The following is a 59113-nucleotide window of genomic DNA, read 5'->3' on the forward strand; positions in this document are numbered from 1 at the left end:
TAAAATTATTTTTTAATTTTTAATATTAGCATCTTAAAATCATAAAAAAACACTAAACAATTATCAATTTATTTTTTCTCCAAGCTAAACATACTTTTACAATGCATTATAAACAAGAACAAATGGGATTGCAGTCATGAACTTGACCAGGAAGGCTACAAGCCGAAAGATTAAAGGTCTAGAGGTCAATAATTTTGTATTCGATAGGATTCCGGATCAATTAGAATAGGATATTACAGGTATGCATATCTAATTTGAAGTGGATGTTACGCAAGCCAACTTGAACCAGATTTTCAAACTCTTTAATATAATTTTAGACCTTTTTTTATAATTAAAATTTTATTTAATTATTTCACTACAAGTTTTCGTTTTACCTACCATTTTCATCCCTATATTTTAAAATGTTTTGATTAAGACCCTCTATTGTTTTCTGGACTGATTAGATCCCTTTACTTTAAGCAATACCGTGAATGCTGTTCTTCCGTTTATGATAAAAGGTCGGTAGGTCATCAGTCAACAAAACTGGCCCAATAAACAATTGACATGCATCACTTCTTGTTAAAAATATAATAAATAATAAAAAACAACTTTTTTGTAACTTATTATAAAAAAATAATTTTACAATTTAAATAAAAACGAAAAAGTCAGGATTTTTTTGTTTTTATAGAAAATGAGGCTGAAAATCTTTTGTCCACACTAAATTATTGTGAAAGGATGCATGCTTTTTTATTTTTCTTTATTTTTTCTTTATTTTTATGTTTCCTAAGTCTTTATGGTCCAGAACCAACATTATATAAAGTTAAGCTCTGTAATTTATGGTCTTAGAAAATTTAGTGCTAATGGAATTCAAACTTGAAAGTTGAAACCTTATAAAGAACAAGGCTCTGGACCTAGCTAAATACTGCTAGAGCTACCTCTTTTATAAGGTCAATGTTGCTAGGTACCAGTCGACTGATCTTGTCATGAAATTGTATAGAAGTAGCTAGGTGATACGTGATACATTGTGGGTCAAATTTTTTATATATATATATATATATATATATATATATATATATATATATATAATATCAAAATAATTTAAGATTCAAGAATATTAGGTCTGTTTATAAAAAGAGATTCAAGAGCTTGGGCCCGGTGTTGCAGCGAGACCAAAGGTTATTGGGCCTGAAATTGCAGCCATACCCAACGTTCTTGGTCATACCCAAGCTTGGGTCTGGACACCTGACCCAAATGTCTTGGGCCAAGCGAGGCTGCAAGACCCAAGGGACTTGGGTCTACGCTCCTGCCACTCCCAAACAACTTGAGTCAGATGCCCCTTTTTAGCTCCAAGTTTCTTAGGTTTGGAAGGGGATGCCAGACCCAAGTTAATAATAATAATAATTGATTTTAGCCTTCAAATTAAATCCATGTTTTTATATAGTAATAAAATTTATTTCAAATTTAATAATATTAATGAATTTAATAATATTTATAATATTAAACTTGTTTAGCCCAAGTTTTTATAGTTTTTAATCTCTTCAAATAAAATTTATGGTTTTTATTTGATAGTAATAATTTTTTCCCTCAAATTTATTAATGATAAAAATAAAAATAATAAAAATAAATAATATAATGATAATATTTCCTTTTTACGGTGTGAAAATAAATAAATAAAAGAAAAAAATTATAGTATTTGGTCATGTTGGGAGCAGGACCCAACGTTGTTTGATAGGGACTCAACGCTGATGGGTCCAGCATGACCCAACACCATGGGGTCCTGCTGGCAACTTGACCTAACATCATTGGGTCCTGGTGGCAGCAGTGCCTAACGACCCAGCTGTAATTTTTGACTTACAAACAATAAAGATAACGCTCCTCCTAGGCGCTACACTGTTTTCTACAGTGCAAATACTCTATGGCTACAATGTCATCCATTATACAATAAGTCTGTGTCCATAATAAATACACAATATTTTTCCACGCGTTTTAATATATAGTATAATATAATAATAATAATGACAACCATAATAATTCATACACCAATTACGATGAAAGAGGCCAACATATTAATTATTATTTGAAAGAGCTCAGCTTTGAAAGAATTTTGGAGAAAGTAAATTTAAACAGTGCAACCCACACGATGAAAATCATTTATAATCCATAGTAATTCATTGATTTCTTTTAGTTTTTGTTATAATATGGAGACTAGAGAGAGGAGGGTCTATAAAAAAAAATTAAAAACGTTTTTTGAAATGATTTTGCATGACATAGCTATATATTCCGAAATGATTTTTTTTTTTGAATTCATTTTTTGAATTTTTTTATATATAAAAAAACCATTAGTTTTATTGCAAACAGATATAACCTAGAAGAAATGTTAAACTTCCAAACAAAAACAAATAGAAAAAGATTATTTTAGTGGTCTTATTTTTAAAAGGGAGTTTTTGCTGGTTTTAGTGGTTTCCAATTGCTATATCGGGCCGGTCCAGACTTTTTTAAAAGAAGACTATAGGTTTGGGCCTACAGAAGAAACCAGTATTTCCAGTGCTGCTGTTGGACGGTCCAGCTTCGATATTCCCCCGACTAATCTTTCAGACTCGAGTCACTTGATGCTGGGCTGCTGCCCTTTCTAATTTGACTCGTTCCATCAAAGCAACAACCATGAATTTTTATGAACTTAACTTAGTCTACCGATATGCTTACTAAAAAATTGATGAGATTATTTGACCCCAGATTAACTGATGTGAACTTATGATAACAGTGCAAGTCAGAAACCAGAAAATGGCTTCATCGTGATTTTTTTAATTTTAAGGTGGATAATCTGGTGCACAAAAGCTGTTTCCAACATATTTTTACAGTAAAGAAAAAAATTAGAAGGTTATAACACAAATTAATCAATGGTGATGATGTTTCGGTGGTAAGTAATCACACGTTCATGTCAATATTTTATTTTCAAAGCTTAAAAAGTAGATGATTAGTAGTAAAAGACCTAATACCTGCAAATCAATTCCTTTTGGTGAGGTTTAAGAACCCTTCAATGGTAAAATAAATGACTTGCACTAAGAGATTGTAATAAATGAGAGAATGAACTTTAAATTTCAAGAATAAGAATGTTTGTTATTGTTTTTATATGATAAATACTTTGAGAATAAAAATACGAATACTTAGAGAAAGGAAGGATTGAAGTTTTATTTTCTCCTGACAACATTAATAAGGAATAAATATATCTTATACAACATTAACAAGGATCAAATATTCCTTACACAGTATATTAATGTTAATGAAAATATGGCAGGTCCTTGAGAGATCTTTGTACACCTAGGGGTGTAAAGAGATTATTATTCTTGACATTAACATCTTATGTTAAAAGTCATAAGAATAAACAAACAAGGTCTCATGGTCCAACATGGAATCCATAATGATCATCAAGCTCATAATCACTTGGACTTGGCACGATGCCAGACCCATGAGTGATGGGTCTGTTAGCTTGCCAAACTTATGTTTGTTTTGACTCAACACATAACTGGACTTAGGGATGTTAAGTCTGACAGCTTGCCATAACCATGTCTGTTTGGGCTCTGCTCGTAGCTGAACCCAGGGAAGTTGGGTTTGTAACTCGCCAGACCCATGTCTGTTTGGGCTCAACGCGTAGCTGAATCCATGGATGTTGGGTCTAGCAGCTCGCCAGACCTATGTCTGTTTGGGCTCAACGTGTAGCTGAACCCACAGATGTTGGGTCTAGCAGCTTGCCATACCTATATGTATCCGGGTTTAGCACGTAAATGAACCTAATAATGTTGGGTCTGACAGCTCGCCAACCCCGTGTTTGTTCGGCCCAATGTGTAGCTGAACCCAAGGATGTTGGGTCTGGTAGCTCACGAGAACCATATGTACTTGGGCTTAGAGCATATCCGAATCCAAGGATATTGGGTCTGGTAACTCGCCAAACCTATATATACTTGGGCTCAACACGTAGCTGAACTTAATGATGTTGGGTTTAGCAGCTCACCAGACTCATGTCTGGTTGGGCTCAATATATAACTGATCCTAAAGATGTTGAGTCTGACAGCTCGTCACACTCATATGTACTTGATCTCAGTACGTAGCTAAACCCAATAACGTTGGGTCTGACAGCTTATTAGACCCATGTCTAATTAGGCTCAGCGCGTAACTGAATCTAAGGATATTGAGTTTGACATCTCGCTAGACGTATATGTACTTAGGCCCAACACGTAATTGAACACAAGAATGTTAGGTCTGACGATTCTCCAGACCTATATGTATTTGGGTTCAGCGCAAGCTGAACCCAAAGATACTAGGTCTGGAAGTAAGCCAGACCCATGTTATCCGGGTCTAACAATCGATCAAACTTGGATATATGGAGTTATCACTCTATCTTTGATGTTTTTAAATATAAATTTAGACTAAAAAATAAAATTTTAAAAATATATTGCCATCAAATAATGAACATCAATATCGCCAAAGCTCCTGTTTGATGTCAAAGTTGTAATCTTGGTCCTTGTGTGTTTGATATTGTGGTAGCTTTTGTGGTTGTGGTTCGAAAAAAATTGTTTTATAAAAAGTACTTTTGGTTGAGGTTGGTTTGATATTTATATATGTTTAATTAAAACTGTGGTTGAAATTGAGGTTGAATAAAAAGTAGTTTAATGTGTTTGGTTAAACATGCTTTTCAAATTGAGGTTATAAAATAATTAAAAAAAGATATATATTAATATTGATGATTTTTAATTTAAATATTGTAAATTTAACTACCACTATTACATCATTAAATAAATAATATTTTATATCAAATATTTTTTATTGTTCCATTAACTTATCTACAATTTCATCACGTATGAAATTCATCTGATAAGAACTACAATTTTCATGGTTTTTTGAGCGTGCAACAAAATCAGGTAAAATATCATAAAAAACAAAATTGGAATTGCGATCAAATTCTGTAAATGCTACATCATCATGCGATCTCCTTCCAATTTATATAGTGTTATTGAATAATATTAAATACTAGTTTTTGAGTAAAACACAATTAAAAAAATTAAATTTTTTTCGGGTCGGATGCGGTCCAATGAACATTAGAATTACTGTTCACGTGAACAGTGCCAAGTGAATTAATCCACTTGGCAGAGTTCACTTCTTAAAGTGAATACTATGCAGAGTGAATTAATTCACTCCATACTGTTCATTTGAAGAAGTGAACAGTGTAGAGTGAATTAATTCACTCTGCACATATGGCAACAGACGGGCAATGAAAAGTGAAAAACAATAATTTTTTGCTTCACCAAAACCGGCAGGAGGAACTCAAATTTTAGTGGGATCCATCTCCAAAATTTGCGTTCAAATATTTACCAAACATCTATAAATTATGATTGAAATAAAATACAGCTCCAAACCACAATACCAAATAGAGGAATCTTGGTCACTCATGATACACCTTTCACACACCAAGTGGACAAGTCATGATATTTCCATGGGCAATGATTAGCTCAAATTGGAAGCTCGATCGTATCACAGTATTAGATTTTGAAGACTACATGGTCCAACATGTTGCGGTCTTAGAGGTTGAAATAGGTTTGAATGAGTCACCGTATCATACAAAAAACTGGTCAAAGTTTTGATGTTTGACACCTTCATAGTGACAAATAATCGTTCTAATTCCAGTTCGTAGGTAATATTCCAAATAATGACTTAATTGCTGCAAGATTAAGCTTCTATAAAGACATGAAAAAGTAGAAATCTAGTCTACTACTGTTTATTTGTTTTTGTTCTGCACAGCATCCCAAACCCTGCCATGGCCAAAAACTATCTTAGATAGTATTTGTTTTTATAGTAGTAATATATTTTAAAAAAATTTGATTTTTTTTTGTTTTAAATTAATTTTTTTTGTGTATTTGAATAGTTTTGATATACTGATATTAAAAATAAATTTTAAAAACTAAAACATATATTATTTTAATATATTTTTTAAAAATAATAACACTTTAAACAACAACACTACTAAACTACCAAACATCACCTCAAGCAATGTAAGAATGAGAACTGGTCACTCTATCAATTCTGGTTGGATTGGCTTGTAGTTTTTAATTCGCATGCTTTGTCCTCCTCTTTGTTTCAACCTTTGAATTTCTAAATTTTCTGGTTGAATAGCATCTTGTACTTTTTTTCCTTTGTTGATTTAGTCAATATTAGACTGGTGACGTGACGCTATACTGCAGGTTCACATTCTTTTTACAATAAGATATTTAGCCTAATAGTATCAAACCGAAAAAAATAAGAATACAAAAGTTAAAAACAAAAAGAGATTTAAACCTAGAAAAATAACAAAACAAAAGTTAAAAAAAAATAAGACAACATCAATTTAGAAAAAAAAAAAACAAGGAAAACCTATTAAATTTGATCTAATCTTTAAAAGTTATATCCTGTTAAATTTTTTATCCAAATTCAATCAAAAAGTGTAATTCTCAATCATTTTTATTTTAAAGGACGAGATTGGTAGAAAAGAATTAATAAAAAAACTTGTAAAGAAAATAAAAAGAGTTGGGATAAAATTTGATAGGAAAAACTCAAGGAGGATGCAATTTAATAAAAATAATCTCAAATAAAATAATTATCAATTAAAAAAGACCAAATTTTAAAGATTAAAAAAATAATAGAGGATTAAATTCAAAACATTTGTAAAAACTAAGTGAATCCAGAAAAACATCCTAAACATGGCCAAATCTTAAAAAAATTGCAACCTATGAAACCCTGGATCTGAGTCCTATCAAGAAGTTTATTATAAGTCAATTTAAAAATATAAATTTAAAAAATTTGTCAAAGCAAAAAGAAAAGATAACAAAAAAACTTCGAGCAAACAAGGCAGCCAACCCGGGTCTACAAATCATTTACGACATGAAATTAGGATGTCCCTATAAATAGGAAAGCAAAAAAAAAAAAAACACTGGCAAAAAAATATTAAAAAAAAACTTTTTAAAAAGAAGGAAGTCGACTAGGGCTGATTCTTCAAATCTATTATTCAGGTCATGAGACTGGGGTGACCCTATTAAAGGCAAACTTGAAAAAATAAAGAAGCAAGTTTCTTAATCAAACAAACATTGAGGGATGAAATTGAGAAAAAAAATCAATATAAAAACAATGCAAAAAAATAACAATTAAAAGAATTAGGACTAAATTCAATATAAAAAATAAATGAAATTAATTGTCTAGGAAAAAACCAAATGAAATTAAATGTTTAGGGATGTAATTGTACAAAACAAATCCATAAAGAAAATGATTAAAAAAAAAGCAATTAAAAAAATTATGATCAAATTTGACGTAAAACTTAAATGAAAATAAATGTCTAGGGGTGGAATTGGAAAAAAAAATCAATCAAGAAAATGATTCAAAACAAAAATAATAGAAATTTAAAAGAATGTGGACCAAATTTGAAAACAAATTAAAAAAATCAAATGATCAGGGATGAAATCGAAAATAAAATCCAATTAGAAACAATTAATGTAAATAAAACAATTGCAAATAAGAGAAGAAGGATTGGATCAAAAGAAAGAATAAATTGAGAGACTAGTATGAATTTTTGCATGGCCAGCATACAATTCAAGAAAGAAAGAGAAGGAAAAGAAAGAAAGAAAAGCAATTTGAGGCCAAAACACGCCGAAACACCTTACACGGGCCAACTATAGAGGAAGATGACACCGAAACGAATCAAATGATGTGGCAGAATCATGGTTACAATTTACGGAGCCAACCGCACGCGCTGCAAGAAGGCGGCGTAGCGGCTAACGCGCTGATGCGTGAGCATTTTGTTTTTTGGTACAAGAACTGAAAATGCCCTTAAGACTAAACAATATTAACAAACAAACCATGGTGAAATTATAACCAAGCCCCTAAAGTCAGGGCTAAGAAATTCAAATTGTAAGGATAATGTAGTAATTCAGTTGTTAAATAAAATTTGAAAATACAAAAATGTTCTTATGCAGAAGGTATTGAATTATTTTATTAAAGAGTTATATTAATAATTTTTTAGAGCATTTAAAAATTTAATTACCAAAATAACCTCGTATAATCCTCAAAAGATATTTATATTATAGTGAATAGACCATCATATCCCTGAAGCTAAAGCAAAAAATATAATAACCAAATGAGAAAATAACCCTAACACTATTGTAATGAATAGTGTTATGTGTTTGCGACACAGTAAAACCCTAGAGTTAGTGATTTGGATAAATAATAATAATAATAATAATAATAATGTTGCCAAAGGGGCATCTAGAAGATCTACTTTTAAGATGTCAAAGCAAATTTCGTACAAGTATGGCATGTTGACATCTAACATGTAGCAAGAACAATGTATCCCAACCTAAAGTGAAAAACAGAATAAGGCATTAGAGAATGTCTCCAGCAAATTGACTTGCTTTTTGTAAGCTTTTCCACCTAATCAAAAGCATTTGTTGGCAAACCAGGGAACTTCAATTATGGCATTGGCTGGAAAGCAATAAACAAAGACAAAATAATATTATAGGAATTTGTTTTTTAAGGGTAGCTGTATCCTTGTATGAGATTTTAAGCAAATCATGCACATCATGGCAATGCATTTACAAGAAACATTTTTTTTTGTAACCCGTTTAAAATTCAAATCTTGAAAAAAATAATATGAGACTATATCCCCTCATCAACCAAACCATGTCTTTGTCTTGAAAAGCAGACAGAGAAATGAGTCCAATTCAGACTTCAATTTTCATTTTTTCTAATCTTAATTAATAAATTAGCATTTATTTTGGATTTACCAAAGTCAGGTAAGAAGCGTTATTTGAATTTTTCTACTTTCTAGGAACATTTTGGACTCAATAAAGCCTCATTTGGCTGATATGGCCAAAGTAATGATGAAAAGTGCATGCAATATGGTGCTAATTCAAGGCTAAATTGTTTAAAAATGATCATGAAATTGGTTTTATAGTTTTTTTTTTAATTTAACCTTAATTCAATCGTATTCTCGTTCTAATCAAAGCTGGCATTTTCCTTTTCTGTTAATTATTAACTGTTAATTTTCTGTTAATTATTAACTACTAATGTTAATCCATCACTGTCAACTGGGTTGTAGGATTTATCCATGGCAATACAAAAATAAAAAATAAAGAAGGGTCTGAAGTCTGATCATCACAAATAGTCAGTGTATAATTGGTTGGTCATCGAATCCCTAACCCTCCTCAGCTTTACTTGAATGACTTTTTGACTGTACCTCAAATTGGACCAGTCTTTGGTAAACAAGACGGATGGAGACATAGAGGAGACCTGGCATGGCGGTTAAACTGCGGCTAAAACTTCTTTGTTGTCTCCTTGTATATTGTACGTTACATAGCTTGCCAATATGCTAGCTGCTCTTCGTGATATTCTTGATTAGCCACCCCTCTCCAAGACTACCAAACTTACTTTCGAGCTCTCTCTAGGCCTTTTCTCCTTCATCAGGTTAGCTTGTCGGCGTTCCCATAACTGTTTCTGCTTCTTCTTTCTTTTTGTTGTTTAACTTGTCAGAGTTAATGAATAGCAGTTCTTTTGTTGGTGTTTTTAAGCATAATAGACTGACTTCATTAATTTTTTTAATACAGTTGCCTTAACTTTTATTACCACAACCTGTTCTCTTTCTTTCTTTTTTCCTTTTCCTTTGTTTTGGATATTCGAATAATCTCCCTGTGCCTGTTGAGGATGAGGAAGTTAACTACATGCATGTGTTAGGTTGAGCCACCATTGTTGATCTTCAAGTTTTAGAATCGTTGTTGAACCCCACAGTAGGCATGCTCCATCATGTTAATAAGCTCTGTAAACACGGTTTTTGTTTATTTGAATCTTTTTGCTTATAATAATTTGTGTGGAAAACTTGTTTGTAATTGGTTACTGATGCTTATATATGATCAAAGAAAAAGATTTGAGAGGCTTTTGGGACATAGGTTCTAGCCTGAACAGCAATTTCTGTACTTGTTGTGTACTTGGGTCGAGTCTAAATATTCCATAAAATATACTCATGATCTCTCTGTGTAATTTACATGGTTAATGATGTTATTTCAGGATATCAGTTACAGACGGCAGGAGGAGGATCGACTTACATCCATGGGGAAGCACTTGGAGCGCAAAGCCTCGGATGTTGGATTTGAGGACTGTCGTCCAGGTTGCATGTGGGGCATACTTCATATTCTTGACTACCATCTCTGTCACGGTCCTAAAAAGTTACCTCCACGCAGAAAGCATGGAAGAGGAAAACACGTTAGATGTAAGCCATCTGAATTTGGTTCATGCCCTCATCATGTCTCCATTTTTTCTCTTAATTTTTGTCATCTTGACCGGAGTAATATAGCGTGTATTTTTTATAGGAACATGTAAAATATCGGGTCTGTGTTATTATTGTATTATAGTATTAGGTTCTATAGAGTTGATTGGTACGCATCATGGTAGAAGAAATTGTCGTATTCAGAGATGGATATGATTTTATCTTGAAGATTTGAAGAGATTTGGAAATTATTTTGCGTAGATTGCTTGATGTGATTTGCTCATGGGCGGATACAAGATGCTTTACTTGCACGCGCGCACATACACAGTAAACTGTTGTTTCTTGGTATTAAATCGTCCAGTCCTGTTTTATCAGTAGAACATGTTCAATTGGCTATGCTGGCCTGATATGTACTGGTTCTGCCTGATAAGCAGTATTGTCCACACGAAACTGATACAACTTGATCCAACAAATAACTCAATAACTGAGTGTTCCCGGAACCATTTCAATGATGTTTTTCCGACCACTGAGGTTTGGAGGATCTAATGGAATCATCAGTTGGTTCAACTTTGGCGCAGGAGAGATGTGTTCTTTCACCTAGCAAATTACATCTTTCTCTCTCTTTTCTGACCATTAGAAATCAATACCCTTGTCAATATCTGTAAAGTGCTTTTCATCCCCTTTTATGCACTGAGAAACCTTATTTCTTATTTTGCAGGCTGCCAAAATCCAAGAAAAATTTCTTTTGATCTTTACACTGATGGAGTACAAGAATTTTTGAGTGCTAAAGCAGTCCCCTTACTGGTAAGTCCACATTACAGATAGACATTAATATTGATGAATGCATGTTAGTTTTATCCTAAAAATTGCTTCTTTTGTATGACAAACTATGAAACAGACAATAACTTGGTGAGAAATTGGTCAGGTTGAACAGCAAACTATTAAGACTAGCTCAACAAACAGAATTACTAGGAAGGCCCAGATAAAAGCTTTAATTGCTAAGGAGATATTTGCAAGAACCCGGTTGCAGCAAACTGATCCAGTCCACCAATTAGGACCTTCAAACAATTGCCTTGCTACAATGGATAGTGATTTGTCGAATCCAATCATAATCCTCCACAAAAGTGCTGATACTGCTGCCTCCAGATTGCAGGTTCCATCTGTGTCCAGGACACCTGAAGAATTGGTTGCACACAATAGTACGTATCATCTGCCTGGCACTGTGAATGCTGAGGACTGCTCAAAACAAAATCAACTTTCTGCAGAGGATGCATTTTCCTTGGAGAACTGTGGTAATTCATTAAATCATACCTTTTCACATGCTAAGCGTCTCAACAGAGACATTTCATGCCCTCAGTTTAAGGAGAGTGTGGATGTTCTGGAGATACTTAAGTTAAATGAAAAACTGCTGGTGGAAATCCTAAAGGATCAAGACATTCAGAACACCCATGTCCAGCTTCCTTCCAAAGCAAAAGTAAGATTAAGGAGGTCTGGATCATTTCCCGCAGCTGACTGTTCACACATTAGATTTGTTAGACCTAGTACAATTGAGCACAAGCAGAAGGAAATTTGGTCCTTTCCAAAGGGGGTGAAGTCATCCATCGGAACCCAAGCACCAAGGTCTACTGCATCCGAGTCTTTGAGAGATTTTTATGAGAAATCAATAGATTTAAAGGCTAGCGATCATGGTGTCACTTCTATTGCTCAAGAAACACAGATTTCTTCTCCCAAATCATCTCAGGGATCACATAAACACAGGTGGAATATTTTATTTATGAGTCTTTTTAAGGGTCTTAAGAAAAAAATAAAATGCGCACTCACAGAAAGCAAAAGGGAGAGTAACCATGTGTCCACAAATGCTAGTATCTATAGAGTTCCTTCTGGATGCAAGTTTTCCACCGATGAGGAAGAGATGTCTAAGAAGTTTAAGGAGAATACAATTCATGAAGATGGTGTAGAAAATCCCACAAGTTTTCAGGAGACAAATGGTTTTGATAATGATCTCAGCAAAGGTCAAGTTCCACACATGAGAAGAGGATCCTCTCTAAAGGAGTCACTGGATGGTTATACTCGATTGTTTGAGTACAGTTTCGGTAAAGAGGCCAAGTGGCACCAGTATCAATCAAAAAGCTTAAAATTGTCGAGCGAAGATAAATTTCAATCAAGTGGTCTGAAATCATTCAGAAGGAGACTTTCTTTGCCAGATATTGAGTCTATGTATCACATTCCAAATGAGTTCTCAGGTGATGCACTTAGTCCAAGGACGTCAACTATGACAGGAATGGACTATGATGCAAATTCTAATAATGACATTCATAATCACTTGGAGTCAGTAAGCATTCCTGAAGTTAGAAAACAATTCAAACGACTAGATACTGTTGAAGAGACTGAACTTCAGAGAAGCATGGTAGAAAGAGTTGGCAGCATGGACAATAATGAATTTTCATGCAGTTCAATGGTAAGTATCAATGAAGGAAGTGCTATGACAAGTGAACTAAATCAGGATACAATGGAACCTGAAAGACAAGAGCAGAATCCTCAGAGTAATCAGGGGATTGGTTCAGTGATCACCACCATGGGAGAGCATGAAGAACAAAGTCCAGTTTCAGTTCTCGAGACTCATTTTCGAGATGATAAAACTTGCCAAATAGAGTTCCAAATGTCAGAAGGTATGGCATACCATATCCTCTTACAAAATAATTCTATGCAAGGCTCGTTTTTTTTCTTTTTCTTTTTTCCGGGGATATTTTGTGTTGAACCAATACCATATATTATTGGCTTTGCAAGAGATATGAACAGCTTTGATTGCATAGATTTAGTGAAAGAAAATTCTATAGACTTGATAATTTGACCACTCTTGTTATTCAAATTAGGTGCTGGAAATACCATAGTCAAATGTGACAGGTTGATCTCAAGAAAAATGTCCATCCTGTTTTCTCCCCCAAAAAAAAAAATACCTATCTTCTGTCAGCAAGATTTTATTGGTAGTTAATTGGTTTCCCCAAATTGCATCAGGTTCTGATCTGGATCCTAGCCATGAGAATGTAGAAAATGCAAGCACAATGGTTGGTACTCGATTCCTTCATTTTGAATTGAATTGGCTAGAAGATGATGCTGATTTCAATTATGTGAGAGATGTTCTTGAGGTGTCCGGCTTCAATGGGCCAGAGTTCCTTGGAACATGGTATTCATTAGAGCAGCCATTGAGTCCAACATTGTTTAAGGCTCTGGAAGCTTATTTGCACAAAGAACTTGAATCTTCCTCAGAGGATGTTGCCTACAATTGTGATCACCTGCTTATGTTTGATTTGATTAACGAGGAACTGCTTGAGATATATAACAGCTTATTGGCCTACTTCCCCAAGCTCTTCTCCTTCACTCAACGTGTCAGTCCATTGCCCAGGGGAAAACATGTTATTGAGGAAGTGTGGAAAAGAATTAGCTGGTACAGGAAGTCAAGATCAGAAATGGAGCAATCAACAGAAGATATAGTTGCTCGAGACTGGGAAAAAGGTGATGGTTGGATGAAACTTCGATTGGATGCTGAGGATGTAGCACTAGACCTGGAAGATTTGATTTTCGATGAACTGGTAGATGAAGTTTTATGTTCATATATACGACAGACAGTTGAGGCCAGATGAATCAAGGAGTACTCCTGCTTCAAGGCTGCCACTGTACATAGAAGTCATGTTTACTTTGCCTCGAAAAACATGGTTTCTTGATTGCCAAACTACACGAGAAGAATTAACTACAAGGAATTTTATTACAAATTCAGGGTTTTCTGTATGCTTCTTTTGGAGAATTTAGAGAGAATATTAGATGAAATTATTCATTTAGTTAATGTGACTAGAGACCTGTATAATTGGTGCAATTCTTTGAAATGATACTTGTAGTTGTGTAGCATCCACACTGCATTTTGCATAGCTTACTGCTGTTTTTCTCAAGCTTGCTGCTGCTCATGGCACTTAACTCCCTCCTAATTGAGTGTGAGAGTGATAGTTTATGTTTTTTGGTTTATTTTATTTGAAAAAATATTAAATTTATGATTTTTTAATGTTTTTTTATGATTTTAATATATTAATAAAAAAAATTTTAAAAAATTATTTTAATATATTTTTAAATGAAAATCATATTTACAAAATTACTTACACCACAGTAACAAAAACCTTCGGTAATAAAAAATGCGTTGATTAGTTATAAAAGATACAGACCATGACATACCATTCTACTTGTGGGAATCTAGCTCTGAAAATTTTCCTCGCTAGGCAGCTGAGGAACAACTTGATTTAGAAATAGAACCTAAGACTAACCTTGAACAATCAATAAATAGTAGACAACCGTACAAGTAACTAGCTTGAATTCACCTAGTATTTCCAACATCAAATAAAAACTATTTAAAATAACATTCATTATTAGTGATAGTGATAGACTAGATTCTTTTTTCGCGTTGTGCGGGGCAAGATAAATTTTTTAAAACATATAAAAAAAAAAATACATAGGAAATTATAACCTAAATCAATTTAGATTAACTTAATGAGCATGTGGGATATTAGATTAAGATACCCTTTAAAATAAAAAACAAAAAAAAATATAAAGTTCAGAGCTCAATAATATAATATCAAATAAAAAAATAAAAAAAATCAATTTAAATAAAAAAAACTCGAGTCAGCCCGAGTTTACTCTACTAACCCGCCACCCGTGACATGAGACAAGGATAAAAAAATTATTTTTTTAAAAAAAATAACCTAGAAAAAAAGTCAAAGTTAAATAAATAAACTTTCAAAAAATTTTTAAGTCATCCCGAATTAACTGGACTAACCCGTGACTTAGGATAACCTGACTATTCAGTGATCCAAGATAACCCCGTAGAAAGAAAAACCACAATAAAAATAGAAAAGTCCATGATTCAATAGTTTAATGTTAAAAGATGAAATTAAAAAAAAATCCAAAGCAACCTGGGTTAACTAGATTGGCCCACAACCCGGATAACCCCATAAAATAAGAAAATAATTAAAAAAAAAGAGTTGTTAAGAGAATGAGAACCAAAATTTTACTAAAAAAATAAAATAAAATTTTAAGAGATAAAATTAAAAAAAATAATAATTAAAAAAATGATAAAAAAAAGTATTAAAAGAATAATGACTAAAATTGGATAAGAAATAAATGAAATAAAATATTGAGGGGCAAAATTTTAAAAAAATTAAAAAAATGATAAAAAAAAAGCAATTAAAAAAATGATAAAAAAAAAGCAATTAAAAAAATGATAAAAAAAAAAGCAATTAAAATAATGAGGATAAAAATTGGATAAAATAAATAAATGAAATAAAATGTTGAGGGATAAAATTGAAAAAAAAAACAAATCAAGAAAAGAATTGAGAAACAACAATCAAAAGAATGAATACCATATTTAATATAAAAAATTAAATAAAATCAAATGAAAAAGGGATAAAATTGAAAGAAAGAAAATACAAAAAATACAAAACAAATAAAGACCAATCAACAAAGGAGGACCACAATTGAAAGAAAAAATAAATAGGAGGACAACTCTAAATTTTGAGGGGAGGAGAGAAAAATCTCACTGTCACCGGACTGTAGCAAATTGCACTACATGCGTCGCCCTATTATATGCGCTGTCACTGGATGCTTTTTTTTTTTTATATCAAAATGTAAGTATATATAGCATATCAAAAAAATATACAAGGCTGGAGAACCAGCAAGTTCATAAACAGGATTTACAAAAAAGGAGTAAAATTCCTGAAAAAACATATACAACAAGCCAAAAGAATGACAAACAAGCTGAAAGAGCTAGCTGAAAGTGGTTAGAAGAGGAACCAAATCAAAGACAAGGTTCCCCACCTAACACACGACAAAAAATAAAGCAAAAGGCAACACCAGCCACCGCAACCAATCAAAACAGACCCTCCATCAATACAATCATCTAGCAAGCCAACAAAAAGACATCTCAAACAGCTACAACCAAAAGAAGGACAACATCTAACCAACACTACAACCCCATCCGAGAAAAGCCATCACCAGCAGCAAAAGAAACACTAGCAGCCCCAACAAACAAAAACAAACAACTATTCTGGAATCTGTGAAAAACAAGAGATACAGGAATGCAAGAATTATCAAATATCCTCTTGTTTCTGTCTTCCCAAATCAAGTAGATCAAAATACCAAGGGAAACTCTACGCATTCTGCCAACCAAATTGTTTCTGCTAGAAAGAAAGCCACGGATTACACTATTAATGGTTGACATACTCCTGTGCAGTCGAAGCCATGATTTTGCCATCCTCCAAAGTAGAGAAGTCCAAGGACATCTGAAAAATAAATGATTGTGGGTCTCATCATCAAGTCGGCATAAAACACACAGAGGGTCAATATCTAGGAACCGAAGTCTGTCATGAGTGCGAAGCTTCTCCATAACCGCCAGCCACAAAATGAAATTATACATGAGCAAATACCAAGTTTCCCAAACCACCTTAGCTCAAGGGACAAGATCATATTTGTAACGCAAAAAATCATGGGTTTGAGCAGTAAAAGGAAGTTTTTCACTGCTCCAAGTAGTCATCAGAGCAATAGCTTGATGCTGGCCACCATAGTCTACAACAAGCTGGTCTTTAAGAGAGATAATAGACTTCCATACTGACGAAGAGGTCACTGGACGCTTTAGAAGACACGTGTGTTGGACCTTTTTGGCCACCGAGACACGCTGCCCACACCTTCGAAGTACACAGGTGGTGTTCACTTAAAACACGTGTCAACCGCTTTATTTTTGTTATCATTTTTATTTCTTAAAAGAATTATTTACCCTTAATTCAAATAGATTATAACATAAAAAAACATGATAAAAATATCAAAATACTCCTTGACCCTTTATTTAATTTTTTTTACTTGAAAAACAATGAAGTAATTTTACTATTTTTATAAATAAAACTACACAAAAGCCGCTCTTATCCTTTAATTTTTTGTTTACTTTTTAAGAGTATTTATATCATTTAACTATGAAAAAAATTAATAAATCATTATACGCCCAATTAATTTCATAATACCAAATAAATTTACCGAAAGAGTTCATTTTGCCCTGTAGAAAAGCCATTTGTTTTGTGTATTGAAGGGAAATGACGTCATTATCCAGAGTGCAAAGTGTTTAACCCCACAGTAAAAGATTGAAGGGGATTTTTTTTAATGCAGATATATTATCTTCATAAATCCTCATTTCAAAGATTAGAGATTGCAAAAAAAGTATGGAGTGACTAACTTAATGGATTAAGAGCAAAGGACACATTAAACCAAATTAAATTGTAAAGGGATTGAACTAAACCAAATCACAGAAGTATAGAGATCATTATAACAATAGTACTATTATAGATATTAACATATACTAAAAGACTCCTCGTTTTACTGTAGAGTGATTACTATTTACCATCTCACATATCACTGTGGGTATGAGCTTTGATTTTTTTAAAAATTTATAATTTGATCATTAAACTTTTTATTTTACTTAATTTAGTTTTTTTAGCCTAAATTAGCACCCATTTGCATATTTTTTTGGGAGAGAGGATTAAATTGAAAGATAGAGGACTAAAGTGAAAAACAACAAGTGAAATAGGTGGCGGCTTTGAAATTTATCTTAAAAGTTCATTTTCATCCCCCATCTTGTTTGCTCTTAGACAATTGGTCCCTTTAATTTTCAAAAATTTAATTTTGATACTAAACTTCATTCTCCTCATATTCAGTCTTTTTTTTTTAGGAGAGAGGGCGATTCACCGAACTCTAGCATATAGAGAGAAAGTTGTTGTTTGCGATGATTCTGACCATTAAAACAATTGATTTTTGTGTCAAATGGTTCCATATGATGAGAGGAGTTCGAACTAGGGGTTTTTTTTTTGCCTAAAAAAATAAATTTGAGCTTGAAAAGATTTTTTATTTCTAGTTTTAAGGCATTTTCTTATGTGTTTTTGGGGCATGAATTGATTTAACAAGGTTCCTATGGTATTTTTTAAATTTTTTAGGTAAAAAATGGGTTGAAAAGGGTTTTGGGTAAAAGCACATGAACCCTATATTTTCGGTCACCATAATGGCTGTAATTTGAGGATTCAAACGATTCACCGTTTATTTTTTCCAAAATAAATTGGGGCTTAACTTAAAAAATAAATAAAAGGCTCACGCGCGGGCCATTTTTTGATGGGTCAGACACTTGGCTCGGCTTACTAGGCCCAACAATGTTTAACCTCATTCTTTTGTTTTTGTTTTTGTTTTCTATTTTTCTTAATTAATACCTTTTTTATATGTCTTTTTTTACATGGTTTTTAAGTTTATGTTTTGATAAATACCCATTCTTTGTGATTTTTTTTGTTTATTTAGTATTTTTTAAATGGCAATAAGTTTTTAATTATATTGAGTGTATTTAATTTTTAAGTAAGTTATTATAATTTATTTGTAATTTTTTTTATTAAATTTATTTTAAAAAAGTGTATTTTTTATAATATTTTTAATATGTACACCCTTGCATAATATTTTTTATTCTTTTATTTTATACAAAAAATTTTATATATGTGTTGATTTCTGTTACAAATTGATTTTAATAAACAAATTCATTAAACACAATTGGGTAAATAATTGATGTTGTCTATATTTGTCTCTTAATTTGTTTTGTTTTTTTTTTATTTAACATCATTTTTTTTCAATTGAATTATCCTAAATTCATTACCTCATATGCATGATAGGCATATAATCTGGATTTATCTCATGGCTCGGGTTTCATGTGTTAGCTCAATTTTAGTCGGGCAATATATTTATTTTATTTGTTGTTATTACCTCATTTTGTATCATATTATTAATTAATTAAGATTTAACCCAATTATTGAATATCTTGCTTCTTTAAGAACACAATTATCTCCTAATTTTTTTTGTTTAAATATTTTTTTTCCGACCCACGACATCACACAAGGCACCAATCTAGTTATAGTATAAACTGAAAAAGGTGATGCTTTTATTGTGCACCACATCACAAACTACTGTTAATTTTATACTTTTTTATTTTTATTTTTTTATTTGGTTTTTTCTTTAAATCTATATTTCTCTCTCTAATTTCATACTTTAACATTTAGTTGATTGGATACTGAACTTCATAATTTATTATAATTTGCTTTATATGTGGTTAGCTCGGTTTTATAACCCGTATTACGAGTTTGGTAGGTTAATTCAATTGACTCGAGTTTTTTTTTTATCATTTTTAATTGATATTTTTTTTCAATTTCATCTTTCAACTTTGGGTTGATTGAGAATTAGACTCCATGATTTATTTTGGTTTGTTTTCTATGAGGTTATCTCGGTCTCATGACTTAGTTCGCGGGTTTAGGGGGTTAACCTAATTGACTCGAGTTTTTTTTGTTTTTTTTTTTAATTGAATTTTTTTCAATTTCATCATTTAGCATTAAGTTGACTATGAATTAGGTTTCATGATTTATTTTGATTTGTTTTCTATAAGGTTATCTCAATCTTATAACTTGGGTCATGTATTTTGTGGGTTAACCTGGGTAGACTCAGATCATTTTATTGTGTCTTGTTTTTAGATTAATTTTTTTTAACTTTCAACCTTCAATAATAGGTTTATTGAAAATTTAGCTTTGTAATTTTTTTATTTTTTTCTATAAGGTTATAACAGTCTCATGACTTTGGTTGCAGGTTTGACAAATTAACTCTGGTTAACTCAGGTCTTGTTTTTATTTACTTTCTATGAGGTTGTTCCAATTTCATGACTCGAGTCATGAGTTTAGCAGGTGAACTCAAGCCATATTTTTTTTATTTTTAATTAATTTTTTTTTAATTTCATTATTTAACATTTGTTTGATTGGAATTGAACTTTATAATTTGTTTTGATTTACTTTATATGAAGTTATCATTATCTTATGATCTAGGTTGAGAATTTAGAAGGTTAGCATGAATTGGCTCGGATCGATTCAATATGTTGCTATTTCAATAGTATTTTTTAAAAAAATATCTTGAATTTTATCAATCAAACTATGTTTTTACTGGTTGTTCGGGTTGTCTTTCAATTTATTAAGCTGATCAGGTTACATCAAGTCAATCTTCACACGATTTAAATTTTTTTTATAAAAAAATATTAGTAATTCCTAGATATTTTTATTTTGTATGTTAAAAAAAACTTTGATCGAACTCGCAGCGTTAAAACTATATTACGAGTGTATTTGATATTGGGTAAAATATTGTTTGTGAAAAATTTAAAATACGTTTTTTTAAAATTAAATATTTTAATATTTTTAAATTATTTTGATATACTAGTAATTTTTAAAAAATATAGTATTTTAATAAAAAAAATTTAAATATTTTAAAAAACAACTATATGTACGTGCTCGATATTTCAATTTTCACCACCGCCTCCGTCCCCCTCTTTCTCTGTGCTTCAGGACAGTCTCCACTTCCCAGGCTACGCTAACATCGTCTCTCTCAAAGCACACACCAAGGTATCATCTTTATGCTCTAAGATCCTTTTTCTTCTCTTATTTATTGCATTTATCTTTTGTATTTTCATCGTTTCCAGTCGTCTATATGTCTATAAAAGTTGTAGAAAGCATGCCAGGTACAGAGTACAAACTGTTCGCGAAAATTACCGAGTGAAGAAAATAAAAATCTTCTGCTCAATTTATTATGTAATTGGGGTCCGAAACTAAGCTGATTGCAGTTGAAGTTGTTGGGCAAGCCAGAGTTAAAAATATGATTATTGATGAAAAATTAATTAAATTTTAAGATTAGTAATGACATATGAGTTTTACTTAAATTTGTTGTTATTAGATTACATTGCTATCTGTGGAATCAATTTTTCCTTTTTAATTTTAGTAGTATCTTAAATTCTTGTTCTCATTTGCAGTTGAATTTTCAAATTTTGGTACAGATTGAAGCTTTAATTACATGATCTTGAATTGCTAGTGATAGTTGCAATTTTGACATGGTTTATAGTGATTTTAAATTTGTTTTTGGGATTATTATATGGAACCATCATAATTCATGGACTTTAGTGTTATGGGATTTCTCTACAAATGGAAATGCATGAAAGTCTTGTTGCTTTTTTGGCTTTAAAGAATCACAGAGCTCTTGTTGATTCTGATGATATTAATGTATGATCAATTTTTATCATTCATCAACCTTTTCTTTTGAATTTTCTTCTATCCTCTGCCACCAGTTTTGTATTCGAGCCATTTCTTCTGCAGGTTGCTGGCATGAGCTGAAAATTGAACTCACTGTGGGTCTATTGAAATTAACGACAGAGAGGAAAATGTGGTTACGCTCCATAAAACCCTTTTATTTGTTAAACTCCTTTAAAAAGTCCTCAAAACCTCCATGGATTTTGTCATCTTTGTTGTCTTACACAGACAGCCCTTACTCAAAAGCAAAGGCTTCCCCTTTACAGGTCTGCCATTCCACTGTTATCATTTTCTTTTATACACTTTTACTCCCCTGTACCTGGACAACTCTGTATATAATCTTTTCACTTTTACTGCTTGCCATCTTAGTGATGGGATACTTCGGGCTTTATGCAGGAAACCAGAATGAGAGACAGATTTAATGTAAATGCTAGAGGAGGTGATGGGGGCAGTGGTTGCTCCAGCTTTCGCCGTAGCCGACGTGACAGGCATGGCAGACCTGATGGTAGGTTTCTACTACATTTCAGTGTCTATAATCATTATTTGGAAACGTAATTTTGTTTTATTACTCTACCTACCATGTTTTGTTTAGTAATGTTGCAATCAATAGTTTAGTAAGACATATTTCATTCATCCACCATTCAGTGATTTCAAAGTTTTCTTTCTCGTTATAAATTTTTATAAATTCTCTCCCTCGACACGTCTTTTTTCTTTTTATTTGATGACCAAAGAAATAAATAAAATGAAATTTAAGAAATGGTTCTTATAGCAATACTTTTTGGTTCATGCGTGGATTTAATTATGTAGGTGGAAATGGTGGTAGAGGGGGAGATGTGATTTTAGAATGTTCCTCTGCAGTTTGGGACTTCAGCGGTTTGCAACATCACATTGTACTTAATCCTTGAATTACAGACATTTTCAATCATATAGCTTGGTCTTCTGGCATTAAGATATCTGATTTCTAATCATGTTATCCTGCAGATTGCAGCAAAAGGGGGTCATGGAGCCTCTAAGAATATGATAGGATCTCGGGGGGAGGATAAGGTGTTATTTTTATGCTTTGTTAACCTCGAGGTTTTTTAATGATCTTTCTGTTGTTTGGCTGTTTATTTGAAAATGGCAGTGCAGTGGTTCCTTAAAAAGAAATTTTTTCTGGTAGGTTGTTCAAGTACCTGTTGGCACTGTGATTCATCTCATAAAGGGTGAGGTTCCATCTATTGTAGAAAACTGTTCTACGACAGATTTGGACCCCTGGGACATTCCAGGCACCCTTGACACTGACCAGTCAGATAAGAATGTGAACCTGGCTGAAGATGTCGTGTCATTGGATTGCACTAGTGGCTTATCACCTCGTGGTGAAGGGACAATAAGCAAACAAGCCGCTCAAAATGAGTCAACAGGGGTGGAAGATATACAATATAATGTTGTAGAATTAACAAAACAAGGTCAACGAATAATTGTTGCTCATGGGGGGGAGGGGGGTTTGGGTAACATGTCTCTTGCAAATGTTTCAAAGATTGCCAAGCCTTGCAAGCCTGGCATCAGTAGAAATAGTGCATTAGATCCTGAAACACCCGATGAGGATCAATCCACCCTTAGTTCTGGTTTACCTGGTTCTGAGGCTCTTCTGGTATTAGAATTGAAGAGCATTGCTGATGTTGGATTCGTAGGGATGCCAAATGCTGGTAAAAGTACTCTTCTTGGAGCTATATCAAGGGCTAAACCTGCTGTAGGCCACTATGCCTTCACAACTCTCAGACCAAATTTGGGGAAAGTAAATTTTGAGGACATCTCAATCACAGTGGCTGACATTCCTGGACTCATAAAGGGTGCTCATGAGAATCGTGGACTTGGACATGCTTTCTTGCGGCACATTGAACGCACAAAGGTTTTGGCTTATGTGATTGACTTGGCTGCTGCACTGAATGGTAACAAAGGACTTCCACCATGGGAACAGTTGAAAGATTTAGTGTTAGAGCTTGAGCACCATCAAGAGGGTCTGTCCAATCGGCCAGCCTTAGTAGTGGCAAATAAAATTGACGAGGCAGGTGCTGAAGATGTGTATGAAGAATTGAAAGGAAGGGTGCGAGGTGTTCCTTTGTATCCAGTGTGTGCTGTCTTGGGGGAGGGGGTACCAGAGCTAAAAGTTGGTCTTAGGATGCTCATGGATAGCAGAGAATCACAGAGACTTATTTTAGAAAACATTGATTGTTCTTGATAAGTTTAATGGAGATAGTGAATCTAAAATTATGACACGCTACTATAGAAAAATTTTGCCCAGCATAGCACACTAATAACAGCTCGGGGCTTCTTCAAAAGTGCTAATTTTTGGCTGCAACTCATCTGGTAAGTGGTAATTGAAGTTTCTGCTGGAACAAGTTTTGCTTCTCTTTCTACTGTTTATCAGTTGAAACTTGGATACTGTAATTGTTTCAAATACCTGTCAAGTTTATGTGCCTAATCCACACTCTTCATATCAAACTCAGATACGATGATTTAAATATTACCTCCTAGCTCCAAGGTTTCTACATGAGGTATACTTCATCCATGATAGCCAACATATATTTCCATAATTTTATTAGCATGGAACAAAGTTTCACTTGTGGTGCTTGCATTTGCGAAGTTTAGTTATAGCTTTTAAGTTTTAACTGAGAAGGCAGCAGAATGCACCACGAGTGATTTTTTCTTGTTCTGGTTTTCTGGCATTGGATGCGGGCATTTGACTTCAATTGTTCCTCAATTTCTATCTGATTCCAGTTTTTGTTGAGTTTCCAGTGCCCTTGTTTAATGGTATTATGCGCTAGTAACAGTCTAACAGAGTTCGCTGTGAGAGCCACCCTATATGTATGGAAGGAAGCTCCATTAAAAAAGCTCACCGTATGAGCTAGTAACAGACAATCCTGCGTCCCAAGGTCATAGCGAGTCAACTCTTAAAGCATCTATTTCTCGTATGTGCTTGACTAGAGTTTCCTTTTGCTCCTCTGTGCCTTTTTCATTAAAGATTTTAGGAGCACAGCTCCAACATCAAACAGGATGCTCCTTCCGTGCATGAAACACGATATCAATTGATAATTGGTATTGCAAATGCTTGTGAATACAGAGTTGCAGGAGCTCTTAAATGGCTGAAAAATGAAGACCCAGTACAAAGCGTGGCGGAAACTGTGGGACTTGTCATGCACTTTGTTTTTGTGGTGTCCTTACAGGGCAAGTCATGCAAAAAGAAATGCCGACAAATGCAAAAGCATTGAACATCAGTAGTGGATTTCAGCATCATCGGCCTCTAGTCTATAGTGTTCCACCTCTATCTTATGCACATGGACTCATTTCAGATCAGGAATATGAACATGGCCTCTAGTCTAGTCTAGCAAAAGTTAGCCTTGAAACAATATATTATATTACGCAAAAAGGAAAAACAAATCAGACCTTTTATAGAAGAGAGAATGGTAGACAAAATTTGGAGTTTGAAGAGAATAATTCACTCCCTAAAGCAAGCTCCACTATCGAAGGACACGGGGCATTCAAGCCCCACTGCACACTACCAACGGGAATCATTGCCTCTCTTATCCACCATATCATCCTTGTCATGTGATCTGAGAAACGCAGTGCTCAAAGCATCTACAAGTCCTTGACTGCACAAAAAAAAGTTGTTCTTTTCCTGTTGACATGAAAAAGAAAAACAAAAGACCAGTTAATTGCTACATGAAAAAGAGAAGTCTCGCTGTGTTCTAAGAAACGAAGATGAGGTGGTCTAAGAGAAACATCAAGACCAGATATCATTACAGAGAGCAGTCTTCTTGCAACATAAGTGAAAAGGGATCCAGGAGCTAGTGGATTTTCGGACCAGAAGCCCTCTTAAACTTCCCTGCAGTACTGTAGCTAAACTGTAGAAAACATAACTCCGTTATTGATTCCTTTCTTGCATTTGATGATTGTGCACGAACCCAAGTTTGAATTAGATGTACGTCCCTGTAACGAAGACCAGGATCCATTACAAGTAACACAGAATGGAGACATCCAACCGAGTAATAACTGATAACAAAATATTATTTAGCACCAAATTGAACATGTTTTAAAATTAAATTTTTAAAAAATTGATTTTTTTTGTTTTTTTTTTGTTTCAAAATAATTTTCTTTTTGTATTTTCATATTATTTTGATATGCTGATATCAAAAATAATTTTAAAAAATTAAAAAAAATATATTTTTTGATATATTTTTAAACAAAAATTATTTTAAAAAACAATCATCACCTCGCATAAGTCAACTAAGGTCCAAGACAACAATTGTGACGATGGAAGTAAATTTTCATCTGACAAACTTAATCCCTTAGCGTTGTGATGATTGTAATCAAGCAAGGCGCTTGAACCACTGAGAAAAAAAAAATCAGGAAGGAAATTTTTTTCATTTCTCATTTTCTTGTATGAAATGACCGAGGTACAATTTTTGCAGCACCAATATGATGAACATGACTATTTGTGCACACTAAAGTATCATGTTATTAAACAGGAAAATTAGTGATGCATAATTTAAGAATATGAAGACGATGTAGTGTCTAAAACAAAAGAGCATGTCAAATGTTGAAAAATATTGGATTAATCTCTCTTTAAAGCTGCCTGCATGGTTCATCATGCATCATGCTTTCTTGGTTTCTTAAAGGCATTCGATATTCCCACGCTGGATGGATAAAATCTCTCCTTCCATTCCATGATTAGACCCCACTCAAAGATGGTTAAGTTTTTTTTCAGGGGAGTTTTTTTATATTTATATTTTTTTTATTTTTATGTTTTAAAAATATTTTAAAAAAATATTTTTTTTTTTATCTTCAATTAGTTTTTTAATGTTTTTAAATTGTTTTGATGCCCTGATTTAAAAAAAATAAAAATTTTAATATATTTTCAAGCAAAAAATACTTTAAAAAATAACTGCTACTATAATATCAAATGTGCTCTAAGAATAAGTTTTACTATAAATATATTGAATTAATATTTTTTTAAATGTTTTTCAACTATTTTGGTATACTGATATAAAAAAATTTAATATATTTTTAAGTAAAAAATATTTTAATAAAGTATTATGCATTATAATATGTTCGGATACTTTTTTCATATTTTTAGGGGAAACAAATACTCTAACTGGACCCATAAATTACAGAGATAAAAACTTTTATGAAAATCTATTGTCTATACAAAACACGATTTTATATATTACAAATAAAAAAAAATAGCATTTTCATTAAGAAAATTTCATCCACTTTATTGACATATTTATATTCAATGACACGATATTACACAGGAATTAGCCACATTAAGAACTTTATTTTTTTTAATAATTTAGCCTAGATTTTGAATCTATATAATCAAGAAGTGAATAAAGTTTTTTAAACATCAAATTAATCTGCTTCTGTTTAATTAATGTGAAAGTTATTTTGTAATTTCGATGAAAAGGATAGGTAAAAACGAAAGAGAGGACAGTGCACTTATCAGATATTCTCTGTTGCAGACGCTATTGACCTAAGATTTAACCACGTGTATGGTGGATATTGACTACCTTTTGCCTAAACTACTCTATAAATGGCAGCTAAGGGCGGAACCTGATAAATCATCCTAAGCTAGCTTGAGTTGAGTGCATTCAGTTTCCAAGAAAAATCCCTTAATTTTATCCAACTTTTCCAGCTGAAAATGTCTTGCTGCGGAGGAAAATGTGGCTGTGGCTCTGGCTGCAACTGCGGCAGTGGCTGCAATGGGTATTTCTTTCTTCTTTTGGAAAATATTAATTTGCTGATCCTGTTGACATGCTACTATTATTTTTAATTGCTTCATAAAATTCCAAATGAATCTGACGCTCAGCTTTTCTGTTCTTGTAATGTCATCCTCTTGGCAGATGCGGTATGTACCCAGACTTGGGTTTCTCTGAGACCTCCACAACTCAGACAATCATTGCTGGTGTTGCTCCGGTTAAAATGTACGTGCCTACCGGTCACTGTGCGCAGTTGATACCGTCTAGATCCTGGCCCAGCTAGGTTTTATTTCGAGCTCGTTTGGAGCTGGTTTTTTTTTTTTATCAAGACAAGAAAAAAAATTGCACGTCGTTTTTTGGTTAAAAAGTTAGATTCGGGTGCGGATTCATGGTTGACTTGTCAATACTCAGTCTAAATGTTATAATATATAAATTATATCTTTAAATTTTATTTAAAAAATTAAAATAATTTTTTTTATATGATAACAAAATTTTAATTATTATTTCTATTTATTTAGTAAAAAAAATTAAAATTAAAATATTATAAACTTTGCAAGTTTAAATAACCTTTTATTAAAAACTATATTAAAAAATAATATAAATTATATCTAGTATTTAAATTTTTTTGATTGAATTAATTTTCAAGTAGTTGATATAATATGATACGGTATTACTTAATTTCATGGATCACAGTTCCATTTGAAAGGGATAAAGTAATGATTAGCAGCTACTGGTACTGCAGGTTCCATGAGGGGGCCGAGATGAACTTTGGTGCTGAGAATGACTGCAAATGTGGGTCAAACGGCACCTGTGATCCATGCTCCTGCAAATGAGGAAACGTGGCCGCATGGCTCGAACCAGACAGTCATATGGCCTCTTATAAATAAAAAAGAGAAGTTATGTCTGATATAGTGCTTGGTGTAAATAAAAGTGCAGCTAGCCATGGGCCTCGAATCCTTTCTGCAGGATCTCATCTGATGGCTACTGATCTGTTCGTGTTTTGTGTTTCCCTCCTGCTTTGTTGGTTTCACTGCGAGGAGTTTTTATTTATATATGTCTTCAGTTCTTACTGCTGTGGGGTACTTAAATATTATCAGAACGCAATTAATTAAATGCTTAATCTCTGCTATTATGGTGGCGTGCTTGTATCCTCTCCATTAGAATTTCTTGTTTTCTTCTTCTTTTTTATCATAATAAAAAGATCCAAAACTTCTTGAAAGATAAACGAAATACTAATATCAGTTGAATTATTAACAAGTAGAGAGGAGCAATCTGGTATTTTAATAACAATAAATAAGAAGAAAATAGTTCCAAGCAACTTTTAGGGTGGTTCCTATCTGCTTGGACTGCTACGTACTGTTTTCTGCTTTCTCTAGGGTGCAACTTCTTCAGTTTCTCCGGTTTGTTATGCTCCTTCCAGCAACTTTTAGTTCTTCGACTGGTAATCTGTCTGCCAGATACATCTTCAGTGGCTCATTTATCATTGTCGATGTCTTGATGTTATGTTTTGTCTAATTTCTTCTGGGACTCTTCCATCCAGTTCTGCTACTTGTATTTCGTCTGCAGATTCCTTTCTTCAAGTGCAGTAAGAAAAACTACAATTTGTTTCTTGTATTATCAAAGCAACAAAACAGAAGTAATATTTGCTAATTAGATGTTGTGTTTTAGGAGTGTTGTTTACATTGTCACATACTATGATGTGTTGGTATGAGAGAGAGACGCGTTTGGTTGGCAGCAATGAACGTTGCTGTAAATGATCATTAAAGGGCATTGCTTAGCAGTTATTAGCAAATGAAAGAAGAGGATGAATAGCATGTACCATGTAAACTTGCTAGACCGTGATGTTACACCGTTCACAGGGTTTTTTTCCTCCCTTGGTAACAACTACTTGTATGAACATTTCATTTTTATATCTAAGAATTCCAAAGATTTTCAACAAAGATGTTTGGAAAGGCGACTTTTTATTCAGAGAAGAACACTTGCAGGAAATAGATGGAAACAAATCATTGCATCAACATCAGTTCCCTTGCATATTTTTACTTTAACATAAAAATCAACATAGCTTTTTAATGCTTCCGCACAGCAGTTCAGTGAGATAGGGGAAAGTTTATACATTTCCATGATCATGTGAGATTGTTGAGGAATGTTGATGCAGTTGCAATGGCATCCCCAGCAATGGCACCAATCATAGTCATGTCTTTATTCTTGTTGCTGGCAGCAGAAATTATACATTTCCATAATCATATGAGATAGTTGAGGAATGTTGATGCAGTTGCAATGGCACCCCCAGCAATGGCATCAATTACAACATTGTCTTTACTCTTATTACTGGCAGCAGATATCAGAGCTCCTGTCAAAGCACCTCCAAGCATGGCATTCTTCTGCAATGGATTCAATGGCAAAACAAATACCGTTAGAGGTAAAGTTGTTGATTAGAAATAAGAGTAAATACATATATTCGGAAAGTAAACATTGGATGCTCACACAGCATGCATTGCGCACAGACACACACACATGCTCTGTAATATCAGAAAAGGACTGACACTGGAACTTTAAGTTCCAACATCATGTTAACCATCAACCAGCAAATAAAGTTTTATGCAGAACGAAATTGAATGACCAAAATAATCTTAGTTGCAATAGTTTTATGGAGTAAAAAGCGGTGCGTATTTATACAATTCAAGCCACGGATTTTGTCTTTGAAAACTTAGTTTATCACACATATCCTTCTAATTTTGGCAAGAAGCACTTGTTCACTTTGGATTCGTCATTGAAGTTTACACCAGCAAAAGTAGCAATCATTTAGTGCAGCAAACATGATCTGTCCCCAGAAATTGTTTTCCGGTCTCACAATCACCGTAAATGCAAACTCTTAAGTGTTCTTGAGAAAGAAGGATTATAACTGGAAAAGAAAAGGTTAAAAGAACCAGCAACCTCGTTGTTGAATTCTCTTATGATTATACTCGGACCCCATTGAGACTATAGTTCAAATAGTAAGGTACAAACAACATACCCAGTCATGAGTGCCACGAATTCTCTCCATTCCATATTCCATCCCAACATACATGCCAGCAACAGTTCCTGCACATTCAGTATAAGAAATTCTTAAAACTGTTTAATTTTACCGACACAAGGCAACTGAAGAATTTGCGAAGAAGCATGCATGATTCCCTAACAGATAAAGTTGGCTAAATATAGTATGCAAGGCAGCACATACGAACCCCAATAAGCACCTTCCTTGCACATCTTCTTCAACTGCAACAACAGCACTTACATTAGTATGGAAGAGAGAATTTCTCGCATTCTTCACTTGTTGCTACCTTGACTATCAACTAAAACTAGCTACCAAAAATCTTCTAGGCTAATTTTGTTCAACCATCAACAACGATTCCCTACATATTTGGTTTGCGTTGTCCCGTGAGACTACCATTTGGCTAGTGCATGTCATTAACAAAAGCTGGTCAATGGACTCTTCCTAGAATAACCAGAGTCTTACATCGTTCTTGGATATCTAAGGCAATTGCAGATATATACAAATATCAAGAAGAATAAATTAAGAAGAGCAGGTAAAGCATGTAGCCGCATATGAACATATCCATCATGGATCGGAGAATTTATAGATGGAGGAAACATTAGTCGATGATATTACTATTAAATCAACTCGCTCTTCCACTGATTTCAAATTGGCATCGGTTCATCAACAAATATAACTTGATAAATCTGAACAAACTGCAGACTTGTATCATAGTATGAAAGACATAACTCACTAACATCACCAAAAACAATTGGAGGAGCGTAAAGCATAATTATTTCCTATATAGGTATGCTCACCGAATGCTCAATCTTGCGACCTGAGAAATTCCCTGCAAAAAACCAGCCGGTTAGTGTGGTCTAGAACTGGTAGTTAGTTAAGATTAGTAGTGATTAACTGATTTTGGGTGCAATATGATCTGACCATCTAAACACAATATACTCCTGTAGATAACCAAAAACAGGCTTCTTAATTATATGATGACACCTTCTTATAATTCACGTGAATTTGAAAGAAAATACGAGAGAATCAGATTGAGCACCTCCTTTGACGACATAATATGCATCCTCAGCAAGTGATTTAGCTGCTGCAACCTGAAAAAAAACATGGCAAATGGTACGCAGTTCATGAAATGGAGAGGAACAAATTAAAGAACAGAGAAATATATAAAGGAAGAGCTATACGTACAGTGCCAATCTTCAAGAAACCATCAACGGTGACATTGAGGAAGGGATTGCCCGTGTCGATTGCCACATTAAGTTTTGGAGTTGCTAAAGAAGCCCCGAAACTGCTACTTGGCATATTGATTCTTTCTTGTTTCTCTTTCTTCTTCGCTTCAATTCTTCGACCAGAGTTTTCTAGCTCTAGACGATATTTGTGTTCGTAATTAATAGTGACTTTTGTGTCGGCAAAATCAGAGATAGGATGGATTGTTTTTTTTTTTTTTTTTGTTCTTATGCAGGTAAGATAGATATTTATAAAAAAGTAACACTTTAACTTTTTAAAAATATATATATTTTATTAGGTAGGTTTTTTAATTAATGTGTTTTTTTTTGTTTTTATAGAAATATTTTTTTATCAGTAACATGATTTTTGAATAAAAATCTATAAACCATTGAAATAAATATTTATAAAAATCTCAATCAATTAAATTTATCTTTTCAATCATAACTCTCTTTCATTCTTCAATTATTATTATTTTTTATGAAAATTATTGTTTTTTAAATAGAAATTTATTATGTTAAAAGCTAGGGTTAATAAAAAAAAATAGAAAAAATGATACACACGTGATAAAAGAAAAAAAAAATATATATATATATATATATATATATATTTAATATGAAAAAATTATATAAAACTATTACAACAAAAAATAATAATAATTTTATTTTATTCTCATTTAATATTTATGAGAATATTTTTTTTTTATAAACTTTGCATATTAGGTTCACATATAATAATTCATAAAGTAATTTTTAATATTATCTTAAAAAACTAAAATCTTATTTGAAAAGTTTGAGAAGTGTGGATAATATTTTAAATATCATTAATTTATTTATAGTGAATTTTATTTAAAACAAAAAAAGTAATTAAAAAAATAGAAGATAATATAAAAAAAAAGGCCAGGGGTGGACATAGATAAAAAGAAGCAAATGATAACATATAAAATGGTGCTAATATAATTCGAGAAGATGAAATTATAAAAATATAAAATTTGATGGGAAAAAAAACTGAAACTTGCCGTCTATAGTGAATTGTGCCCACTTCTACAGTAAGTTACAATGAAATGGGATTTTGTTTTATTATTTTAGTCATAATTATAATTATAATTATAATTATAATTGTAATGTAACAGATTATTTGTTCGTTCAGTCGCTTATGAATTAAGGATCGAGTAAATTAAAGATATATATAATTTGAGCGGGTCTCCTTGTTTTGATGTGCTAATATTAAAAATAATTTTTAAAAAATAAAAAACATCATTGGTATATATTTTAACACGAAAAATTATTTAAAAAGCATTTACAATCACATTACCAAACACGCTATTCACAAGCGTAGCATTCGGCCGTGGTGGAGAAAGCGGAGGTGATCGTACATTTTGGGTTCCGTTTCTTGGGTGGACTGCACATGTTCAACTATGAATGAGACAAATGTGCCTGTTTGGAGCGTGGTGTCCACAGAATTTTAAATTTTTATTTATTTTTTTATTTTTTTGAATTTCATGAATTTTTTATATAATAAATTTTTTAAAAGAATCGTATACTTAAACCGATCTCTTTTGTTTTGGTTTAACTCGGGCACAAAGATATATCGTCCCGCCATACCGGATCAAACAATAGTGAACCCACCCATCCAATTAAAGCCCAAAAAGAAATGAAAGGCCAACTGCCCAACCACCATTTAAGCCCACTACAAGGCAAGAAATAAGCGGCTCCTCCATCCTAAAAAAGAAAAAAGTGGACAAATATCAAGCCAGAAGCCACTATAAGAATCTCTTCAACGGTGCAGTACAATCTCCTCGAGATTCCCGTGACCGACTTTTGCTGCCACTTTAGCCCATCGAACGGATAATCACACGCCTCGTAACCTTCCACCACAAGATACGTCACACAAGACAGGTTTCAGCCACACAAATCAAAGTGGTTTTTTTTTTATTTTTTATTTTTAACGAGGTGAGGAAGAAGGCCAAGAGAGCTTACTAGGGTCAATGGAGGTGAGCACTCCAGTGTGGCTGAAATCACAGTCGTAGTCATGACGACCAGAGGCCTGATAGAAGGCATTCATTGCATATGATGCGTGTGACTTCACAGTATCAGGGACAAAGCAAGGCCCACCTTGTTGTATGGGCTTGCAATCAACTCCATTGCTACACACGTAATCGATGTTCTTCTGTAACGCGTCATCACTAGCGTCTGATTTTGGCACGCACCACTGCCTCTGCCTCCCGGGACTAGACGATGATGGGGCATCCGCTGCCGTACCGGGTGTCGGAGCCAGTGCCTTTGACGTGCAAGATAACAGAGACCACACGGTCATGATGGAATCCCAATTCAAAATTTAAAATCTTGAGAGCACTATGCAGCATATATGATATTATATTAGCCTAATAAAGTGATTCACCAAAATAATTCAAAGTAATATATTCCTTTCATAAAAAATAAATAAAAAAAAGCATAAAGGGCAGGAATTATTGCCTTTTAAAGTCTTAACAAAGAAGTTAACCACAAGACCAAGTCTCATTTGAGAGGTTTTTATATATATATTATTTTCAGTTTTATATATATATTATTTTAACAAAGAAAATACTTGAACCATTATCAAACCCAACAACGAATAGTTAAGTAACAGGACACTAGTCCTCACAACTCACAGCACAAAAGCTGCAAAGTGTCAGATCTTCACTTGAAAAATCAACTTCTAACTAAACCTGTTTCTAGCTGTATGTATTTTTCCTGGAGTTTCAAAAAAATTTAATTTTTTTAATTTTAAAAATATTATTTTTATATATTAAAAAAATATTTTAAAATGCGGACAGCCCAGTGGGCGTTTAGCCAAAAGGCATCCCATTCTGAATCTCTTACACGTTATTATTACCTAGAAATAAAATAAAACTCTTACACATCATGATTTAAATATATTATACCATAAGAAATTAATAGCTCTCAACCTACCATTAAAGGAGTAATAATGAATTTTTAGTGGTGAATTAAGTGGGAAAATCATCTGGCTGTAATTAATTAAAGCCATTAAAGAACAGCGAAGAGAAATTAATTTCCTCTACTGATGTTTTGTTTCTAGTAATTAAAAGGAGTAATGATGAATTTTTAGAAATTACCTTGTCATCGCGTAAAATTCCGACATCATAAACCGGGGTAAGATCCGGCTTGAACAACCCGAAATTCCTCTCTGAAACCGAGGGTTTAAGATTCTCGTTAAACAAAGAGAAAACGTAAGTCTCGAAAGTTCTATTAGGCATCAGAGGGGTTCCTTTTCCTGAATTCACGTGCTTCACGAGGTTCTTGTTGTACGAGATCGCGTTCTCCATGCTTACACCAGGTTGATTCGGGTCACCCACGGACGGCCAACCCGTTTCCGCCACCACAATGTCAACATCACCATAACCCAACCTCTTCATCGCCGAATAAACCGCGTCAAGCTGAGCATCGAACATGTTGGTGTAATTGTTTCCCGTCGCCGCGTCGAAAACTCCGCTGTTTGGCTTAAACAACGCGTAATTTAAAGTCTCTGCCTTGAATCCAAAATAGGGGTATGGATTAACCATGAAAGGAGACTTTGTCTTGCGGTGATAATCGAGGAACGGAGCAAAAATTCTTTGATCGTACCCTTTTCGAAACCGGCCCGTACTGGGAGGTTCAGATGAGGATAATATACCTAAAGAATGAGGAGTCGCGACGTGAATAGTAGTGATATTAGCAAGTTCAAGTGCTGATGTCAGGGCTTTCATAGCAGGCAAAGTGTGTGCTATTAGAACTTTGTCGGAAGTGGCAAGGACCTCGTTTCCTACTGCAATGTATTTGATGGATGTTTGAGGATGGAATGGTAAGATGTTAGCGGCGATCCAAGATTGGGCAGCAGGGAGCTTGGCAAGAGATGGGATGTCGCCGTTGCCGACGGTGACAGTTACTGAGATTCCAGTGTTTGCAAAGGCGCGGAGAATGTCCGGGTTGGTGTCAAAGATCTTGACCCGGTCTATGGTGGTTTGAGTTTTAAGGAAGCTAGCTACTTGGGATGGTGAAGGAAGGTTGTTTGCTACGGTCCCGTAGTTAACACCAACTGTGTAGGCGGCGGAGCTGGAGCTGAAGTGGTAGTAGAAAGTTAACAAGAGCAGGAAAAGAGTGCGAGGTTTTGCCATTTTTTTTTTAGCTGAGAAAGTGAAGCATTCAGTGAGCGGAGATTGAGAGTTGAGCTGGCTTTGGTAAAGTAGAGTGATTAGCCAGTTTCGCTGTTTCTGGAATTTAGTGTACTGAGGTTGTTTTTTTATATTGGTTTTTTAAATTTATTTTTAATAATAATACATCAAAATAATTTAAAAAATATTTTAAGAAATTTTATGACCATGCTCTTAAATTGTGGTAACCGTTAAAAAGCGCCGAGCGTGTAAACGGACTTGGAGTGAACAACTCCCTGTCTGTAACTCATTGTAGGGAGGAAATCTTTGCATTGATCTTGAGCAGATGCAGCGAGAACACTTCAATTATAACCGGCCAGAATTCTCAGGAAATATTTGTTTTTGTATTTTAAAAAAATTTTAAAAATTTTAAATTTTTTTTATTTTAAATTAATAATTTTTAGTATTTTAGATTATTTTGATGCATTGATATTAAAAATAATTTTTAAAAAATTATAAAAATATTATTTTAATATATTTTTGAATGAAAAACACTTTAAAAAGCAATCGCAAACATACTACCAAATAGACCCTTTATTTATGGTGTTTAAAATGTTTTTTATTTATAAATATATTTAAATAATATTTTTTTATATTTTTTATTTATTTTTTATATTAATAAATAAAACAATCTAAAAATATTAATTTAAAATAAAAATAAAAATAAAAATAAAACTTTTTAAAAATCCTTTTAAATGTAAAAACAAATAGGATATTAGTTCCTAGTTGCTGCCTTATCACGCGGAGAAGCCAATAATTCAAAGGTGCGAAACTTCGAACTTGGTGCCTTTGGTTTTACACATATTGAAAACAAAATCAAAATCAAAATCTGTTTTCAAGACAAGATTTCCAAGGCGAGGATTTTTCACAACTATCTTTAGCTTGTGCACCGGATTATTTTCTAGATAATTTGGCAAGAATATTCATAATAAAATGTTGATCTGAAATTATCTCCATCTCAAGTAGCGACTCGAGATTTTCCATCAAATTTTGAAGATTTATAGGCTTTTTAATTACATTTTCGAGACTTTTAACTTTATTTCAAGGTCAAAACTTTTAGTATGCAAGTTTCACGCTTGTGTTGTGGATTTGAAAAATGATTTTGTTGGTAGAGATTATCAATTTTTAATTGTGATGCATTCACAGACTAGTTTACTTGCTTCAATTTATTATTTTAGACTATTACACTTGGGATACACGTGTCTAGCTTATGTTAAAATTAAATGGGAGCGATATTAGCACATTTTTATCAAGATGGGTCTTTTACACATGGAAAATAAGGTTACAGGTTATATGTTGAAGATTTGAAGACATCAAGACCTTATCTTTATTTATGATTTATATTGAAAAATAGCATGAACATAAGAAGTTAAACCCAAGCTCTCAAAATAATCATACAAGGCATTTCATGGATACCACGTTGTAGAATTGTGTATAGAAAGTATTTTGGGTGTGAGAAATATAAAAGTCATTTGCACGAGTGATTAAGGTCAAAATAATAAGAGCTTCATGTTCATTATATATATTTTATATATAGACGATGCGGGTTAAAAGGAATAAAAAAATATATAATATGAATTTATGCAAAATATATTTTTTTTATTTAACTAGGTCAAACTAAAAATAATCAAGCTTATTTTTTGACTCGGTTCAAATGGTACTGGGCTTGTATGACCAAGTTAAACCAACCCTAAAATCTCTTATTGGGTTGATTTGACCTGGTCAAATTAGGTTCAAACCAAGCCGTTTTTTAGCTCAGTTCTTTGCTTTTAAATTAGTTTGATCATATCAAACTAAACCCAGTTGAACTCATTTTGGGTTTGGATTTACATCTTTTTGTGTTTGGTTTCAGCCCGGTCAAACCAAACTTAATCGAGCCTACCTTGAGCTTGGTTCTTTTGAATAATCCTCTCCTTTTATTTTATTTTTATCTTTTTATGTAGTTCATTATTATACATGTTGATATTATGCACCATACCAACATTTACGCTTTAACTTTAGCCTATACAACAAGGAAGAATTCAAGTAGAGAGTCGCCCAAGCCATAGCCCAGGTAGATTTTTTTTTTTAAAAAAAAAAACTTTTAGGGTAAATTTTTATCTTTACACCGTGGTGCTTCCCTCACCCGTCCCTTCCTTTTACTAGCATCAGACCACTAAGTCACCAACCACCACAATCAATAATAGAGTGACAATGCACTTGAGGGCCTAGCTGTTGTGGTCAATCGTGTGACTTGTTCCGCCCCCGTCCCGGGTTCGACCCTCTATGTGCACGCCTGTCACCCCCGCGGTGCCTTACCTGCTCCTGGGCTTGCAGGATGTCCAGTGGGCCGTGGGGAATAGTCGTGGTGCGCGTAAGCTGGCCCGGACACCCCACGTAAATAAAAAAAAATAATAATAATAGAGTGACAATAACAAACCAAAGTAATCGACAAACCCCTCATCGCCTTTCATTGCCTCTAGACACTGATTAGGAATAACATATAAACGAAATAAAATGAGAGGTATGATTATATTCTAGGATAAATGTTTATTACATCATTTTCCTTTAGTAATGATGAATGTTACGTGTAGTTGTTCATTGTTAAATTAAAGCCATAAGCATTTAACTGCCACTTGAATTAGAAAATAGTAACAAAATGCAAAAAAAAAATGGGTTTTATTCTCAAATCACATGATCAATAATTACCTTGATCACATTTAAAAGTGATCTTTTGAAAGATGCTGATTGCAATTTGTTAAATTTAGTTTTTTAATTTTTTTTATGAACTTAATTAACAAGTCTTTCTTGCAATTTATTCCTAACTATACAATATTGGTACGAGAGGCTCATTTTGTTCCAATATTTAATTGAACTTTCTATTTAGTTTATTTTGGTTTAGAAAGCAACAAATTAAAGTATTTATAATGTGCTAAAATCTTATTGGTTTGATGAATTGCATGGAATGGTTGTTGAAAATTAAAATTGTTATTTGGTAATTGTTGTAATATTTTTAATTTTTATTATATTAATGATTGTATTATAATTTAGGTATAACTTTCATTATATTTAAGATCTTTATGATGTCGGGTAATGATTAAAACCCAAAAATATATAAAGGTATTGGTTAATTTTTTAAGAAAGTAAGGACAACAAATTCTAAACCTTCTAGTTATGAAAATATGGTGTCTCAAGGATTTCTTCAATCTCTAAGAGAGGATCATGGTCAAGTATTTGACATTACAACTCTTGAATATGATCCAGGATTACGTTTACAAATATGTGAATTTTCAGTTAATAAAGCTGAAAGTGGCTCTATATATCTTCCTCGCAAAACTATTATTTCTTTAATTAAATCTACAAGGTAAAGGTATATTCAATGTCTCCATTTTAATATTTCTTCCAAACTAACATGTTTGGATTTTCTCCACACTTCTCAGATACTTCTCAAATTTGGGTTTAACCAAACCAAATACGCCCAATTTGCTTTGGCTAACCGAATCCAGGTTATTTTCTCCAAGTTAACCTATGTTCATGTTATTTTTCTCCAAGTTATCACTTGTTTACATTTTCTCTATAATTTTTTAATTTGGATTTTTCCGAACATAATTAGGTTTAGTCTTGGCTCGATTGATTGAAATATTCTCTAAGTTAATTTGTCCCAATGATTATTATTCTCCTCGATTTGGCAAAGCCCAAGTTTTAGCTTTGGTTTGGTTTGATAATTAATCTTGATTTTTTATTACTTCTCTTAATACTATAAGCATGTTGAAAGTGGATAAATTCTCTTTTTTATTAATAAAAAAATATCATCGCAAAAAAAAGTCTTAGAGTCTTGTACTCATTCACATCAATTAGAGGAGATTTAGAAAGATACTGACCTTGAGAATCAACTTGAGCCTTGTGAGGATGTTGAGTTTCAAAGTCATGGACCTCCATAAATATATGGAAGAAATCAACAGCAAGGTTCTTAGCCATGTTCTAAAAATAAAGATTCTCTATTTCATTGATCAATTAATCTCCTAGTAAAGTATTATACCTTGGTGACCTAAGATAAACAGTTGAAAAGGCTTTAGTATTTTTCCCAAGGGAATTCAGAAGCTTAAATTTTTAGATTTTCAACGTTCACATTCAACTCAAGTCTTATCAAATCTCTATTGGATATCAAGCAATACATTGTGTTTATCCTCAACAACCTTATCTAATTCAACAATCTTGCTCTTACACTCCACCACCACTCTTATATACTTTGTAGCTTATACATGAATGGATTTAAGATTAATATTAAATAGATCTCTTTCTTGAAAAGCAAAGTTGTAAGAGGTCTTTAAACTTTTAATTTCTTTTGTGGTTTCTTACTAACTAACCTTAAGCATATTGATCTCACCTTGAGTGCTGGCTAACAAGCTACATATTAGATTACTCTCTTCCTCTCATCTCTTTATAATATGTGATGATGCTTGGAAATTCTAAAAAGCACTTCTTAGTTGGGAGCTAATATAAGTGGATAGACCACAATCTTTAATTTGCTCTATGTCTCGTGAAAATTGAGACATCATAGCAAAATAATGTATTGCTCTGTCCTACTGATCCAAAACTAGGAGGGTTTCTCCAAATAAAGCACTCTTGGCTGCCCTCTCTATGCTGTCAAGATTCAATAGAAGAATAGGTCGATTCCCTACCTTAGTTGGAGAAAATGATATAATTCAAAGCTACCACCAGTAAACACCATAAAACCAGAACTAATATCAATAATAGTATTGCTTTGTCCTGAATCAGGTAAATCAGCATCACTAAAAATTAAAACAAGACTTGCTTGTACTGATGGTACATGATTAAAAAGAGGACTTAGAGAAGGTGCACAGGAATCAATTCTTTTTCTACTTCTCTTGCGAAAACATATATAATCACTGTTGAATCCATTATAGGATTATTCCCCTTATTTATTCTAGAAGGCTCGACGTCCATTTCAACCTTCTTCTTAGAATCTTCAACCTCTTCTTGGGCATCCTCCTCTTTCTCCTGCTCTTTCTCATTTGATGCTTCCTCCTCCCCTGTTGATGTAGAATAGCCTGGAGGGGAATAATATTTTTGGGCTCTTTATGAGTTTCCTGAACCACTTACAATATTACACAAAATACATGAGCACAAGATTGGAACAATTTAAAAATACAAGAAATGGTTAGTATTCATACCATATACACTTTCTTTCTAAGATAATCATTCAGCTAACTGAAAGATATGATATTGATGGTTACTAAGAAGTTTTTTAAGTACATTCATCTCACAAGAATTCAAAGGAGAAGTTGTGTCATTTTCACTAGTTACATTCCAAACTGAGAAACACCCATATACATTGTTTAAAGAGATTGTCGACCCTTTATAACTAACCTTTACCCATTCATATCTCTATTTTTTTAATTGAAAGTGATTTAACTTTAAACATATCATTTAAAAGATTTTGGTTCCTTCTCGTAAAAAAGGTATAAAACCAAACCACATATTTCTTACCCTTAGAGGAATCTGATAAGGTACAACAAAACCTAAACAGTCTCATAAGAGAAATTTGACCCCTAAGTGTTACATCTTTATCAAAGGCTACCAATGACATTCAACCACTAGGATGTAACTGACTTAAACACAAATTATAATATTCAAAAACCTCATTCACAAAACCACATAAAAGTAATGAATACCTAAATTTAAACATATATAGAGGAGAAGTTATCTCTAACTCCCACTTAGGAGAAACGTGTACTCTATTTATTCTATCATTAGAAAGAGGAACCCTAACCTTATAACTGGTTGGAATTCTTATATTTATCTTAATAATGTATTTAAGGTCAACCGTACTAACATACAGGCAATTGGTGAGAATGGTATGAGTTGATAGAGACCTAGAAGAAGGATTCCTCCCACCACCTCGAGAAGAACCTAATTCCCCGCCATAACTAACAACAGATGGATTAGATTCACCACTTTCACTGGCTTGATCTCTATTGACAAAGTTTTATTTAAGCCAGCGAGTAACCTTCTTTGACATTTTTAAAATGAAAAGAAACAATGAGAGAAAAGGTCTTCCTCACATGAAAAGAAACCACCCTCAACAAAGAAGTAAATAGGTAAGGAAGATTTTAAAAATTGGTAAGTTCTATGTTGTGCAGAAAAACAACAAGTATTTATAGTGTATTCAAATTATTCACATGAGGAAAACAATGTTCACATCTAACAAATCACCTGGCATTGTCTCATGTTGCTTTCTTTCCACTTCACTCGTGACTAGGTTTAGCTCCACCTTACATGTGGATCGTGTAACATCTACCAACAATCTTTTTACAGGATCACATGTCAAGCATCATTTTGTTTGGTATGCATTGCTTTATCAAGTACGATTCTCACATTACTTTTCACAAGTTAATTTTTCAATCAAATGTTAAAAAATTAATCGAGAGGTAAATGATGATACAAGTTAAAAAGAATAAGAAAAATTATGATATGAATTTGTGCAAAATACATTAGCTCGGTTTAACCAGGTCAAATAAAGAACAACATAGCCTATTTTTAGGGTCGATTCAAATATTATTGGATCGGTTTGACCACAGTTAAATCAAGCCTAAATTTGGGCTAGGCTTGACTAGGTTATGTTGAACCCAAGATCTCCTCTTATATTTGGTTTCATCAAGTCAAACAGAGCCCATTTTTGGGCTCAATTCAAATAGTATTGGGTTGATTTGACCATGTCAAACCAAACTCAAACCAGGCCTATTTTTAGGCCTTGTTCAAATAATATTGGAATGGTTTGACCATGGTCAAACCGAGCCCAAATTAAGGCTTGGTTTGAATAGTGTTGGGTTGGTTTGACCATCAAACCAAACCCAAAATCTTCTATTCGGTTGATTTGACCAGGTCAAACCCAAACCAAGCCTTTTTTTAGGCTTGATTCTTTGCTCCTGGGTCAGTTTGATCAGATCAAGTCGAACCCAACCAAACTCATTTTAGGTTCGGGTTAACATTTTTTTTGTTTGGTTTCACCTCGGTCAAACCAAAATTAATTGAGCCTACCTTGAGCTCGGTTCTTTTGAATAATCATCTCCTTCTCTTTATCATCTTTCTTTGTAGTTCATTGATATTCATGTCAATATTATACACTACGCTTCACCTTTAATTTGTACAACGTGGCTACAATTAATAAAGTTACCTAAAAAGTTACTCCTATATTTTTCAAATACTACTCCTCATGTTATATAAAGAAAGGTAAAGTAAAAAGAGAGGGGATCTTGAATTATCCTCCTCTCACTTACTACTTGCAATAATCTTTTCTCTCTATAAGAAAACAAAACCTTTAAAACATTATATTTACTTGGCTATCGAAATGTTTTTTTGCAGGTAACACCACCTAAGATTATTAACTAAAAAAGCCTAGGTCCAACTATATTTATTTGAAGTTTTTTCACTTCCCATAAAACTCTTGTGAAACTTGAAAGGAAAATAAAAGTTGACAAGTCATTGGGTATTAGACACTAATATTTATACTTTGATATTATGAAAATTGGATATTTTTTTTACCACAACTATTATTGTTATTTTAATATTTCAGTCATTTAATCAAAAGAGTGCTTTTAAATAAAAGACTATTTATAGTACATGAATAGACAAGATGCATGAATGAAAAAATATTTTATGGAGATTCCATAAATTTTTAGCCTGATAAAGTAACATTAACATTAACATTATATTTTTTTGTTTTAATAAGCAAAATAAAGTATGAATAAAGTAACATATAGTTTATGAGTGTTTTTGAAAAACTTAATCTATGTTATTTAGGATGTTATATTTATAATTATACTTATAGAAAAATAATGAAAAAATGATTCATACATTGTTTAGGAATTAATAAGTTTTAAATTATATTTAATAAACATTAGTCTTTTTTTTTAATGAGAGATGAAACAATATTTTACACATTATCATTTGTATATGCTATAAAACTAGAACTATATGCTACCACCTGAAGAAGACGAAGAAGAAGAAACTCATTCTTTAAATTCAAACTGAAATAGTCATCATAAGCTCTTTACGCACTGTTTCAATTATAGTCAAAGCATACCATTTTATCTAGCTAAATAGGTTCTTTCCTTTCAGTTGTACGCACCGTTTTGGTCATTCCTTCTCAAGGTTCCTGGAACTCTTTAAAAAGTGGAGTGGCTATATATATATGTGTACCAAACTACCTGAGGGTATCCAAGAAAAAAAATGATAACCTTATGACCTCCAAGAATTCAGGAAACTAACAAACCTATTCGTCCTACTACCTTCACGCTCAGTTTCAATGGCTAAACATTAAGGGGCAATACTCTCATCCCTTCCCTTCAGCTAACCTACAATTCTTATCACTGGATTCCCTACAGGTAGACACCATTAATATCCCACCTATAGTAAGTGGTATCAGAACAGATAATCCATGAATGTCTACCATGGCACCAGACACAAGAGCAGCAGATTTTAAACGTATCGAGGACTCCATTGCAGCCGTCATGTATTAGAGTAGCTAGAAGTATAAGCTATTGGCGGACTTGTTGAAAGGATAAAATTTGAAACTAGATCAAACCATCGAAAACTAGAGGGCTTAAATTAGAGACATTAAGAGAATGATGGGTACCATGGCACAACAGATGGAATTCACTCTGCAAAGACTTTCTCAAATTCCAGATAGTTTGAGTCAAGGTAAGGACAAATAAGCCTCGAGCATGGAAGGAACAGATTCCAAAAACAAGTTCTTACAAGAAGAAAGAATACCATCCTATAAGGTACACAAACCCAAACATTTTTTTTCCAACATTCAATGAAGAAGATGTGCACATGTGGCCATACAGGTGCACGCAATATTTTGAGATTGAAGACATTGCTTACTCTAGAAAACTACAAATAACATCCTAATATATAGATGGTATCGCTCTTTACTTGCATCAAAAAAATTTAAGGAGCTTGGGAAACCAAAGGGCGACTTAGGAAGAATATGTAAAAGCTATTTGTTATAAGTTTGAAGGAGAGAAAGGCAGAGGAGAGACACAGATCAACCCTACCACTTCATCCCTGTAGAAAAAGAAGAACCCAAAACATCAGTTTCTAGAGAGAACCGGCATCATCATCTTCGTTCCTTCATCTCTAAGAAAAACCCAGAAGCAGAGAGAAGACGAACGAACATGAGGAACAGTCAGCCACCATGCCTTCATCATCGTCTTTGTTCCTACTTCCAGGTAAGCTTCCCGCTCCCTTTCATTTATAGTTGTATAAGTACAGGGAGAAGGTAATTTTAATTACCTTCCCACTGTGCACAGCATGCGTGAATAGTTCACGCATGCGTGCCTCAGCCAGCCAGGTCACTGGCTTAGGCCAGTGACCGGGCCAGACTGGTTGGGTTTAGCCCAGCCCACATAGGCTGAGCTGGGCCCGGCAAAAAAAAAACTAAAAATAAATAAAAATAAAAATTTATGTATGGATAAATTAAAAAATATAAATACGAATTTATTTGTATTGGTTTATTCATTGACGCCAGAGTCAGGAATCAAAATAATAATTTAAATTTATTTCACTTTTATAGCTACATAATATTTACCAATATCAGAGTTGGAAGTATCCGTAGTTGAATATTCACTGGCGCCAGAGTCAGGAATATTACACGTAAACCATCATAGCATAAACCAACAAAATATTAGCAATTTATGACAAAATCAGCAATGCAACCTGCCTCAGGCAGGATGCTTAAAGGGTGATAATATCTTCTCTTTTGCGTAACCAGTTTCGTACCATAAAATCTATGTTGACCATTTAGGGTTCCTAGTGACCATAATACTAGGTGGCAACTCCTTAAACAAGACCATTCCCCCATCAAAGAATAGGATGCCAGAAATCTGTTCGTTTCATGAAGATTTTATCGGTCGTCGCGATGTCCGGGTGTGACAAGTGGCAAAGGCTAGTAAATGCTTCTTCTATAGTAAGTAAGTAGAGTATTTGGGCCACAACATCTCGAAGTAAGGAGTAGCTATTAATCCTCACAAGATACAAGCCATTATGGATTGGCCCTTGCCTAAAGAATTGAAGCAGTTAAGGGGATTCCTTTGGTTAACAGGTTACTACAGAAGGTTTGTTAAAGGTTATGACAACATATGTAAGCCATTAACTCAACTACTAAAGAAGGATGTTAAGGGGTGGAATGAGGAGGCCACAAAGGCATTCAATCAATTGAAATAATTAATGATCAGTGCTCTAGTCTTAGCTCTGCCAGACTTTAACAAACTTTTTATAATAGAGACAGATGCTTCATTGACAGGGGTAGGAGCAATTCTTATGCAAGAAAGACATCTCATTGCTTTCATAATCAAGTCCTTAAGGTCAAAACAACAAGTAATGCCGGTCTACGAGAGAGAAATGTTGGTCAATCCTACATGTTATTACTAAATGGAAACACTATTTATGGGGACGACACTTCAAGATTCGCATTGATCACATAAGCCTGAAGTACCTCTCACATTAGAAAATGATGACTCATGCGCAACATCTATGGCTGGTCAAATTGTTAGGTTATGACTACGACATAGAATACAAACAATGAAGGGAGAATGTACTAGCTGATGCCATCTTCAAGATCCCTAGTAAAGAAATCTATGCCTTAACCATTTCTACTATTTCAACCAATTTAATGGGTGAAATCAAGAAGTTGTATGGAGAGATCCTACTATCCAAGCTATTATTAAGCATCAACAATTATTGTCTAGTTCTCATCCTCACTATACCTGGGTGAATGATCATCTCAACAAAAAAAGAAAGATGGTTGTAGGCAATAACTCAGAGTTGAGAAACAAACTCATTTTCATACTTCACAACTCGATCGTGGGCGGACATTCATGAATGACAATGACCTCTAAAATGATAGGGGGTCTGTTTTATTAGAAAGGGCAACAAAAACACATTAGACAATACGTCAAAGAATGCAACACCTGTCAGAGGAACAAACACGAAAATATAGCTAATCCTGGACTCTTACAGCCATTAGCCATTCCATTTGCCCCATTCATTAACATCAGTATAGATTTTGTAGAAGGCCTTCCAAATCAGAAGGGAAGGATGTCATCATGGTAATAGTGGATCGCTTTAGCAAATACACGCATTACATAGCCCTAAGTCATCCTTACTCCGCTCTCGAGGTGGCCAAACTATTCATGAACAACGTATACAAACTGTATGGGCTACTAGCTTCTATAACTAGTGACAGGCACCCGGTGTTTCTGAGTAGATTTTGGAAGGAATTGTTCAACTTTCAAGGGGTTAATCTACACTTCTCATTGGCATATCACCCACAAACTGACGACCAGATAGAGGTCGTCAACAAGTGCATAGAACACTACTTGAGGAACTGACGACGAGACAGAGGTCGTCAATAAGTGCATAGAACACTACTTGAGGTGTATGACGAGGGACTGCCCTAATTAGTGGGCAAAATGGCTACCCTTAGTCAAATTGTGGTACAAGACTAACTATCATTCTGCTATCAAAATAACACCTTATGAAGTATTATAGGGGTTTCCTCCACCCATACACATTCCCAACTTTCCCTAAGGACTCATCAGTGGATTCAGTGGATGAATATTTATCTACTAAGAAAGAAGGGGTTAAAAGGGTCGGGACTTATCTCCAAGATGCTCAGAACAGGATGACCACAATGGCAAATAGAAAAGGAAGTGACAGAAGTTTCGAGGTTAAAAACTACGTCTACCTCAAGCTGCAACCTTACAGACAACAATCAGTTATACACAAATCCTCATAAAAAATAGCTGCAAAATATTATGGGCCTTACCAAGTGATAACCAAAGTAGAAAGAGTGGCTTACAAGCTTGATTTGCCTTTTACAACACTGATCCACCCCGTGTTCCATATATCTCAGCTCAAGAAGCATGTAGGTAACCATACAGTGCAAGGCGCTCTTCCTGTATTTCCTCAAACTCATGACCTGCAACCAAGAACCATATTAGAAAGACGAATGACAAGACGTAAGAACCAGGCGATCACTCAAGTCCTAGTTCATTGGGATGGTTTCCCACATATTAATGCAACTTGGTAATACATCGATGAATTGAAGTTGAGGTTTCCACAATTCAACCTTGAGAATAAGGTCGAACTCAAGAGGGGCAATTGCTACAAGCTGAAGAAGACGAAGAAGAAGAAATTTCATTATTTAAATTCAAACTAAAATAGTTGTTGCAAGCTCATTACGCACCATTTCAATCATAGTCAAAGCGCACTGTTTTATCTAGCTAAATAGATTCTTTCATTTCAGTTGTACGCACTGTTTTGATCATTCCTTCTCAAAGTTTCTGGAACTCTTTAGAAAGTAAAGTGACTATGTGTGTGTGTGTAACAGACTGCCAGAAGGTATCCAAGAAGAATAAAAATGAAAACCTTATGACCTATAAGAATTCAGGAAACTAACAAACCTATTTATCCTGTTATCTTCACGCTCAGTTTCAATGGCTGAACATTAAAGAGCAATACTTTCATTCCTTCCCTTCAGCTAACCTACCATTCTTATAACTGGATTTCCTCTAGCTAGTCACCATTAGTATCCCACCCATGACACTATATTAAGGACATAATATTCAATTGATTTGATTTACAGAGTTGGTGATTTTCAGCTTTTGTATCTCTGCTGTGGATGGAATCATGATAAAGATTGGGCGCTGACTTTGCTGGGTCTGTCATGTCTGGATACGGGCCTTGTATCAAGACTTGTGGCGGATTGTTTGCTCAAGCCCATTATTTGGGCTAGCTGGGAGTGAACCTTTAGTTTCAGCATTTTTTTCTTTTTACCCAAAAGAGAGTAGTTTATACCAGGGAATAGTACGAACTAGTTCCTTCAGGGTTCAGAGTAAAAAACGTCAAAAATTCAAACAATCCGAGCGTGTTCCATGTCAGACACCGCAACTTCGGCTCAAGTTCCGGGCATGAACCCGCCTGGACCCAAAGCAGATGATCCCCTCCTTCAAAACGGCTCCTCTATCGACCCTAACAAGCACTCCACCGCCGATGAAACCCTAAACAGAACGAACGACAAAGGCAATCAACAACCGGTGACTCCTGTTCGAGAGAAGAGAAGATTATCGGAAACGGCCGTTGATACGAGTTGGTTGCCACCGGGATGGGTTGTTGAAGATCGGGTTCGGACCTCTGGTGCGACAGCTGGCACCAGAGATAAGGTTAGTTGTAATTCCTTCTCAATTAATCTGAACATTTTCTTTTTTAAATTATGTTCCTCTTTTCTGGTGTGATTTATGTATTAATCCTTGCTTAATCTTTGGATATGATTTTTTTTTTATTGGCTCAGCTGCTAACTTCCAAATATTTGCGTTCTGATACTGTTTATTGTATATCTTAGAACAAATCATATTATAGTAAAATCATTAATTTATAACAATATATTTAAATTTTTTTTTACATATAGTTAGCAAGTAGAGTTTAGAGCAGATAATTTGTGGTAAAACTTAATTTTCAAACATTGAAGCAATTATAGATTTTTATTTTTTCTACATCATTCACTGGATTAAATCCGTTAGGCGTTAGAACATTCAATGCTTGCAGCTAATATAAAAACATAGATTAGGCAAATGCATGGGTATTGTAGATTTAAGGGTTTTCGTAATGCTGTTTAGGGGCGCTATGGAGTGTTTGTCAAAACCTGAGTTGGATCAAATTGAAATGGGATTTTAGTGTTGGATATATAGCCACTTTGAACAGCTACATTCATGTCTTTAAGGAACAATAGGTATTATTCATGTCTGTTTGAGCCTATCAATATGTGCTCGACATGAGACATGGTCTTCTTCCTTAGTCATCAAATGCTGTTAGTAGCCCTCTATGTTTAGGATCCGGGATGTGTGTATGTGTGTATCATGTTTGAGCTTTATTTTAGCTCTCTTCCCCACTAAAATAAAGGAAAAGAATGTGCTAATATAGGGGATGAGGGTTCCCAGATATTCAGGGGAGTAAAAGAAACTACCAAATGCACTATCTATACAACTAATAAACAATATACAAGATTAATGATCTATAAAACTCTAGAATTCTTCATTAGCAAAGCAGTTTTAGGCCCTGTTTGTTTCTGCGTTTCAAAAGTGTTTTTGAAAAAATTTGCAAATTTTTTATTTTTTAATTTGCTTCAAATTAATTTTTTTTTTTTTTGTGTGTTTAAATCATTTTGATGCGCTGGTATCAAAAATTATTTTTAAAAAATAAAAAAATATTATTTTGATACATTTCCTAGTGAAAAGCACTTTGAAAAGCAACCACACTCTCAAACATTAGTGTGCCAATTGCCAAAAGTGTCGTATTTAACCCGAACACTCGTTAAAGAATTGAGAATTTATCTTCTCATCAGATTACTTTCTGAATTTATTCCTTTTGAAAACCCCAAAATACTGCTATAAGTATATACATCCCACAAGTCCTTTTTTCTTGTACAAAAATCACAATCTCCAATCATTGAGCTCTTCTTCTACTAAATGTAAGATATTGCTAGATTCAGATGCCTTCCTGCACACTAAAAAAACAAAAGAAAGAAAGCAAGAGAAACAAAACTCCATTCATAAAGGTTTTTCTAACAATTGTTTATGGTTAGAATTGTTCCCCAAGCTGGCTCCTTGGGGGGAAAAGGAACAACACACTTGTAGACATGACATGATTGAAACAATCAATCTGTTTCTGTTTCATTTCTGAAGTTCAAGAATAGTTGAACGAACTTCAGCATGCTTGGCTGAAATTAAGAATTCAGAGTTATGCTACTCTTAAGGTGAAGAAGCATTTTGAGAGTGATTAGATTTTGCTATGGTCTTTTATTATATCAGATCCTTTTAGTTTTAATTACTCTTATTGCATGGCTAGAATCCAGCGTTATGATTTCATCACATGACATGTAAATTCTGAAATACAGCCATGCTGTGGTTTTAACCCGTGTTTGTGATTTCTAAGAGTAGAAGTCTTATGGTAAAAGAGAGGAAAAATTGTATCAAAATTACTATTTTGAGAAATTGATTATATCATTCGATAGTAAAATTTCAAGCATCAAGTAAATGGTCTCTTTTGCATGCAGTACTACATTGAGCCTGTCTCAGGTCGTCGGTTCAGGTCTAAGAAAGATGTGCAATATTATTTGGAAACTGGAACTTTGAAGAAGAGGGGCAAAGTGGCAGAGAACGTTGATGCTGATACTAATGTGAGAAAGAAATCTCTGTTCAGACAAGAGGATTGGCCCTTCCATTTATCTTTTAACATCTTTTTTCCTCTGAACTAACTTGTATGATTTTGATAGTCTGCAGAGAATTCCAAGAGTAGTAAAAACAAGTCTGGTGCAAACACAAATTTTGCATGGAACTTTGATTCTTTTAATGTTCCTGATCGGACCGAATGGTTTCTTACAGAAGCAAACGAAGATACCTGGACTCCCTTCATTGATGGTAAAAAAGTGCCTCTATATGATAAGGAACAATGGGATTTTACATTTGCATCTCTGACGACTAGCAGTCATGGTTACAGAATGCATTGAAACTTGATAGCATGTAGAACGCAGCCTGCAATGTAATGAAGGGCACAGTTTCACAGAGACTAGCTGTCTTCTTTCACCTTCTCTATTTTTTTTTGGCCACATATTTTACATCTTTTTGTTTATCGAACTCACCCGGTCTAGCTCCTTGCGGCAGCAATTCAGATAGCTTCTCAAATTGATCCGGACAATTTTGATGTAACAGAAATTCAACTAGGAGATTTTTCCACAGGTTATTTCTTGTAAATGGGCTTCCGTTTGTGATACTGTTTGCCAATTCAATAAAAGTTTCTGAAATATATTAAAATAATATTTTTAATATATATATTTATATTAACAAATCAAAAAAATTTAAACAAAAAAAAAATTAAAATTTTGATACAAATTCACCTGCCCAGGGTATTTAAGCAGCCTGCGCAATCTTATCAACAAATTCAATCGGAAAAACTAATAATGACAATTAATTATAAGTTTTAACCGAGACCACACTGAAGGAACTAAATAGTTACGATTGCCTGATCACTCACTGCAAGTCTAAGAAAAATCAAAGCGTTTTCTTTTGGTAATGTTTAAAAGCTGACCACAATTAGGTGCTCTATCGTTCAAAAAGGATCAGACACAATCCCAGGTTCATTCATAACAGCTAGTCTACAGCCATGATCAACAAATTCCTTGCCCAACAGCTAGGACACCATAAGAAAACAGATGAAGCTAACTTCATCAAAACAGGTGTGGTGAGTGTACGAGATTTCTCATTCACTTGAACCTGCAGGACCCACAAGGACCCCCTGAGAAGAACCCTCCTTCTTGCTACTATCATCCTTTACCTCGCTATCAGCCTTTCTTATCCTGATCTTGTACTTATCTTCAAAATCAGCAATTTCCTTTTTCTTCTTTACAGCAGCCTCATTAAGCCTCGCAATAACCTCCTCGATCCCCTCTTTATTGCGCTGGACAGCAGGCAGGACCTCTTTCACGGTTCTCTCTACCAGCACACCTCCAATCATCCGGTAGCAACGTCTAGATTGATCAAGCGGTTCGATCGCATTGATAACCAATGAATGCTCACTCGCATCCATCTCAAGTTCGGTTATTTTTGAGTAAATCTGGTTTAGTTCAGCCCGCATAGCATTGTACATATTCACAACTGCTTGCTCATTTATCGGTTCCCTTGGATCACTTTCTGCCATGATTCTCTGCAAAGGAAAAAATATATAGATTCAGAAGAAACGGAACCCACTCCCACTCGCATTAACACCATTGGCCAACAATTTGACAAGAGCTCCAACTAAAATTTGTCACAGATCCATTGTGGGCATCTCCATCTATACCAAAGGATTGTTCTGAGTCCAAAAGAATATCACAAAAGGGCCAGAGATGGATACTACTAATAAGCAAGCAAACAATTCAATGACACGCTACATTTAGTTTTAAAAAAAAAATCAAAACTTCAATCCCTAAATTTGCTTAAAGAGTCAAGCATAAAATAACCAACAATTTTACAACATATTTCCTTGAAATTGAAGGGTAGACATGGCTTTAATTGATGATTTCACACAAATCCCAACTGTAAATATTGCAAAACAAACCACGGATAGTGCTAGCTAGGCCCACCAAATAGATGAACATCTAGTATTATTTTGATCTCGCGAGCAATCACATGCTAATACTTTAATTGCAAATAAAAAGTTCAAGTAACGGAAAAGGATTTAGAGCTTTTACTTTGTATTGGACTCCGATCTGGTGGGAGATGAAAGCAGATCACCGATTTTACCTGAAATCAGATTGAGAAGAAATAAGCAAGTGATGTTGATGCTTTGATGTAAAAAAATAAAATTACGGAAATCAAAGTAAGTTAAGAGAGAGAGAACAACCTCCAATAATTTGGCCTGACAATGGAAGCGAGATCGAGAGCGAAAGCGAAAAGAAAATAGCCCAACGGCACTACTGTTTCACTAGATTGGGAGTTTGAGACGCAGAATTCATGCTCAACCCTGGACTCGCCGCAAAGATTTGAAATCACTGTTCTGCCCTTTTCATATAAGAGTATCTTTCCGACCAAATATATTTTCTTCTTCTTCTTCTTTTTTCGAGCAAAACAGATATTGAATTCCGAAAACTTTTATAGAGCGCAAGAGTTATTTTTTAAAATTTATTTTCAAAAAAAATATATACATTAAAAAAAAGGTTAGTTAAAGATATAACTAAAACTGATAGGTATTTCACTGTAGCGCGGAATATTGTTTATTGTGAGTGAATTCACTGCAAATTGCATTGTGCTATATTGTGGATGCATTGTGAGTGTTTTCATTGTGGACTGTACTACTTGGCTGGGGTGTGGTTGGGCTGGAGGGCAGGGCGCCAGCCTGGAGGCAAGCCCCTTGGGGCTGCTGCCTCCTGGTGCTCGGTCTGCTCGGCCTTGGGTGTTGGGGTCCACCAAGAGCGCACGTGGTATTTTGGCTACTGCGTCCACAGGCAACCGTCCAAGCGCCGCGTGTCGCTTGATTTCCTTTCTCTTGGGTGCAGTCCAAGAGCCACATGGCCCTTGGGCTGCCTATACCTTTAGTATAATTGTATTAAAAATATTTTTTTTTTAGTATAATTAATGTTTAGAGTATTAATGGTAAAAATATTATTGTTTGTGTTAATATTATTTTTTTAGTACAATTAATATTAAAAGCATTATTATAGTATTTCTTAATATTTTTTTTAGTCTAATTAATAGTATTGATTTCAAAACTTTTATTATTTGTTCTATTAATATTATTTTTTAGTATAATTAATAGTATTAATCTCTAAAATATTATTATATTTGGTGTTATAAATAATATTATTTTTATATTAATTCATATTATTGCTACTAAAAATATTATTATTTGTATTGTAAATATTATTATCATCATTAATAAATTTTAAAAAACTGCTATTACTATGAAAAAAAATCACGTTGGGACACGTTGCACTTGGGTTCCCTCCTGAGGGCGGACAGCACAGGCACCATGTGGCGCATGGCCTGCTTCCTCTGCGTTGCAGTCCAAGCATCAGGTGGCGCTTTGGCTTAGGTCCTGCTAGGCATGGCCTAAGGCTAGCCTTGAGCCTGGCATGACAGGACCCAAAATAGCATTGGGTCCTGGCCACTAGCAGACCAAGCACCACGTGGCGCTTTATTTACACTACCCTAGGTCGGCAACACAACGCCACCTCGCGCTTTGTCTGCCCGGCCTTGGGCGCTGGGGCAGACCAAGAGCGCACGTGGCACTTTAACTGCCACGCCCACAGGCAGGCCGCCCAAGCGCCACGTGGCGCTTGATTTCCTTTCTCTTGGGTGCAGTTCAAGCGCCACGTGGCGTTTGGGCTGCCCGTACTTTTAGTATAATTGTATTAAAAATATATTTTTTTTAGTATAATTAATGTTTAGAGTATTAATGGTGAAAATATTATTGTTTGTTTTGTTGATATTATTTTTTTAGTATAATTAATATTAAAAGAATTATTATATTATTTCTTAATATATGTTTTTAGTATAATTGATAGTATTGGTATTATAAATATTGTTATTATTTTAGTCTAATTAATAGTATTGATCTCAAAACTATTATTACTTGTTCTATTAATATTATTTTTTAGTATAATTAATAGTATTAGTCTCTAAAATATTTTTATATTTGGTGTTATAAATAACATTATTCTTATAATAATTCATATTATTGCTACTAAAAATATTATTATTTGTATTGTAAATATTATTATTTTCATTAAAATTTTAAGAGTATAATTATTATTATCATCATTAATAAATTTTAAAAAACTGTTATTACTATGAAAAAAAACCACGTTGGGACACGTTGAACTTAGGTTCCCTCCTAAAGGCGGACAGCCTGGGCACCACGTGGTGCGTGACCTGCTTCCTTTGCGTTGCATTCCAAGCGCCAGGTGGCGCTTTGGCTTTGGCATTTTCAGGCATGGCCCATGGCTAGCTTTGGGTCTGGCAGGGTAGGACCCAAAATAGCATTGGGTGCTGGCCGCGAGCAAACCAAGGGCCACGTGGTGTTTGGGCAGCACAGCGCCACCTGGCGCTTGGCTGCTTCCTCTTGAATGCAGCCTAAGCACCACGTGGTGCTTGGACTGCCTCCACTTTTAATATAATTACAAGTATTAGTATTAAAAATATTGTTATTAGTTTTCTTAGTATTCTTTTTTTAGTATAATTAATTTTTAGAGTATTAATAGTAAAAATATTATTGTTTGTTTTGTTGATATTATGTTTTTAGTACAATTAATATTAAAAGAATTATTATATTTTTTCTTAATATATTTTTTTAGTATAATTGATAGTATTGGTGTTAAAAATAGTATTATTTTTTTTGGTATAATTAATATTAGAATTATTATTATATTTTTTTTCTTTATATATTTTTTTAGTATAATTAATAGTATTAATCTCAAAAATATTATTATTTTTGGAGTTATAAATAATATTATTTTTATAATAATTAATAATATTGATACTAAAAATATTATGATTTGTTTTATAAATATTATTATTTTCAGTAAAATTTATAAGAGTATATTTTATTGTAATTAATATTATTAATAAAATAATTGATGAATTTGAAAGAAAATGTTATATCATTTACTAATTTTACCAAATGTATTGTAATAATAATTTTATCAAATTACACTTAATTTTACATTTACTTTCATTTACAAATTATTAGTTGCAGAACCAAAAATAAACTTGGGTCCTGCCATGTACACAACCCAAATAACCTTAGGTCCTGCACGGCCTAACCTAAGGCTAACTCAAGGCTAGACTTGGGTCAGGTTGGGCAAGACCCAAAATAACATTGGGTCCTGCACAACCTGACCCAAGGCTAACTCAAGACTAGACTTGGATCAGGTTAGGCAGGATCCAAAATAGCCTTGGATTCTGGCCGCAACAGGATTAAATATGCTTGGGATCTAGCTTGGTAGGATCCAAATAGACTTGAGTTCTACTCCCAACCTTTTTTGAAAGTTAAAGGTGAGTCTGCGGTGTAGTACGGGCCACCTAACTAATTTTTACTATTTTCGTAGTTGTATAAAGTTTGCATGCCTTTTATTTTTGAAGAGGCATAATTTTATTTATTTAATAATTTGATTATATTATTATAATATTTTTTATGTACTGCTATAGTTATTATAATTATGTGTTATTGAACATAAATATTAACAGATCTTGCACCTATAAAAATGTTTAATCTAAATTTTGTATAATTTTATAGCGTATTTTTTCTAACATGGTAGCAATTTTTAAATTTATTTTTATTAATTAAAAATAAACTTAGAATATTTATATCCTGAAAATAAAATAAAATAATAATATTTTTTAGAAGAAATATATAATTTTTTCAACATGTATAAAATTTAAAATTTTAATTGTTCTTGATTTTTTAAAGAATATTAGTGTATCTCTTAATTTTATAATTTTATTAAAAAATAGAATTAATTAAAAAAATAATAAAGAATTAAATAATACACAAGTGGACTCTTGTGCTCCCATAAACTTTTGAATTACTTGAATGACGTTAATATGGGTTGATCTGACATTAAAAAAATGACTTCTTTTATTTTAAAGATTTTATATATTATAAAAATATATTCAATATACATCATAAATTTATATAGTAAGAGCTTTCTATTAGATTAAAAAAAAATTGTAATAAACTTACGTCAATAAATTATAATTCAGAGTATTTAGTCGAAAAACTTTCTCTCTTATATGTATTTTTTTTCAACCTGGTATTAATTTTTTTTTATATAAGTATACATGATAAGATGAACCTAATATGATAAAACTAGTCTTGATATCTGCGCTTCATTGTAAGAACAAACTATTTTTTATGTAAAAAATTGATATTCATGTATTTAAATAAAATTAAAAAATATAATAAATTAATATAATAAACTCGTAACCATATTAATTAAGACCAAGCCAACTCATGATATCCCACCAAATCTACGGCACAAATCATGTGATTGGAATAACCATATAAAAAAATAAAAAGAATTAAAAAGCTTTTAAAAAAATGCATGTTAATTTTTCAAACCCGTGACATGAGTTATTAGATTCGAAGCACTTGATCTAAAAAGAAAAACATAAAATTCAATTCTCAATCAATTAAATATTAAACCACTTGACCCACCGACGCCAAATTGTATCACTACCGGTGACATGCGCCGTACCAAAAGAAAGACGACACGACGACACTTCCAATGACATAACAGAAGGATATTTTTGGACACTAGAAGGCACTATACGCGCCTATAGGCGTGTCCCTGGGAGCGAACACGCACACCCATCTTTTTGTTTGTTTTTTATTTAACCAAATATAGAATTACCTTGAGCTGATTTTATAATTAAAAAAAAAACACTACGAAAAACCAAACCTCAAGCTTACTTTTTATGACTTCAAGAGTATTTTTGTTGTTTTATTATGTGTTTTAATTGTTGATTATTTTTTTTATATTTGTATAAATATCAAATTGTCTTTCAACTTAAATTATAATAACCAAAAAATCATTGTAAAAATTAAAAAAAAAACTTGATGTCATGTTTATTTTTTTTGTTTTAAGAAGTATTTTGTTTATTTTACTATGTAATAAAGATGAAAAAAATATTTATATGTCTCAACTATATTTGAAAATAATAAATAAATCATGTAAAAGAACTTTAATATCCTTAAAAATCAATATTAAGTTTTTGGAGTGGAATGGCAAAAACATGATTATACTATTCCAGTAAACCGTCATAATGGAATTACATTGATATTTCAAGTCCAATTAACTATTTTTAATAAAATAAATAAAAAAAGAAAAGGTCTCGCCCTCGTTATTTCCACATGCAAGATAATCAATGATATTAATCTTTTAGTTCAGTCTTGGAGTTTTCAACATCCTCAGCCATGAAGGTAGGGTCCTTCAATGGAGATGGCAAAACTACCAGTCCAGATGGATACAGAGTAAAATATGACCCAGACGAGAGTGGGTGGGTGCCGAGGCATTTTCCTTTCGATTATAAACAAGAATGGAGACAAAGAACATGTCTCCCGGAATCCAATCCCGATTTTGTATGAACATGCTTAATTGTTTTCGTTATTTTGTTAAACATATTTCTTAAACAATTAATTCTTTAAAGTACTCGTTTTAATGAAATTATTTTTTAATTATTTATATTAAGTAGAAAACTACATTACATGGGTTTTTCGCTGTAAGTATAAATACAGTATGCTATGAATTACTACAATAAAATTACTCATATGCTCTTAAGTGGAGAAAAAAAAGTCTTGGGGATTGGATGCTTTTCTCTTTTTCACTTACCCATTTGTTATTAAAAAATTATTCAGAGATATTCTAGAATTTTTTTTTACGATAAAAATATTATTTTATCTTTAAAATCAGTAAAATTTAGAATTATTGATCAAAAACTTTTATTTTTTTTACTTTTCATAAACATTAAAACAATAAAATATTTCTTTACTTCCAAGACAAAAAAATATTGGGATGTTGGACAAGGGTATTTATAGTTTTTTCACTATTCATGTATAGTTAAATAATGTTGTTGGCCTTAGAAAAGAAGAAAATAACGTTTGCATTTAGAGGTATTTTTATCCTTTTACGCCGGTTTTTAAGGTAATTACTAGGGTCGTGGGGGCATTTTTATATTTTCACGTTGTCTTTTTAAATTTTTAAATAAAAAAAGATGTTGGCGTCCCCGCTATTCAGGCGATGCGTGTGACATCACCCGATGCCAAACCTGACCTTCCACCATCTCTTCAGATGCGTCATCGTGTCCTCTTGTACATGGTATGGCGTGTGATAACGTATGGTGGTCGGATTATCGTCGAAGGTCATTTCCCCCCTCTTTTCTCTCCCCTGCTAGGTAAAGTGCATGATTGTTTTTT

At 33.4% G+C, this 59113-nt stretch overlaps 7 protein-coding genes and 1 long non-coding RNA gene across 11 annotated transcripts; 4 read left to right on the forward strand and 4 right to left on the reverse strand.

The window, feature by feature from the left end:
• The first annotated feature begins 9044 nt into the window (after window positions 1-9044).
• Window positions 9045-14178, forward strand: LOC7465114 (protein TRM32). 2 transcript variants are annotated; one of them, XM_024606069.2, is made up of 5 exons: window positions 9045-9459; window positions 10057-10258; window positions 10974-11059; window positions 11181-12924; window positions 13271-14178. In XM_024606069.2, the coding sequence occupies exons 2-5, from the start codon at window positions 10099-10101 to the stop codon at window positions 13894-13896; spliced, it is 2616 nt and encodes an 871-aa protein (XP_024461837.2). In that variant the 5' UTR covers window positions 9045-9459; window positions 10057-10098; the 3' UTR covers window positions 13897-14178. The 2 variants fall into 2 exon arrangements, with proteins under 2 accessions (XP_024461837.2, XP_024461846.2); XM_024606078.2 differs by lacking the exon at window positions 9045-9459 and having other exon boundaries at window positions 10225-10258; window positions 11154-12924.
• Window positions 14179-20635: 6457 nt separating this feature from the next.
• LOC7465113 (probable GTP-binding protein OBGM, mitochondrial) lies at window positions 20636-23951 on the forward strand. 3 transcript variants are annotated; one of them, XM_002299838.4, is made up of 6 exons: window positions 20636-20745; window positions 21490-21689; window positions 21820-21928; window positions 22231-22313; window positions 22405-22467; window positions 22583-23951. In XM_002299838.4, exons 2-6 carry the CDS (start codon window positions 21555-21557, stop codon window positions 23639-23641), a joined length of 1449 nt encoding a protein of 482 aa, XP_002299874.4. In that variant the 5' UTR covers window positions 20636-20745; window positions 21490-21554; the 3' UTR covers window positions 23642-23951. The 3 variants fall into 3 exon arrangements, with proteins under 3 accessions (XP_002299874.4, XP_024459043.2, XP_024459051.2); XM_024603275.2 differs by having other exon boundaries at window positions 20639-20745; window positions 21462-21689; XM_024603283.2 differs by lacking the exon at window positions 20636-20745 and having other exon boundaries at window positions 21541-21689; window positions 21793-21928.
• Window positions 23952-24468: 517 nt separating this feature from the next.
• On the reverse strand, window positions 24469-25405 carry LOC112327913 (uncharacterized). Its single transcript, XR_002982400.2, has 2 exons — window positions 25204-25405; window positions 24469-25078 (listed from the first exon to the last, which is right to left on the reverse strand). It is a non-coding gene; the product is annotated as an uncharacterized LOC112327913 (long non-coding RNA).
• Window positions 25406-26999: 1594 nt separating this feature from the next.
• On the forward strand, window positions 27000-28290 carry LOC7485706 (metallothionein-like protein type 2). Its single transcript, XM_002299837.3, has 3 exons — window positions 27000-27165; window positions 27303-27383; window positions 27901-28290. The coding sequence occupies exons 1-3, from the start codon at window positions 27101-27103 to the stop codon at window positions 27989-27991; spliced, it is 237 nt and encodes a 78-aa protein (XP_002299873.1). The 5' UTR covers window positions 27000-27100; the 3' UTR covers window positions 27992-28290.
• An 812-nt stretch (window positions 28291-29102) lies between these two features.
• Window positions 29103-31645, reverse strand: LOC7485705 (outer envelope pore protein 16, chloroplastic). Its single transcript, XM_002298321.3, has 6 exons — window positions 31378-31645; window positions 31232-31283; window positions 30990-31021; window positions 30380-30413; window positions 30172-30239; window positions 29103-29539 (listed from the first exon to the last, which is right to left on the reverse strand). Exons 1-6 carry the CDS (start codon window positions 31489-31491, stop codon window positions 29399-29401), a joined length of 441 nt encoding a protein of 146 aa, XP_002298357.1. The 5' UTR covers window positions 31492-31645; the 3' UTR covers window positions 29103-29398.
• A 1308-nt stretch (window positions 31646-32953) lies between these two features.
• Window positions 32954-35685, reverse strand: LOC7465112 (glucan endo-1,3-beta-glucosidase). Its single transcript, XM_002298320.3, has 3 exons — window positions 34529-35685; window positions 33393-33693; window positions 32954-33280 (listed from the first exon to the last, which is right to left on the reverse strand). Exons 1-3 carry the CDS (start codon window positions 35564-35566, stop codon window positions 33135-33137), a joined length of 1485 nt encoding a protein of 494 aa, XP_002298356.2. The 5' UTR covers window positions 35567-35685; the 3' UTR covers window positions 32954-33134.
• Window positions 35686-48425: 12740 nt separating this feature from the next.
• On the forward strand, window positions 48426-51480 carry LOC7485704 (methyl-CpG-binding domain-containing protein 5). The gene is made up of 3 exons (XM_002299836.4): window positions 48426-48831; window positions 50721-50843; window positions 50940-51480. Exons 1-3 carry the CDS (start codon window positions 48544-48546, stop codon window positions 51171-51173), a joined length of 645 nt encoding a protein of 214 aa, XP_002299872.1. The 5' UTR covers window positions 48426-48543; the 3' UTR covers window positions 51174-51480.
• A 225-nt stretch (window positions 51481-51705) lies between these two features.
• LOC7465111 (prefoldin subunit 2) lies at window positions 51706-53266 on the reverse strand. Its single transcript, XM_002298319.4, has 3 exons — window positions 53045-53266; window positions 52893-52944; window positions 51706-52366 (listed from the first exon to the last, which is right to left on the reverse strand). Exon 3 carries the CDS (start codon window positions 52358-52360, stop codon window positions 51923-51925), a length of 438 nt encoding a protein of 145 aa, XP_002298355.1. The 5' UTR covers window positions 52361-52366; window positions 52893-52944; window positions 53045-53266; the 3' UTR covers window positions 51706-51922.
• Between the last annotated feature and the right edge of the window lie 5847 nt (window positions 53267-59113).

This window comes from Populus trichocarpa, chromosome 1, assembly GCF_000002775.5.
Source record: "Populus trichocarpa isolate Nisqually-1 chromosome 1, P.trichocarpa_v4.1, whole genome shotgun sequence".
Taxonomy (NCBI): Eukaryota; Viridiplantae; Streptophyta; class Magnoliopsida; order Malpighiales; family Salicaceae; genus Populus; species Populus trichocarpa.

Excerpts from the sequence above, each read along its gene's own strand:
- LOC7465112 (XM_002298320.3), bottom strand. The coding sequence starts at position 35,566 with ATGGCAAAACCTCGCACTCTTTTCCTGCTCTTGTTAACTTTCTACTAC. Across the intron at positions 33,694-34,528 it reads GAATTTTACGCGATGACAAG|GCACTGGCTCCGACACCCGG; the intron begins GTAATTTCTAAA and ends TGCACGTCAAAG. Across the intron at positions 33,281-33,392 it reads GCTCACCTCCATTGACCCTA|GTTACGAGGCGTGTGATTAT; the intron begins GTAAGCTCTCTT and ends TTGTGGTGGAAG.
- LOC7465113 (XM_002299838.4), top strand. The coding sequence starts at position 21,555 with ATGTGGTTACGCTCCATAAAACCCTTTTATTTGTTAAACTCCTTTAAA. Across the intron at positions 22,314-22,404 it reads GCGGTTTGCAACATCACATT|ATTGCAGCAAAAGGGGGTCA; the intron begins GTACTTAATCCT and ends GTTATCCTGCAG. Across the intron at positions 22,468-22,582 it reads GATCTCGGGGGGAGGATAAG|GTTGTTCAAGTACCTGTTGG; the intron begins GTGTTATTTTTA and ends TTTTTCTGGTAG.
- LOC7485706 (XM_002299837.3), top strand. The coding sequence starts at position 27,101 with ATGTCTTGCTGCGGAGGAAAATGTGGCTGTGGCTCTGGCTGCAACTGC. Across the intron at positions 27,166-27,302 it reads TGCGGCAGTGGCTGCAATGG|ATGCGGTATGTACCCAGACT; the intron begins GTATTTCTTTCT and ends TCCTCTTGGCAG. Across the intron at positions 27,384-27,900 it reads GGTGTTGCTCCGGTTAAAAT|GTTCCATGAGGGGGCCGAGA; the intron begins GTACGTGCCTAC and ends CTGGTACTGCAG.
- LOC7465111 (XM_002298319.4), bottom strand. The coding sequence starts at position 52,360 with ATGGCAGAAAGTGATCCAAGGGAACCGATAAATGAGCAAGCAGTTGTG.
- LOC7465114 (XM_024606069.2), top strand. The coding sequence starts at position 10,099 with ATGGGGAAGCACTTGGAGCGCAAAGCCTCGGATGTTGGATTTGAGGAC. Across the intron at positions 11,060-11,180 it reads CTAAAGCAGTCCCCTTACTG|GTTGAACAGCAAACTATTAA; the intron begins GTAAGTCCACAT and ends GAAATTGGTCAG. Across the intron at positions 12,925-13,270 it reads AGAGTTCCAAATGTCAGAAG|GTTCTGATCTGGATCCTAGC; the intron begins GTATGGCATACC and ends AAATTGCATCAG.
- LOC7485705 (XM_002298321.3), bottom strand. The coding sequence starts at position 31,491 with ATGCCAAGTAGCAGTTTCGGGGCTTCTTTAGCAACTCCAAAACTTAAT. Across the intron at positions 30,414-30,989 it reads GTCGCAAGATTGAGCATTCG|TTGAAGAAGATGTGCAAGGA; the intron begins GTGAGCATACCT and ends CTGTTGTTGCAG. Across the intron at positions 30,240-30,379 it reads CAAGGAAGGTGCTTATTGGG|GAACTGTTGCTGGCATGTAT; the intron begins GTTCGTATGTGC and ends CTGAATGTGCAG.
- LOC7485704 (XM_002299836.4), top strand. The coding sequence starts at position 48,544 with ATGTCAGACACCGCAACTTCGGCTCAAGTTCCGGGCATGAACCCGCCT. Across the intron at positions 48,832-50,720 it reads CAGCTGGCACCAGAGATAAG|TACTACATTGAGCCTGTCTC; the intron begins GTTAGTTGTAAT and ends TTTTGCATGCAG. Across the intron at positions 50,844-50,939 it reads ACGTTGATGCTGATACTAAT|TCTGCAGAGAATTCCAAGAG; the intron begins GTGAGAAAGAAA and ends TGATTTTGATAG.